The sequence below is a fragment of the Gopherus flavomarginatus genome, chromosome 25 (assembly GCF_025201925.1).
Source record: "Gopherus flavomarginatus isolate rGopFla2 chromosome 25, rGopFla2.mat.asm, whole genome shotgun sequence".
In the NCBI taxonomy this organism is placed as follows: domain Eukaryota; kingdom Metazoa; phylum Chordata; order Testudines; family Testudinidae; genus Gopherus; species Gopherus flavomarginatus.
In genome coordinates this window covers 3,586,632-3,655,642 of record NC_066641.1, presented here as the reverse complement: position 1 = coordinate 3,655,642, position 69,011 = coordinate 3,586,632, and the positions used below count along the sequence as shown (strand labels likewise).

General features: G+C 52.9%; 4 protein-coding genes across 7 annotated transcripts; 2 read left to right on the top strand and 2 right to left on the bottom strand.

Annotated features, from left to right (window-relative positions):
* Positions 1-13,653: 13,653 nt before the first annotated feature.
* Positions 13,654-35,993, bottom strand: PRR29 (proline rich 29). 3 transcript variants are annotated; one of them, XM_050935003.1, is made up of 6 exons: positions 35,380-35,993; positions 33,013-33,103; positions 30,104-30,219; positions 17,958-18,157; positions 16,405-16,475; positions 13,654-15,774 (listed from the first exon to the last, which is right to left on the bottom strand). In XM_050935003.1, the coding sequence occupies exons 1-6, from the start codon at positions 35,419-35,421 to the stop codon at positions 15,743-15,745; spliced, it is 552 nt and encodes a 183-aa protein (XP_050790960.1). In that variant the 5' UTR covers positions 35,422-35,993; the 3' UTR covers positions 13,654-15,742. The 3 variants fall into 3 exon arrangements, with proteins under 3 accessions (XP_050790960.1, XP_050790959.1, XP_050790961.1); XM_050935002.1 differs by lacking the exon at positions 35,380-35,993 and adding an exon at positions 34,945-35,085; XM_050935004.1 differs by lacking the exons at positions 13,654-15,774; positions 16,405-16,475; positions 35,380-35,993 and adding exons at positions 19,537-19,783; positions 34,945-35,085 and having other exon boundaries at positions 18,041-18,157.
* A 718-nt stretch (positions 35,994-36,711) lies between these two features.
* On the top strand, positions 36,712-41,363 carry LOC127040623 (tripartite motif-containing protein 10-like). The gene is made up of 3 exons (XM_050935010.1): positions 36,712-36,780; positions 40,435-40,503; positions 41,034-41,363. The coding sequence occupies exons 1-3, from the start codon at positions 36,718-36,720 to the stop codon at positions 41,355-41,357; spliced, it is 456 nt and encodes a 151-aa protein (XP_050790967.1). The 5' UTR covers positions 36,712-36,717; the 3' UTR covers positions 41,358-41,363.
* Positions 41,364-43,383: 2,020 nt separating this feature from the next.
* LOC127040615 (gastrula zinc finger protein XlCGF49.1-like) lies at positions 43,384-48,818 on the top strand. The gene is made up of 3 exons (XM_050934986.1): positions 43,384-44,082; positions 44,370-44,402; positions 47,361-48,818. The coding sequence occupies exon 3, from the start codon at positions 47,423-47,425 to the stop codon at positions 48,197-48,199; it is 777 nt and encodes a 258-aa protein (XP_050790943.1). The 5' UTR covers positions 43,384-44,082; positions 44,370-44,402; positions 47,361-47,422; the 3' UTR covers positions 48,200-48,818.
* On the bottom strand, positions 48,810-57,917 carry LOC127040613 (non-structural maintenance of chromosomes element 3 homolog). Of its 2 annotated transcripts, XM_050934982.1 has the most exons (11): positions 57,825-57,917; positions 57,638-57,739; positions 57,375-57,438; positions 56,348-56,427; positions 55,619-55,713; positions 55,080-55,159; positions 54,941-54,983; positions 54,703-54,765; positions 52,428-52,542; positions 51,940-52,073; positions 49,310-49,408 (listed from the first exon to the last, which is right to left on the bottom strand). In XM_050934982.1, coding segments are annotated over exons 1-11 (819 nt in total). In that variant the 5' UTR covers positions 57,867-57,917; the 3' UTR covers positions 49,310-49,407. The 2 variants fall into 2 exon arrangements, with proteins under 2 accessions (XP_050790940.1, XP_050790939.1); XM_050934983.1 differs by lacking the exon at positions 51,940-52,073 and having other exon boundaries at positions 48,810-49,408.
* Positions 57,918-69,011: the final 11,094 nt, after the last annotated feature.

Genomic DNA, 69,011 nt, shown 5'->3' with positions numbered 1-69,011 from the left:
TTTCATCCTCCTGCATTAACACCGCCCCCAGTCCCGTGTCTGAGGCGTCAGTGAACACCATAAAGGGTTTGTCAAAATCTGGGTTTGCCAGAACTGGGCCACTAACCAGAGCCTCCTTCAGCGCCCGGAAAGCCTCCTAGCACTGCTCAGTCCAGACCACCTTGTCTGACTTCTCTTTTTTGCACAGTTCAGTGATGGGGCCGGCTATGGCACTAAAGTGGGGCACGAACCTTCGATAGCACCCCGCCATCCCAATAAAGGCCTGGACCTGCTTTTTGGTTTGGGGAGCAGGCCAGTCTCTGATCACCTCCACCTTGGCTGGTTCCGGCTTCAGGCAGCCGCTCCCCACCCGATGGCCCAGGTAAGATACTTCAGCCATCCCCACCTTGCACTTCTCAGCCTTTACGGTTAACCCAGCCTTTCGGAGTCGGTCCAGGACTTGTTTAACCTGGGACATGTGGTCCTCTCAGGTCTGGCTGAAGACGCAGATGTCGTCAATATACGCCACAGCAAAACTCTCCATCCCCCTCAGTAGCTGATCCACCAGGCGCTGGAAGGTGGCCGGCACTCCCTTGAGGCCGAAGGGCAGGGTCCGAAACTCGTAGAGCCCCAGAGGGGTGATAAAGGCCGATTTCAGCCTGGCATCTGTGTCCAGCGGCACTTGCCAGTAGCCCTTGGTAAGATCCATGGTGGTGAGGTACCGAGCACCTCCCAGCTTGTCTAGGAGCTCGTCAGGCCTGGGCATGGGGTAGGCATCAGATACGGTGATGGCACTGAGCTTTCGATAGTCCACACAGAACCGGATTGACCCATCCTTCTTGGGGACCAGCACCACTGGCGAGGCCCAAGGGCTGGAAGACGGCTGGATCACCCCCAAAGCCAGCATGTCCCTGACCTCTCTTTCAAGATCCTGGGCAGTTTTACCAGTGACCCGAAAAGGGGAGCATCTTATAGGGGGATGTGACCCGGTCTCCACCCTGTGGACAGTCAAATTAGTGCGTCCAGGCTGGTTGGAAAACAGCTGTCGGTATAGATGCAGCACCCCCCTGATCTCAGCGTGCTGGGCCAGGGTCAGCTGATCAGAGAGGGGAATCGCCTCCAGGGGGGAACCAGCTTTTGTCCCAGGGAATAGATCCACTAAGGGGTCATCTCCCTGCCCCTCCCAATGTCCACACATGGCCAATACCACATTCCCCCTGTCATAGTATGGCTTCATTCATGTTCACATGGCACACCCGACGGTGATGTGCCCGGTTTGACCGCTCCACCACATAGTTTACCTCATTCAGTTGCTTGATAACCTTGAAGGGCCCTTCCCAGGTGGCCTGGTGTTTGTTTCTCCTCACGGGGATGAGAACCATCACCTGATCCCCAGTGGTGAAGGCACGGGCCCGTGCCGTGCGGTCATACCAGACCTTCTGCTTCCTCTGGGCTCGGGCCAGATTCTCCCTGGCCAGGCCCATGAGCTCGGCCAGTCTTTCCCGGAAGGTCAGGACATACTCCACCACTGACTCTCCCTCGGAAGTGGCCTTTCCCTCCCATGTGTCCCTCATCAGGTCTAGGGGCCCCTTACCAGCCTTCCATACAACAGTTCGAAAGGTGAAAACCTGGTAGATTCCTGGGGTACCTCCCTGTACGCGAACAGCAAGTGAGGTAACTACTTGTCCCAATCCTGCAGGTGCTGATTCATAAATGTTTTCAGCATCATCTTCAGCATCCCGTTGAACCTTTCCACCAGCCCGTTGGACTGGGGGTGATACGCTGAGGCCCAGTTGTGCTGGACCCCACATTTCTGCCATAAGGACCAGAGCAGGGCCGACATGAAGTTGGACCCCTGATCCATTAAGACCTCCTTGGGGAACCCCACCAGGCTGAAAATTGTCAGCAGCGCATCTGCCACTGTGTCTTCTTCGATAGAGGACAAGGCCACCGCCTCGGGGAGCGAGTGGCAAAATCCACCACCACCAGGATGTATTTCTTCCCTGACTGGGTCATCTTGCTGAGGGGTCCCACTATGTCCATGGCCACCTTCTGGAAAGGTTCTTCTATGATGGGTAAAGCCCTCAAAGCCGCTTTCCCCTTGTCCCGGGCCTTCCCCACCCTCTGGCAGGGGTCACAGGATTGGCAGTACTGTCGGACCTGGGTAAAGACCCCAGGCCAGTAAAAGTTCTGTAGCAGCCTCTGCCTGGTGCGCCGGATTCCCTTGTGCCCTGCGAGAGGGATGTCATGGGCCAGGTACAGCAGCTTGTGGCAAAACTTCTGGGGAACCACCAGCTGCCTCCTGATCCCCCATGACTCTACTTCCTCTGGGGGAGCCCATTCTCGGTACAGGAACCCCTTCTCCCACAGGAACCTCTCCTTGCAACCTCTCCTCATGGTCTGTACTGCACTAAGGTCAGCCCGGTCCCTGGGCTTCCGCAAGGAGGGATCTTTCTGCAACTCGGCCTGGAACTCAGCAGCTGGGACAGGGATGGGGACCGGCTCTCTCTTGCTGGCTGGGTCTCAGGCCGCCGCCTCTCTGAGCCATGCCCCTGGGCGTTCCCCGCCCCCTAGGTTAGGGTCCTGCACCTCGGGTCGAGTACCTTCCCCGTTGTCGGGGTGCAGTGCCATTTGCCGACTCTGACTACGAGTCACAACCAGGGCACTCTGGGTGTTACTAGGCCAGTCCTCGAGGTCCCCTCCCATTAACACGTCCGTGAGCAAATGTGGGTGTACTCCCACGTCCTTAGGGCCCTCCTTGGCCTCCCACTTCAGATGTACTCTCGCCACGGGCACCTTGAATGGGGTCCCGCCCACGCCCATCAGGGTCAGGTAGGTGTCGGGCACCATCCGATCTGAGGCCACCACCTCGGGCCGGGCCAGGCCAGCGTCACCTCTGCGCCCATGTCCCAGTACCCAATGACCTCCCTCCCATCTACCTCCAGGGAAACAATGCACTCTTTCCGGAGGGGCAGCCCCATGCCCACCCAGTAAACCAAAAACCTGGAGCCTGGAGCATCCAGCCCCCCAGAGGAGCTGACCTGGGGACCTCCTCCCTCCTTCACAGGTGGTATGTTGCCAGCCCCCCTTTCCTGGGAATGTAGCCCCTCCTCCAATTGGATTTTTACCCAGTCCACCCTCTGCAGGTTGAGTCTGCTTGGTCTGTCCCTGAGCTTGGGGCACTGGGCCCGTATGTGGCCTCACTGGCCACAGCGAAAGCAGCCCATGTCTCGTGGGTACCCTTGAGTGGGTCGGAGGGACCTGACGCTGGACGTTCCCCTTTTGGGGGGGTTCTCCATAGGCCCCCTTTGGGAGGTCCCATGATGACTCTCTCTCTGCGTTGAGGCAGGCCTGCTCCTTCGAGACTCCTCCCTGCCATCCCCTGCCCGACTGTCCACAAATTGGTCGGCCAGCTGGCCCGCGTGCTGCGGGTTCTCCGGCTTCTGGTCCATCAACCACAGCCTCAGGTCGGACGGGCACTGCTCGTACAGGTGCTCCAGTATGAATAGGTCAAGCAGGTCCTCTTTAGTTTGGGCCCCAGCTGTCCACTTGACCAGTTGTAGGTATGTGACCTCACGGGTTTTATGCTGGCTCTGGAACTTTTTCCGGTACATCTCAGGAGTTAGCCCAAACTCGCGGAGCAGGGCCTGTTTGAACAGTTTGTAGTCCCCTGCCTCCGCCCCTTTCAGTCGGCTGTACACCTCCACGGCTGTGGAGTCCAGTAAGGGGGTGAGAACTGCGATCCTGTCTGCAGGGTCAACCCTGTGCAGCTCGCAGGCATTCTCAAAGGCCGTCAGGAAGGTATCTATGTCCTCCCCCTCCTTGCGCCGGGGCAGCAAGTGCTTATCAAAGCTCTTTGTAGGCTTGGGTCCCCCCTCACTCACCGCAGCCGGGGCCTCACTGCTCCTCAGCAGGGCCAGGTCCAGCTCATGTTTACGCTGTTTCTCCTTCTCCTCCCGCTCATGTTTACGCTGTTTCTCCTTCTCCTCCCGCTCATGTTTATGCTGGTTCTCCTCATGTTTACGATTTTTCACCTTCTCCTCCAGCTCTTGCCTCTTTAACTTGAGCTCCTCCCGTTTCAGCTCCCTTTCATATTCCAGCCGCATCCGCTCCACGGATGCCGAGCGTTGCCGGGAGGATCCCCTGCTGGGGGGTGAGCTTCGCTGGCAGGATCCCCGGCTGGCTGGGGGGGTCACGGTGCCCTCGGTATTCACTGGGTCCCTCCTCGCCCTTCCCCTAGGCCTAGGAAGTGGGGGTCTCGGGAAGCCCTTGTCCGCCGGCTGACCACTCCCAGCGGGGACAGACACTGGTGCCTGCGCTGCATCTGCCAGGCTGCTTCCCTCAGAGACAGGGCTCCGTTCATTCATGTGGTCTCCCTGCTCCAGCTGGGCAATCAGCTGGTCCTTGGTGCGTCTCCCCGGGCGCAGCCCCCTCTGCTTGCACAGCTCCAGCAGGTCACACTTGCGCCGCTTGGCATACATCTTCCTGCTGGGCACTCACAGGCCGGGGTGCTCGCCGTTCCCCACGGTTTCCAGGGGGACCCCTAGTGCACCAGCCCTTCTTGAGGTCACCACCTCTCTGCCAGGGTCGAGCTGCAGACTCCTCTGCCCCTGGGACTGCTCACTGAAATCCCCCGGGGGACCCTGTTACTGCAAAGTCCTTCTTACTGGGCACACACTCCCAGGGATTAATCACCCCTTCATTTTACTGCTCCCCAGTCACTTACTACAGGAAGCATCGTCCACGGGGTGCAGTATATCCCACAGCTGCCACCAGTTGTCACGGAGTGTGGGGGAGTCCGGCCCTGCACCCCTCTTCATGGGACCCACAGTGACTCTCAGCCAGCCAGTAAAACAGAAGGTTTATTGGACAACAGGAACACAGGTTACAGCAGAGCTTGCAGGCACAGTCAGGACCCCTCCATCGAGTCCTTCTGGGCTTTCAGGGTGCTTGGATCCTAGCTAGGATACCCTGAATTCCACCCACACAGCCCCAAGCCCAAACTTAAACTGCTTCCCTCCTGCCACTCCCTTCCTTTGTTCCCCTTCCCGGGCAAAGGTGTTTGACCTTTCCCCTCCCTTACCTAGCTCAGGTTACAGGCTCTGGCATCGTCCAACCCCTAAAGTCCTCCCCTGCTCTCCCACTCCCCACACAGACAGTCCCTACTCCATCACAGTGGTCCCCAACCTTTTTCGTCTGGTGGTCATCAGACGAAGGACCGTGGCAGTGGATGAGCATCTGCCGAAATGCCACTGAAATGGCGATACCTCTGGATGATAATGCTTATCGGCAGCAAGGGTGCCATCCAGAGGCGTCGCCGCTGAAATGCCACCGAATTTTGGCGGCATTTCAGCGGATGCTCGTCCGCCAGTCAGTACGCAGGTGCACTGAGAGGCCCCTGTGGGCGCCAGGGCACCCTCGGGCACCGCATTGGGGACCCCTGACCTAGAGAGCCTCCTGAAGCACGGCTATCATTTTGATTTAAATGGACTTGAACTGTACGAAGAATTGAGTACACTGTCATCAATGTTGCCACATGCAAAATCGATGATGGACATTATACAGTTTACTCATACCAGCAAACTTGTTGACATATATCCTAATGTGTACATTGCCACTCATATTCTACTGACAATTCCTGTAACCGTAGCATCCGGAGAACGGAGTTTCTCAAAACTAAAGCTCATTAAAAACTATCTCCGCTCTACACAGAGTCAGGAACACTTGACTGGTCTTGCTATTCTTGCAATCAAACAGGATTTCACTTTCTCTTTGTCATACAATGACATTATTATTGATTTTGCAGCCAAAAAAGCCAGAAAGATTGCTTTTAATTAAAAACAAATCCTTGTTTCAATACCTCTTCATAGAAATTTCCAATAAAACATTGACAAATTTAAAAAATTATATTATTTGCATCATTCTGTCAAATCAGATTTTTTTCTATAGTGCTACTTCTTTAGTGCTAGTCCATCAGCATTACAGTGTGCTAAATTAAGTTAAACTGGTTTTAATAACATGCATGTGGCAAGTTTTCCATTAGTGTAAGCTTATGTTTATGTTGCTAAGAGCAAGACAGGCACAGGGGCACCAGTTTAATAATCCCGCCAAGTGCACCATAAATCCTAAGGACGGCCCTGTAGGTCGGGGTAACTTACGTCGCTCAGGGGGGTGTTTTATTCACCCCCCTGAGTGACATCAGTTATACCAACATACGGTGTAGTGTAGACAAGGCCTAAGAGATGGCAAAGCTTTGCAGGGTCGTGTCCAGGCCATGCCACAGGCGAGTGCGGGATCATTCCCTGTGCAGGCTTTCTAGTGCTTTGCATCTCCTTGTTCTAAATCCCTAGCTATGGGGCTCTCATGTCTCCTCTTCCCCTGGCAGTCTGTGCACTGGCCCCTGCACTTCAGTCTCAGCACGGTTCTCCTGATGTTCCGCCTAGACACTTCCTTTGCTAATCTCCTCCCACAGTCCCTGTTGTTAATGTTTATTTGTGTTGTCATGAATCAGGACCCCCCGGGTGCTAGGTGCGGTACAAACTCAGAGCAAAGAGACAGTCCCTGCTCCAGCCTCTGTTTACTTTAAAGTGGATATCACAACCTCTCCCAAGTGTCCAAGGATAACATCAGCTCCTTGGCTGTTACCAGAGCTCAAAGGGGGCCTCCCCACCTGGGTCAGTGGTTCTTCGGGGGGGGGGGCCGCGTGGGGCATGGCGATTACCAGCCTTCTCCACACTCCGTCTAGGCAGCAGCCCGCCAACTGCTCCTCTCCAATGGGCAGTCTAGAGAGGACAGGTGTGTTACCACTTGCTGCTCCCTTCCTAGAGGCGAGAAGATGCCAAGAGCCTGAGAAATGTTTAGAGGGGGGCCAGGATTGTTGCAGGGCTTCCCAGACCAAGTGGTGAAAACATAGGCCCAGCTCCTCAAAGGTATGGAGGTGCCTAACCCCTACTGAAATCCCAAAGTGTTTCCTTCTGCGGTTCTAAGCAGCAAGGGTAATACTAGTTTCCGACAATCCTTTGCCTCTTGCTGCCTGGCTTCTCATTTTCCTTCAAACCCTCTTGTGAGGGACGTTATCCACCCCCACCCCCAAATCTGTTTCAGAGTCTCTGCTTCCCAGGATGGAGTCCCCCATCCTGTAAGCATGGCCAACAGTATTTGTTCCTAGATGTGTATATTTACATTTAGCCGTATTAAAACGCATATTGTTCGTTTGCACCCTGTTTACCAAGCGATTCAGTGACCTGTCCTCTGCATTATTTACCACTCTCCCAATTTTTGTGTCATCTATAAGTGATGTTTTTATGTTACATAGCGAAGGGCCCAGAACCAATTCCTGTGGGACCCCACTGGAAACACACTTGCTGCATTTACAGTTACATTTCGAGATCTATCAGTTAGCCAGTTTTTAATCCACTGAATGTGGGCCAGGTTAATTTTATATCGTTCTAGTTATTAATCAAAATGTGCAGTACAGAGTCAAATGCCTTACAGAAGTCTAAGTATATTACGTCAGCACTACTACCTTTATCTACCCAACTTTTAATCTCATTAGAAAAGATAAATTAGTTTGGCAAGATCTAGTTTCCATAAACCTACATTGATTTGCATTAATTACATTGCTCTTCTTTAATTCCTTATTAATCAAGTCCCACCCCATTTTCTTGACCAGGAATGATGTCAAGCTTACAAGCCTATAATTACCCAGGTCATCCTGTTCACCCTTTATAAATATTGACACAATATTAGGTTTCTTCCAGTTTTCTGGAACTTCCCCAGTGCTCTAAGACTTACTGAAAATCAACATTAATGGTCCAGCCAACTCCTCAACTTGCATTCAATAGTTTTAAAGAGCTAGTTATCTGGACATGCTGATTTTAAAATGTCTGACTTCAGCAACTTCTGCTTTACATCCTCCAGCAACATTAGTGGAATGGAAAAAGTGTTAGTATCACCCTACGATGAGACTATATCATGTTTTCCCCCAAATACAGAACAGAAGTGTTTATTGAACTCTTCTGCCTTTTCTGCATTATTATTGATCATTCTACCATTTCCAGCTAGTAAAAGACCAATACCATTGTCAGGATTCTTTTTGTTCCTAATATACTTACAAAACTCCTTCTTATTGTCATGAATTCTGCTGTCCATAGAGTTCTCCTTATGTCAGTTTGCTTCCCTTATCAATTTTCTACAGTTCCTAGCTTCCAATTTATATTCATTACTATAAACTTCCCCTTTCTTCTATTTATTTTATTTTTATAGCTGCCTTCACTTCCCCTCTAAATCAGATTTTTTTTCACCATTAAGGCCGTCTTCCTTGAGTGTGGGATTGTGGCTTTATGGGCAAACAGTAAAATGCACTTAAATTATTCCCAATTAGCATCCACATTTGTCCAATTAAATTCTTCCTGACAGCTGATTTATTTCCATCATCCCCTTCTGAGATGTCCTCATGCCTGCCCCTTGCGCTTATGCAGGGCTCTGGTGCAGACAGATCTCCTGCCTAGAGCTGGAGGGGCCAAGTCTTCAGCAGACAACAATGGCACCCCAGTGGTGGTGATCATCTCTGTGCCAGTGGCTCACTCCCCCAGATCCATGCACCCTCGGGTGCCATCCAGGACCACACTAAACAGGATAGCAGGTGTGGGCTTCCCTGCCTCTCTATGAAGCTGAGATGAAATATGCACGAAGATAACCACTCTGACCATCAGACTACAGAGTCATTTTGACCTGAGACAGAAAACCCTGGGGAGGGGCCTCAGGCAGGTCCCTGTGGAAGTAACTCCTCACACCACTCAGCCCCCAGAGGAGGCTTTGGGAACAAATTGGTAAACTAAACAGTAATAAATCACTAGGCCCAGATGGAATTCACCCAAGAGTTCTGAAGGAACACAGATATGAAATTGGTGAACTATAACTGTAGTTTGTAACCTATCATTTAAACCAGCTTCTGCACCAGATGACTGGAGGGGAACTAATACAATGCCTTTTTGTTTGTTTGTTTCAAAGGCTCCAGAGATGATCTCGGCAATTACAGGCTGGTAAGCCCAACTTCGGTACCAGGCAAATTGGTAAAAAAAAAAAATCTATAGCAAAGAATAGAATTATCAGACATATAGATGAACACGATTTGTTAGGGAAGAGTCAACTTGGTTTTTGTAAAGGGAAATTATGCCTCATTAATCTATTAGAATTTGTTGACAGGGGTCAAACAACATGTGGACAAGGGTGATCCTGTGGATATACTGTACTTAGACTTTCAGAAAGCCTTTGACAAGGTCCCTCAACAAAGGCTCTTAAGCAAAATAAGCAATCGTGGGACAAGAGGGAAGATGCGCTCATGGATCAGTAACTGGTTACAAGATAGGAAACAAAAGGTAGGAATAAATGGTCAGTTTTCAGAATTGAGAGAGGTAAATAGTGGTGTCCCCCAGAAGTCTGAACTGGGACCAGTGCATAAATGATCTGGAAAAAGGGCTAAACAGTGAAGTGGTAAAATTTGCAGATGATACAAAAGTACTCAAGATAGTTAAGTCCAAAACAGACTCTGAAGAGTTACAAAGGGATCTCACCAAACTGGGTGACTGGGCAACAAAATGGCAGATGAAATTCAGTACTGATAAATGCAGAGTGATGCACTTTGGAAAACATAATCCCAACTATACATACAAAATGGTGGGGACTAAATTATCTGCTCCCACTCAATAAACAGATCTTGGAGTCATCATGGATAGTTCTCATAAAACATCCACTCTCAGAAAATATCAGTGTACAGCAGCAGTCAAAAAAGCTAATGTTAGGAACCATTAGGAAAGGCATAGAAAATAAGACAAATATCATCATTCCTCTATATAAATTCATGGTATGCCCACATCTTGTTTACCGCATGCAGATGTGGTCACCCCATTTCAAAAAGATATATTACTGTAACCCTTCTGTCAGACAGAGTTAACAGCAGCAAGGGCTGGGTTCAGTAAATAGGGGTTCCCTATCAACAGTACAATGCAAAACCAGCTCAAGCCCCGACCCCGTGACCTGGGAAAATTACACACACCCCCTGGGTGCCTCAAAACACAATACTTCCCCTCTCGCAAGCACAGAGTCTCAGTGTAGCAAAAATCTTTAATAACATGAAGTAAGCAACATCAGCATTAACTTTGGAAAACACAACTAGGATTCATAAACACAAACCATGAATCAGAAGACCCACCCCCAAGCAGAGTTTACCTCCCAGCCTGGGTGGAAGGGTGGAGGTATGGGGGCACCTTATTGTCACAGAGTGTGGGGGGAGACTAGGCCTGGTACCCCCGGCTTCCTGCCATTCACCATGACTCTCAGCCAGCCAGTAAAACAGAAGGTTTATTTAGACGACAGGAACATAGTCCAAGACAGGCCTTGCTGGCACGGACAACAGGACACTCCTTTAGTTAGGTCCATCTGGGGGCCCCAGGGAGGCCACAGCCCCATTGGGAAGCCCAAGCCCCATCGGGGTGTCCCTCTCCATTTCCCAGCCAGCTCCAAACTGAAACTCCCTCCAGCCTCTCACTCAGCCTCCCCCTGGCTCCTTCCCCAGCCTTTGTGTCCTTTGTCCAGTTTCCTGGGCAGAGGTGTTACCTGGCCTCCAACCCCCCTCCTGGGTTCTCAGGTTACATGCTCAGGTATCCTCCTTTCCCTAATGCAGGCCATCCCAGCCCAACTCCCCTGCAACTTCCTAGGTCAATACTCCCCACTCAGCATTCACATACATCAAGAACATTCCCACTTCATCACACTTGCATGCTCCACTGCTGGGGTCAAGAGCTGCTTGCCACACCTCTCCATGGGGTTCTGCTGCAGACTTCACCACCAGCCTCTCCTCTCCACCAGCTGTCCTGCTTGCCTCCCCCCCCCCCCCCAATGATTTCAGCTCTTAGTAACTTCAGCTGTTGGTAGGGAGCCTCAGTGCTAATGCACTCAGAACCACTAGGCCACAGTAGGTCTAAGTCTCTAATGCCTAGATGTAGGTATCCTGATTTAGCTCAACAGCATAGAACAAGACTCCTAATGGAGTCAAAATTAGCTCTGTTATTACACTGTGGAGAGAGGAGGGATCAAGGGGGTGCTCACAAACCCCAGAAGGGGCCCATACTACCCCAAACACATACCTATCCCCTCTCTCTTTTAGTTTACTGGCCTTATTCATAGGCAGGTCACCCATGTCCCTTGCCTAGGCAGTGCTTCTCAGTTGAGGGCAAGTTCTACTGTCCTTGATTCACATAACCAGATAACAACCCTTTATTACTCCTGCCCCAATAACAAAGAGACTGGGGATCCCACCACAGCCAAAGTGACCATTTGGGCAGGCAGTCCCATCATGCTAGGCAGGGTGGGTGTGCCCATGCAAACAACTCACCACCAGATGTCAGGGTAGAGCTCATTCTGACTCTACTTACATTAGAATTGGGAAAGGTATAGAGAAGGACAACAAAAATGATTAGCTTCTATATCAGGAGAGATTAAAAAGACTGGGACTTTTCAGCTTGGAAAATCGATGACTGAGGGGATATGCTAGAGGGCTATCAAATCTTGACTGGTGTGGAGAAAGTGAATAAGGAAGCATTATTTACTCCTTCACATCATACAAGAAATAGGGATCATCCAATGAAGTTAATAAGCATCAGGTTTAAAACAAACAAAAGGAAGTATTTCTTCACACAACACACAGTCAACCTGTGGAACTCTTTGCCAGAGGATGTTGTGAAGACCAAGACTATAAAAGAGTTCAAAAAATAACTAGATAAGTTCATGGAAGATAGGTCATCAATGGCTATTAGCCAGGATGGGCAGGGCTGCAACCCCATGCTCTGAGTGTCCCTAGCCTCTGTTTGCCAGAAGCTGGGAATGGGCGATGGATCGCTTGGTGATTGCCTGTTCTGTTCATTCTCTCTGGGGCACCTGGCATTGGCCACTGTCGGCAGACAGGATACTGGGCTGGATGGACCATTGATCTGACCCAGTGTGGTCATTCTTATATTCCCCCCTGTTGTCCTGGAGGGCAACCAAGCACAGAGGGACCATGTGCATTGGTGACCAGCTGCCTGCATGTGCCCCGTTGCTGTGACTGCATGTACAAATCAGGTATGCAAATGCACATGCAAGTCTATGGAGAGCTGGCCCAGGTGCTGGAGAATCCCAGAGCACGAGGGAATGGCACAGGGCCCCCGCCGATCAGGTGACCTTTCCGTAGCGGGCAACCTAAGGCTGAGGTGACCTGTGGAGCTGTAGGGAAGGGATGTGGCGGGCTCAGGAGAAGGAGCAGGCTCAGGGCATGCAATGGAGATCCCCTGGCAGCTAGAGACAGGGAGGAACTTTCAGGCTAGACAAGGTGTGGGAGGTGAAAGCCTCATTTGTTTGCCACCTTGTGACCTCCAGACTGTCCCAGTTAAGATGATAACTTGCCAGTCCTGGGAGCCCTTCCTCCAGATGGGCTGTCACAAGGGTCAGTGGGCTGGGGATTATTTGGGGGTCCGTTTGGGTTCCTCACATGCTAAGTTCCGTGATCTTCACTTTAAAGAAACCCAGCTCTCCTGCTCCGAGTCTGCCGGGTGGGAGCTAGGGGCTTAGCACAGAGTTTAGTCGCTGTTGTGGCCCATCCTTTGATCCATCACGGAGGGCCTAGATGGATTAACTCTCCAGCTGAGGCCATCACTTTGCTCCTCACCCCCTGCCCCCTGGCTGAGGGTAGTGGGGATGTGATCATCCCAAACCCTCTCTCTGATGGCCATTCCCACCCCCATGCCCCAGCCTCTGGGAGCAGAGCTGGCTGTCAGGTGCAGGAAGAAAGGCTCCTTCCGCTTTCCAGGGCCCCCCTCTCAGGATGATCTCGGTCAGCAGCCCAGTTCCTACAGGTGGCTGGGCTGTTTGGAGAGGCCCCAGTGAGCCGCGGGACAGGACAGGGTCTGCAGTGACCCTGCTTCTCTCCTTTGGCTGAGACTTTTACCACATAAGGGTTTCCTGCTGTGGTGGCCAGCAGGGTCCCTGCCAGAGACGTGCCCAGGACAGAATGATATGGGCAGCCCGGCCCTCAGCCGCACTGCATGGACCATGCAGCCTGGCAGGCCCCTAGCCTGGGCTGCCCCACGTGCCTCACCTACCGTCCCCCAGCCCTCACCCTGCTGCCGTGTCCCATTTTGTGCCTGGCACTACCACACAGCACCCCAGGGCAGGGAGCGGCCTGGCACTGCACAGACCCACAGGCCAGCCCTCTGCATGGTTCAGACCACGGGCCAGCTGCCATAAAGCCATGGCTCACCACGAAGGCGGAGCCACCCCTCGGGCTGGCAGAACGGGGGTGTAACTAGCCCAGGAGAGGGGAATTCCTCCCCAAGGCCCTAGGGATGGTTCGATAGGAAGGTTCCTGGTTATCCTTGTCCCTCATGCCCATCCTCTCTTAGGTGTGTCTTAGACCTGGGCTCAGCTCTGCTGCTGGTGTCTAGGTTGGCATGGTCCCAGGGCAGATCTCCTGCCCCATAGCACCCAGGCAGGGATCCCATGTCCCCTCCCTGCAGACAGCTCTCCACACATGGCCCCTTGGGCCTAGAGGGCTGGGCCAGCCCTCTCTCCACTGGGGACCCTCCACCAGCTGGCCTCAGAGCCCCTGCTCCTCAAGGGCCAGTGAGCCCTGGCCTCTGCTCAGACCACTCCCCCCAGGCCCCTGTCTCTTAGGCCCCTCTGTCTCCCCCAGTGCTGTGGGTCGTTGTGCCTGCTCCCCTAGGACTCTCCCAGCAGCACCGCCCCATCCTCAGCAGGCTGCTCAGCCTCCTCTGCTTCTGCCCCCAACCCCATAGGGCTGCTCCTCCTGGCCACCGCTCTGCTGGGCTCAGCCAGACACTGCCTCTACCCTGCCCAGTCCTTCCTGCCTCCTGCTGCTCGATCTGGGTCACAGCCTGCTGTGACGAAGCAGGGAATTTCTTGTTGTTTTCAATGGTTTGCATGCAGAGGAGGGGAGACTCAGTTTCCCTGTGCGTTACTGGTTTAACGAGGTGATGCGAGAGGGAGTTTGTTGTTACAGAGGGCCAGCGAATGGCCTAGAGAATGGATACCCCAGCAACTGGTGACCTGGTGACTGGGAGGCCCAGCTCAGAAGTCACAGCTGGTCCTGGCCAGTGGGAGGACAATGGGCTGCGGGGAGAGGACCCCAGTGACCTGACCAGCCGGTTCCAGCCAGAGGGGAAACAAAGGACTGATGAGAGGAGAGGCTGGGAAGAGAGGAGGCCCAGGCAGCCTGCTTACCTGGGACAGAACACAAAGGATGCAGGCGGGACTTGGGAGACGGTGATAGGATGCCCAGCTGGAAGGAGGGGGTCTCTAGGCTCGGAGGGGAGAGCAGCAAGAGCCCACCTGGAAGCTGGACAGACCTAGATGTCCTGTGCTAAGAGAGGCCAGGCCTGAGGCCCTGAGAGTTTCCTGTCCTGTGTTCAGACACTCAATAAACCCTCCTGTTTTACGCTGGCTGAGAGTTGCTCCAGTCAAGAGAACAGGGTTGTATCATTCCCTCTGGGTGTGGAGGTCCCAGGGGTCCAGAGCGAGTGGACTTCCTGAGGGGGCCCACGGCAAGAGACAGGCGTGCTAAGGTTCAGAGAGGTGCATTTCCAGGAGGCGGAGGGGGCTGTGGCTTGACCCCTGACAGAGCAGACCCTCTAGAAGGGTTGTCACACCGAAGTGGGTTTCTCTCAGGGACCATACAGAGCTGGGAGAGAGCACGAATCCTGAGAGTCCATGACACCTGCCCCTCTGCTCGCCAGATGCTGCCCTGCGCCCTCCTGCTCATCTCAATGCGATGAAGAGGGCAGGCAGCTGGCTTGTTCCCTCATACCCTGGAGACACCAGTGGCGCACGTGTAACCCACTGGTGGATGGGTCTGTCAGCTCCCCCTCAGGCCCATCCACAGCTGTCACAGCCCCCAGCTCCAGGCACTCACGGCTAGCTCAGGAGAGCGCCGATTCAATCCCCGGTGTGTGGGCCAAGAGTGTAGCTGTCACATAAGGACGGTGCAGGCCGAGGTGGCGCCCAGACATGGCTGACAACCAGGCACCAGCCCTGCCTGTCCTGGGAGACCTGGGCCCAGGACATCAGCACTGTCCTCCGTGCTGGAGACGCCTAGGGTCTTCCACTTCCCCGGGAACCTCGAGGTCCCTTCCATGGCAGCAGCAGAAGGGACCTCCGGCTGACGTGTCACCAGAGTAGAGGTGCAAACACATGAAATAAGGGGTGGTGAAGACATGCATTAGTCCTGAGGCTACGGCGAGGGGATGCCAGCAGACAGAAAAAGGGGGGCGGGAATGTGGTGGAGGAAAGACACACCCTTCCCCCTGCCAGTAGCTGCACCTAATAGCACCTCTTCCTGCCTGGGGCAGGAGAAGCTGCCACGTCAGGGGACAGCCACGTCATGGAAACAGCTAGACCATGAAGCACCTTCTTAGTAGCTGACAGAGGAGTCCAGGCAAGCTGAGAGGCGAGTCCAGGCAAGCTTCCCTTCCGGCTCCATGGGGTGAGGCAGGGCGAGGCGAGGGATGGGAGAGGACGCAGCAGTAGGTTGCCCGTCGCTTCCAGAGCTAGTCCAGTTACCGAGCACGGACGAAGGACAGAGCGGTCTGTCAGGGCCCGATGCACCAGCTTCGCTGGGCCAGGGGGGACGCCTGCTGCAGCAGGGATCCCCGAGCCAGGCAGGGACAGGGGGTGCAGGAGAAGAGGAGAGCTCCCAGGAGGCACAGAGCCAGGCTCACAGCTTGCCCTGGGTGTAGTCATAATACTCTGCGGAGAGAAAGGGGAGGTAGTGGCAGTGCAGCGAGGGGGCAGCCCGTGGCTCTGCCCTGCCCGATGTCAGAGGGATGCGAGGCCAGAGGGACCCCAACGCCAGGCCCGGAGCCGCCCAGCGAGGGCTGGGAGGGATTTGGCCTGGCCGTGTGAGCCGTGGGAACAGGGCCCAAGGGGAGCAGGCAGGGACAGCAGCAGGAAGGCTCTTGCTCTACAACGCTGTGCTGCAGGCTGGAGCTAATATGCATTTACTGACCCCGTGCCTGGGCCTTGGGGCTGTCACTGTCCGGATCCCTGACCCGAGGCCTGGGCTTTGGGGCTGTTGCTGTCTGGATCCCTCACTTGGGGCTTGGGCCTTCGACAGGGGAAGGCGAGCGCTGTGTACATGGGCTGGGCCCATATAATGGGAGGTGGGAGGTTTAAGGCCTGTGCTAGCAGCCGGGGAGGTGGCACTGACACTGCTGCAGAGGCTGAAGGAGTAGCAGGGCTGGGCCCCTCACAGTCCCCGTCAGGCAGGGGGGAACCACAAGGAGAAGGGGTCTGTCTGCAGCTGGAGGGGAGAAACGACCAGCTCTGCAGGCAGGAGCTGTGCCAAGGGTAGGCTTGGGTGGAGAAGGGCGTCCTTACCTGCAGCCGGCGGGACGTCGGCTCCCACTGTCCCCGTGGCGCTGGGCGGCGGGGGCGGAGGGACCACTTTGCTGGGGAAAGAAAGCGAGGGCAGGGGGTCAGCAGTGATGGGGGGAGGGAGGGTGCTCCCCATCCCCCAAACAAGCCAAACCAACACAGCCTGCAAGGGCTAGTGGAGGGAACAGATTCAGGAGTCCTGGAGGCAGAGAGCCCAGGCAGAGAAGACCCTCGGGCTCAGACAGTAGGAAGGCTGAATCTGGCACTCCCACCCGCTCCTAAATCTCCTCCCTCCACACACGGCATAGCCCATCTCTCAGTGATGCTTCACCTGTCACCCAGAGTGCTAGTTACTGCAGTAGTACCCAGGGGCCTCAGCCAGGCGAGGAGCCTTGTTGTACCCGGTGCTGCACACACACAGACACACTGTTGCGCCAGGTGCTGCGCGCACACACACACACACACACACACACACACACACACACACACACACACACAGAGTTGTGCCAAGTGCTGCACACACACATACACACACACTGTTGTGTGCGCGCACACGTGCACACACAGAGTGAGAGCCACTCCCCGCCCCAAGGAGCTCAGAGTGTGAACAGAGAAGGCAAAGGGCAGGAGAGAGGAATGTTCCATCTCTACATTACAGCTGGGGAACTGAGGCACAAAGATGAAGTGACTATCCCCGCGTCTCCCAGGGAGTCTGTGTCAGGGCCAGAACCTGGATCTCCTGAGTCCCAGCCCAGTGCCTAGCCACAAGGACATGAATGTAGAAGGTGCGGGTCTGATTAGTTACGTCTTATTAAATTAGCTGCCCCCTAAGGCCCCAGGTCCCACTGTCCGGTTTCCCCGGCTGCTCTTCATCACTGTTCATATAAACAGGATGCCCAAAACCTGGGTTTCTGCCCCAATGACAGTGTTCACGGCGCTCCCTGGGAAACTTCACGTTTTTGTTTAAAAACCTGAATGTCCCCAAACCAAACGTTTCTCCTTGTCAGTCCCGCTGCAATGCCTCATGGGAGATGCAGTTCAGTTTCCACATGCCCCTAATTCGCTTCTATGGGCCGGGCTACATCTCCCACAATGGATGGGGGGCCTCACACACCCCTCTCTCCAGACAGGCCCCCGCTAGTGCCCAGACTGAGATTTTACTATGTGCCTTGGAATGCCCCCCACACCCCACTGGCAGCAGCCTGCCCCCTACCTGCATCCCTCCCTGTCTCCACGGAAGGGACTGGCCTGTGGTCTGAGTGGGTGGAGGCAGGGCCCAGGAGCTGGAGGAGCTGGTGAGTGCGGTGATGGGATTCTAACCCGATAGCAGGGGATGAAGTTAATTAAATGGGAGAATTTACTGGAATTCTTGGATTCCTGCAGCCGGCTCTGCCCATCTCCCACTCTGATGCAGTGGACGTTTTGCACCTTCCCTGCCCATGGCACCAGCCTCTCCTCCCTCTGCTGGCCTGGGCCCACCTCCCCAGTGCTCAGCTTCTGGCTCCGTACGCCTTCTGTGGCTGGCTCCCCACTGACAGTGCATGCTCATTACTCACTCATCCTGAGTCCTCCTTGCTGGGGCTGGGTGTGGGTCCAGGCTGGCGTGGCGTATGCTAGGGAGCTCCTGTGCCCAAGCTGGAGGCTGCGCCAGGGGCTGCCATGGGGGGGCGGGAGTGGCAGTGGGGTATGGTGCGTAGTGATGGTGGAATACCAGATCTGCTTCTTCATCTTCAGTGTGCAGAGGGACCAGGTTCACCTGCAGGGAAGGAATAAAAGGCATCTTGGGGTGTCTCCTTGCCCTTGGCCATGATCGCTACCCCTGGAGCTTTACCTGACTCTCAGTAACTGTGTTTAGCGAATTGATTCCTAAGCCCAGCAAGACGCCCCCACGCTCACAGGCTCTGCAGCTCCCAGCTGGGCTTGCCGGCCACTCTTACAGCTTACGCCTGGTGACCTGATCATAGAATCATAGAAGATTAGCGTTGGAAAAGACCTTAGGAGGTTCTAGCCCAACCCCCTGCTCAGAGCAGGACCAACACCAACTAAATCATCCCAGCCAGGGCTTTGTCAAGCCGGGCCTTAAAAACCTCTAAGGAAGGAGATTCCACCAGCTCCCTAGGGAACCCAAACCAGTGCTTCACCACCTGCCTAGTGAAATAGTGTTTCCTAATATCCAATCTAGACCTCCCCCACTGCCACTTGAGACCATTGCTCCTTGTTCTGTCATCTGCCACCACCTAGAACAGCCGAGCTCCATCCTCTTTGGAACTTCCCTTTAAGTAGTTGAAGGCTGCTATCAAATCCTCCCTCACTCTTCTCTTCTGCAGACTAAATAAGCCCAGTTCCCTCAGCCTCTTCTCAGAAGTCTTGTGATCTCGTGCTGTAGCATGAGACTGTCATGGGGCCAGCAGTACCTTCCAGGACCCCATGCCAGGCCTTAAGGACACCCTGTGCAGTGACACTGGGCAGCATGGGCTGGGAGCTGGAGAGCCAGAGGGAACTGCAAGGTCTATCTGAGTCTAGCAGCCTCGGTAGAAAATCCCCTTTGTATTTCAGAGAATGTCAGGCCGGCAGGTATCCCAGTGATCACCCAGTCTGACCTGTACACTGCGGGCCCTAGGGATGAATTCATCCCTACTTGAACTAGAGCAGAGCTTTCAGAAAAACATCCCATCTTGATTTTAAAATGGCCAGGGATAGAGAATCCACCCCAGCCCCGGTAAGTCGTTCCGATGGCGTTCAGCACAGCTGAGTCCGTCCCTGCTCTGCCATGAGGCTCATGTTTCAGCCCGCTAGGCCCTGGGCATCCCCTTGGCTCCCCTGGTGAGGGGCTGAGCTCCGCAGGCCTTTGGAGATGGAGGGTCTGAGCTGGCCGGGGAGCTCAGCCGTACAGCAGGCTCCTGTATTGGGGCTGGGGTCCACGGCTGGCTGGCAGGGGCGTCTGTATTCCATGCAAAGCGCTATGGTGCATGAACGCTCACGCTGCAGAGGGAAGCCCTTAAACGTCATGAAATGCCACGTGCCAATGGCCCATCTTGTGCATTGCGCAGTGCCGGAGGCGGGGTACGTGGTAGGGATGGGGCCAGGCTCCACTCACCACACGGCTCGGGCAGCAGAAGAGGCAGCTGCCTTTACCTGGGCGTTTCCTGACTTTTGATAACTCTGCTCTGCAGCCAGCGGTGCTTTCAGGTGTTCGGGGTGGGCCAGGGGAGCAGGTACCTTCAGCCAAGCAGTGGGCCTGGGGGGTAGCTCCATGCGGAGAGCAGCTTTCCTTACAGCCCCCAGGGCTAGGACGTGGGGCTGGCGTTTGCCCCTTCCCAGCCATGCAGGTGGGGGAGGGAGCGGAGAATATCTCGCGTGTTCCCAGTTGAGTTCTGTGTTGCTGGGGGGAGGGAAGAAGATTGCAATTTGATTGATTGATTGGTTTTAAATTGAGCAATTCAGTGTTTATAGGCTGGGCATCCTGCCAGCTGGCACATCCTGAGTGTCACAAGGCAGGCCTGCCTTCTAGCACCCTCTGCTGGCCAAGCACGGCACTGTAGGTGCTCTCTGCCTCAATTTCCCTCACCAGGGCTTTGTCTCTCCTGGGCATTCCCATAGGTTAGCTGGCTGGCTGAGTCACCCCACTGGTCAATCCCCTTCTGGGGTAACAAAAGTCCAAACAAGAGGTTCTCCCTGCCTCACTTGGGCTCCTCCTCAGCCCATCCTTTGGGCTCTCTTTCCATCTTCCCTGCTCTGGGATACAGCCCTGGCCACCCGGCTGCTTCCCTGGAGTCCTTCCCAACCCTCCTTCAGGGCCTCTCCCAAGAGCCCGGCCTGCTCCTCATGAGCCCCCCTGCAAACTGGGCTCTGAATCATAGTCCTGAGGGCCAGATGTTTCCAGCTGTCACCTGACCCCAAGTAATCCTGCCCCTTAAGCTGGGAGGCAACTGATTATGGCACAGGTCGGGGCTGACCAAACAGGGTTGACCACGGGGAGTCACTAGGTCTCCCTGGCCTAGGGCTACCCAGGGTGGGGGTATCCAGGGCATGGTTGGGCCTGTATGGATCCTCGGGCTAGAGTTAGGGTGACTAAGGATAGGGGTCCCCAGGCTCGGGTTAAGTTTCCTAAGGGGAGGCTTCTCTGGGTTAGGTTTAGGCCTAGGGCCAGTAGGACTCCCCGGCGTAGTGATGGTTCCTAAAGAGAGGCCACTCCGCGCTAGGGCTAGGCCTGTGGTAGGCAGGGTTCCTGGGGCTGGGCTCAGGGTTACCAACACCACCTTGTTACCAACCTCCCCTTGCGGCTCTGTCCGTGCTCCAGTCACACCACACAGTATTTCAGCCTGTGGTTCCCCTTACCAGGCCCATCTCAGAGTTAGCATTGTGGTGGGGGCTTGTGGAACTACTTCTCCACCCGCAACCCTCAGCGTAACTGAATCTCGCCCCAGTGGGTCACCCCACCATGCAAAACACAATGCTGGTGAAATCTGCAGATGACACCAGCCTAGGTGGGGAGGTAAACAGCCATCAGGCCAGGGCAATTCTCCAGAGCAGGCTGCATCGCCTGGTGAGCTGGGCTCAGTTGAATGACGTGTGCTTTAATGCAGCCAAGTGTCAGGTCAAACATCTAGGGACAAGGAATGTAGGTCCCACTTACTGGGTAGGGGGCTACACTGGAAAGCAGTGGCTCTGAATGGGACTTTGGGGCCAGGGCACAATACAGCTTAAAGCTAATGCGATCCTGGGCTGTGTGAACAGGATCATACAGAGTGGGAGCAGGGCGGTGGTGTTACCTCCGTAGACAATGCTTGGGAGACCATTACTGGCTCCTGGGCCCGGTTCTGGCGTCCACATTTTAAAAAGGATGTTGACAAACTGGGAAAGAGGCACAATAAGGATTTGGGCTCTGGCAAACCTGCCTCATGCTGAGAGCTACAGAAGTTCAGTCTAGGGTACCTAAGCGAAGGTTAACAGATGACTTGAACAGTCTATAAATACCTTCCCGGAGAGCAGACAGCTGCATTATGTTCTTTTGGTTCTAGACATGTCCGCAGAACCTTATTGGTTTTTTCTACCAACTCCATTGGATGTACCCAGTCAGAGCCCTGGCTTTCCTATACTGTAATTTCTAAATTCAGCTGAGTCTGGTCTCTCAGGTCCCCTGGAAGTTTTCTAGGTGGAGCGATTAGTGGGGTTACCTCAAGTTTTAATCAAGAGCAATGTATGTTTTCTATGCAGGCGAGTTCACCAAAGACATCTGTCAAGGTTCCTTCCCCACACTGAACTTTAGGGTACAAATGTGGGGAGCTACATTGACACTTCTAAGCTTAATTACTAGCTTAGATCTGGTACACTGCCACCATCCAAAATTTCAGTGTCTGGAGCACTTTGTCCCCCCAAAACTCTCCCCTCCCTGGGTAGCCTTGAGGGACTTCACCAATTCCCTGGTGAACACAGATCCAAATCCCTTGGATCTTAAAACAAGGAGAAATTAACCACCCTCCCTCCTTTCCCCCCACCAATCCCTGGCGAGTCCAGATCCAATCCCCTTAGATCTTAAAACAAGGAAAAATCAATCAGGTTCTTAAAAAGAAAGCTTTTAATTAAGGAAAGAAAAAGTAAAAATCATCTTTGTAAAAATCAGGATGGAAAATACTTTACAGGGTAATCAGATTCATATAGCCCAGAGGAACCCCCTCTAGCCTTAGGTTCAAAGTTACAGCAAACAGAAGTAAAATCCTCTCAGCAAAAAAAGGAACATTTATACGTTGAGAAAACAAAAATAAAACTAATCCGCCTTGCCTAGCTGTTACTTACAATTTTGAAACATGAGAGACTGGTTTAGAAAGATTTGGAGAGCCTGGATTGACGTCTGGTCCCTCTTAGTCCCAAGAGCGAACAACCCCCAAAACAAAGAGCACAAACAAAGACTTCCCTCCGCCAAGATTTGAAAGTATCTTGTCACCCCATTGGTCCTCTGGTCAGGTGTCAGCCAGGTTTACTGAGCTTCTTAACCCTTTACAGGTAAAAGAGACATTAACCCTTAACTATCTGTTTATGACAACCTCCCAGCATCCTTTGCAAGTATGGGCCCTTCAAACTCAGCTGCTCCTGTAGCACAAAGTCAGATCTACAGGGACAAAACCCAGGTCTTCCCTCCCATCCGCCCACAGAGGCTAAGGGAGAGGGAGCTGGAGTCTGCTCCTTCTGGTGCATCACCCACAGAAATGGTAGCTAAGTTCCAGCCTCTTCCATCACGGCAAGATCCACTGAAAACAATGGGGCTGCACAGGTGCCCTAGAGGGCCTGATTTGGCATTAAAACTGCTGATGGAAAGGACCCAGCTTGACTCTTGGAGACCAAAGGAGTTTGCAGGCGGGAATCCTGCATCTTGCAGCCCCTTCTAGCCCTATGGGTCTATCAGTCTATAAGCTAGTGAAACATCTGTTTGTTTGATCATATTTGATCTACTCGCTCACATCGGATCTGGAATCATAGAAACTACCCTCCTGGAGCCATTTGGTCACTTTTCAGAACACAGCAGCCCTCTAATCCGTCCCCCTGGCGCGTACGCCTCCCGAGTCAGCCTTCAACTCGGTGATCACATACTCACGCCGGACCCTGCCTCGTCCAGGCCACAGAGGGGTGGGAAGGAATCAGGGATATGACAGTTATTTAGCAACAAACACTGGCCACAGCTGCTGCATCCACCAAAAGGGAAACAACCTTTGTTTGTTGTCCCTGTGGGAATGAAATATTTAATCAATGTGTTTTGAATCAACTATTAAATTAAATCCTTTTCAGGGCTGTGATGTTCAACAAATTGCTTCTATCCCCGCTGTTCAGTGAACACACAGCCCTGTGCACAGCCAGCCTATGCACCAAGGGCCGCGCTTACGCCTACGTCGACTGGCATTATGGAGCTGGTTCAGCCCAAAGCTCCAGTCTGCAGTCAAACTGCCTGCGTGTCCCAGCCGCCACCTTGGCTGGCACAGCAGAGGTTGAATCCAAGACTTCAGAGCTAAAATATGAGCCTGTATGGCTGGGGCTAAGGAGCAAGGCTGGGTCGGTGGGATGCAGCAGACTCACAAGCACTGTGGATTGGGGCAGAGGGGTGTGATGTGGCGCCTGCCCGCCACTGAGTTCTATGGGGCTAATAGAGCCCTAGGGAGGCTATGCAGGAGGCAGCCAATCAGAGAAGGGCTGAGAGGAGCAGCCAATCAGGGCCTGGTAGGCCCATATAAGAAGAGCTGCAGAGCAGAGCAGGGTCAGTTACACCCTGGAACTCAAGGAGGGAGAACTGGGAGCCTGGAGGCAGCTGGCATCCTGGATGGAGTGGTGCTGCCAGCAGGGACCAGGGGAGCTAGAGGGGGCTCCTGGGATTTTCAGGCTGAGGCAAGGGCAAAGAGGGTGCTGGGGCTGCAGGGAAGTGACCCAGGGAAAGGTACTGAGGAGCTGGAGGGGATGCAACCGCATGGCTGCCATCTACAGGGTCCCTGGGCTGGGAGCTGGAGTAGTGGGTGGGACCAGGTCCCCACCACCACAGAGGAAATGGCCAGACATTTGGCTGCTGTTGCCACTGAGGGAAGTGGCTGGACAGCAGACTACAGTTCCCCCGGAAGAATGTAAGAGCAGCCAGACTGGGTCAGACCAAAGGTCCATCTAGCCCAGTGTCCTGTCTTCCAACAGCGGCCAATGGCAGGTGCCCCAGAGGGAATGAACAGAACAGGGAATCATCAAGTGAGCCATCCCCTGTCGCCTACTCCAAGCTTCTAACAAACAGAGGCTAAGGACACCATCCCTGCCCATCCTGACTAATAGCCATTGATGGACTGGTCCTCCATGAATTTATCTAGTTCTTTTTTGAACCCTGTTAGAGTCAAGGGAAGGGAAGGGGAGGGAATGGGGGAGAAAAGAGCAGGACATGGACAGAGGACTGTATGGTCCTGGGAGTGAAGTGGGTCCTGAAGCAGGGGTTACGGTGGCGGCCTCAAAACAGCTGTTTCACAGTGGCAAGCGCTGGGAGCTAGGGGGAGAAGCGGAGCCACGGTGCACTCAGGGGAAAGGCGGAGGTAAGCTGGGGCGGGCAGCTGCCGATGAGTGCAGCGCAGCCATCAATTTTTCCCCGTGGGCGCTCCAGCTTCAAAGCACTCTCGGAGTCGGCGCCTATGAGTGAGACACCCCCAGAAGAGAGTGCACTGGCTAGTAAAGCTAATCCCCGGGACAGCTGCAGTGGCGAGTGAACCTCGTCCTAGGGGCAGGGCTGGCTCTAGCCATTTCGCTGCCCCAAGCACGGCGGCACGCCGCGGGGGGCGCTCTGCCGCTCGCCGGTCCCGCGGCTCTGGTGGACCTCCCGCAGGCGTCCCTGCGGATGCTCCACAGGAGCTGCAGGACCAGCGGACCCTCCGCAGGGACGTCCACCGGAGCCGCCTGCTGCCCTCCCAGCAACCGACACAGCGCCCCCTGCATCATGCCGCCCCAAGCATGTGCTTGGCGCGCTGGGGCCTGGAGCCGGCCCTGCCTAGGGGGACACGCAGCACCCGCTGATCAATGGGTGCACAGAGCTCCACGCACCCGACTGCAGCTCTGCGTGGGCCATTCACAGGAATGGGGATAACACTGTTATAACTGGGACCAGAACGTGGCCCAGAGCAACACAGATGGAAACTCAGGAGCCCAGCCTCATCCCCTGCATGCCCAGCCAGCCAGGGGGCCACTGGAGGGACGGGGCCTGGGATCACAGACTGCTCCACAGTGCAGTGAGACAGACACACCGAGGGAGGAGTTCAGGTGATTCCCCCAACACACACTCTGGGCCCCCTCAGTCGGAGGGCAGACAGCCTTTTTCTGAAGGGCCAAGGGGCCCCAATCCAAACATTCGGACAGAGTCCCTGTGTTGTCCTGCTCCCAGCGCAAAGGAAACCACCCGCCAGCAGCATGGCTCCAGCAGAGCCAGGTCTGACACTCGGTGCCCCATGACCCTGGCACAGGGGAGCAGCTGGAGCACACAGTGCCCCCAGTTGGGCACCACACTCACCACCCATTGGGGCTGGGGCAGAGAACCAGGAGCCGTGACTAGTTGTTGGGGCTCAGCTTCTTAGAATCATAGAATATCAGGGGTGGAAGGGACCTCAGGAGGTCATCTAGTTCAACCTCCTGCTCAAAGCAGGACCAATCCCCAGATTTTTACCCCAGTTCCCCAAATGGCCCTCTTAAGGATTGAACTCACAACCCTGGGTTTAGCAGGCCAATGCTCTAACCACTGAGATATCCCTCCCCTCTTCTTCCCCTTTCCCAGTCGGCCCCGCAGGGCTGTGTGAGGAGGGAGCGACCCTGTGCTAGGCACCCCCCCAACAGGCAACGTCTCAGCCAGACAGAGCTGCTTCCTTCCATCCCCTGCCATGCACAGGTGGGCAGCGGGGAAGCTGCTGAGGAGCAGCTCGCAGCACTCCTGGCTCAGCCAGCGCTGACCCGGTGGCTGCAGGGGAGGCCGTGGGGAAGGCACCCACAGGGCCCGGCTCAGGGGGACACATTTTCACACACACCACTGCCCTCAAGGGCCACAATCTAGAGCCACGAGGATCCAGAGCCAAGGTGGGCTCCCCTGGTCGATGGCATCTCACTGCCTGCGGATCAGAGGGGATAAGCCCTGGAATGCGCCCTCCAGCCTCGCTCATGACAACTAGTGCTGGGCCCATAGCCACAGCTCCTTGGCTCAATGAGGAGGAGGTCCGGCAGGCCCCTGGAAAGGAAGCTGCCGCTGCCTGCCCTGGACTACCTGCAACATCTCTGTAACGACCACGGCCTGGAGAGAGCAGGGATTGCCCAACCCGCTCGGGTTTGTGGGCTGTAAAGGGAACAATCATCTCCCCAGCACGGAGGGCGTCAGACATCTTTCCCTACCCAGTGCCACAAAATAGTTGATTCAAGGCAGGCGGCAGGAGGGAGGGGGAGGTGCTGATAGGCGGGACCCGCCAGTGGGCAGGAGTCGCTGGGGGAAGGGAGAGGTATTGATTGGGGGGCTTACCAGTGGGTGCTAAGCACCCACCATTTTTTTCCATGGGTGCTCCAGCCCCAGAGCACCCACAGAGTCGGCACCTATGGTAGTGAGAGTAGAATAAACTTGTTAATTTTATATAAATAAAATGTAAATATGTATGTAGATCCTAGCTCATTACATGGGCAGCTGCCAAGGTGTTGCTGCTCCAGTTGCCCAGCGAGTGAGTTAAAGCAAGCTCAGGAATGTCTACACAAGCTGCCATCAGCCCTCGTGATGGCCGTGTAGACACAACCCTTCAGGCTTGTCGGCTTGTGTGCTCGCCCACACCAGAGGGGTGTCAATTGTAGTCTGCACTAGTGTGTGGTGCACCGTCTGACCTGTACAGAGTCTGCTAGCGTGCACTAAAAGGTCCTTAGTGCATGCTGATGGCCTGTTTCAAATGATATTGCACTAGTGACCTTTCAATGTGCACCAGCAGCACTCAGAAGGGCCCATTAGTGTGCAATACACTAGTGTGCACTAGATTCAGCCCCTCTAGTGCGGACTAACCCACCATGGCCAAGCCCTTCATGACAGCTCCACTGACCTCACGGCTGTTGCAGGGGGTGTAACATGAGATTAGAATTTGACTCCACAGGGCCTGATTCTCCATATCCCTGTGCCATGCGTCACCATTAATACCAAGGCAAAGAGGGTGTCAAATGCTCCTGTCTCAGAATGGCAGCATCTCATCCCCACTTTGCACTCAATAAATGAACACACAGAGTGCAGAAAAACAGAGAACCAGGCCTTGTCCACACTAGAAAGTTGTTCTCCTTTAACTAATCTGGCAGAGCTGAAGTGACACAATCCCGCCAGTGCAGATGCAGTTCTCCCTGTATACAGGTGATTATCTGGGGCCAGGACTGCACTACAAACGTGCATTGGTGTAACTGCATTGCTCAGGGTGTGAAACATCCACACCTGTGAGCGACGTAGTGACACTGACCAAACCCCGGGGGTAGACAGCGCTGTGTCGGCGGGAGAGCATCTCCTGTCGACTGAGCTACCGCCTCTCAGGGAGGTCAATTCACTATGCTGATAGGAGAAGCTCGTAGCAGCGTCTTCACTAACGCGCTACAGCTGCGCCACTGCAGCTTTTTAAGCATAGCCCTGCCCGCAATATAGCTATAGCTGGAGCCATGCTATGGGGGGAGAGGATTGCACAGCTTTAACTCCACTGGTATAATTAGAGCAGTACAACCTGTGTGTGTAGACAAGGCTTAGATCAGGGGTCCCCAACGCGGTGCCCATGGGTGCCTTGGTGCCTACCAGGGCATCTAAGTGCGCCCGTTTACTGGCCGGTGGACGAGCATCTGCCGAAATGCCGCCGACAAGCTGTGTCATCCAGAGGCGTTGTCGCTGAAATACCGCCGATTTTTGGTGGTATTTGACACCTCTGGATGACGCTACTTGGCAGCATTTCAGCGGCGACGCCTATTGACATTGCCACCTGTCAGTGGAATTTCGGTGGATGCTCGTCCGTTGCCACGGTCCTCCGTGGCTCATCATCTGGCGCCCACCAGACAAAAAGGGTTGGGGACCACTGGCTTAAATTATTCCAGGGAAAGAATTTTAAAACCTTACTTACGTTCCCCTGCTAGGACAGGGGCTTACTCACCGTCTGCACCCAGCTCAGTGGCTCAGGCAGTGAACTCAGGTCAAGTTCTAGTCATTGTTTCTGTGACGCTGACAGACTAGGGGCCAGCTCTTGCCAGAGCCCCAGGCCTCACTGAATGCTCACAAATGTGTGGCTGGAAGCCAGACCAATTCCCTTGTGTATTAGTACAGATCAAAGAGATTGTTAAATGTATAAGAGTGTTTAAACTTCATGACAAGTAATGGGAAGTTACATGCATGGTTTTTACTACTCTGTAGCCTGTTATAATGTAGCAAACATTCACATTGTGTTAGCTCTGCAACTAAATAACCCACCAAACGAGAAAGAAGCCTCGTGGCAAATGATGACCTTTAACAGGAAAGTTCTAATTTCAAAGCAAGTGGTCATTGCGTGTGTGATGACTGGAGGTGAAAGACTCTAAATGCATTCCTCATGCTCCGTCCTCAACGGAAGAACCCACCTGGGTAGTGACCCTGGCAGCCTGCTTTCTGTGAGAAGAAGCTATAAGTGTAGATTCAGAGGAATCCTTCATCTCTGGACTTTTTGGATCCTAACAGGGCGGAATAACTGAACGAGAAGATGGCTATCCCCAGAGTTATTCTGGGTAGCCCTGAAAGAGTTTTGGGAAACTAGCCAACTACTACATCTCTGCTACCATTTGGAATTACAGACTGTGACACACCGGTACATATATTGTACCTGCTTTACATAAGAACGGCCAGACTAGGTAAGACCAAAGGTCCATCCAGCCCAGTATCCTGTCTACCGACAGTGGCCAACACCAGGTGCCCCAGAGGGAGCGAAGCTAACAGGTAATGATCAAGTGATCTCTCTCCTGCCATCCATCTCCATCCTCTGACAAAGAGAGGCTAGGGACACCATTCCTTATCCATCCTGGCTAATAGCCATTAATGGACTTAACCTCCATGAATTTATCCAGTTCTCTTTTAAACCTTGTTATAGTCCCAGCCCTCACAACCTCCTCAGGCAAGGAGTTCCACAGGTTGACTGTGCGCTGCGTGAAAAAGAACTTCCTTTTATTTGTTTTAAACCTGCTGCCTATTAATTTCATTTGGTGGCCCCTAGTTCTTGTAATATGGGAACAAGAAAATAACTTTTCCTTATTCGCTTTCTCCACACCACTTATGATTTTATATACCCCTATCATACCCCCCTTAGTCCCCTTTTCCAAGCTGAAAAGTCCTAGCCTTTTTAATCTCTCCTCATATGGGACCCGTTCGAAACCCCTAATCATTTTAGTTGCCCCTCTCTGAACCTTTTCTAATTCCAGTATATTTTTTCTGAGATGAGGATACCGCAGTATTCGAGATGTGGGCATACCATGGATTTATATAAGGGCAATAAGATATTCTGTCTTATTCTCTATCCCTTTTTCAGTGATTCCTAACATCCTGTTTGCTTTTTTGACTGCTGCTGCACACTGCATGGATGTCTTCAGAGAACTATCCACGATGACTCCAAGATCTCTTTCCTGATTAGCTGTAGGTAAATTAGCCCTCATCATATTACTTTACATTTATCCATATTAAATTTCATTTGCCATTTTGTTGCCCAATCACTTAGTTTTGTGAGATTTTTGAAGTTCTTCACAGTCTGCTTTGAACCTTTCAATAACTCTCATTCCTTTTTCTTAGCTAATAAACCTTTACTTAGTTTTACTATAGAACTGGCTACAGGGGTTGTCTTTGGTGTAAGATCTAGAGTACCAACTGATCTGGGGTAAGTGACTGCGCTCTAGACACTGGAAGGAACCTGAACATGGTGTGATTTTTGGTGTAAGTGACCATTTATCCCAAAGTCCAGTTTGCCTGGTGGCAAGATAGATTAGAGAGCCCAAGGAGACTATCTGTGACTCCATGGTGAGACTGGGATAGTGATCCAGGAGTTCACATTTGTTGCTAGCTTGATTAATCTAATTAGAGACCACACCACCAGCTGGAGGCATCTGCCCTGGTTCGTCACAGTCTGCCCCGAGGCAGGCGCTCACGGTGGTGGACTACTCCAGACAGCGTGACAATCTCATCCCCTTCGGACACACCTACCTGGGCAGCAGCGGGAGCTGGGCTGAATCCAAACGATGCCAGTGCGGCCATGGTCATGTTGTTCATGATCATCTGATGCATCTGGGCATTTTGTATCATCATTAACTCTATCAGATCTGCCAAGGAGAAGAGAACAACCCCTCACTATAGAGCTGGGTGAGAATGAGAGAGCAAAGCCATTCAGTTTGAAGCAACAGTCAGTTAGATTGACTAACGCCAAGTTATTTGCTGACCGTTGTGCACGGAGCACCTGGAACATCGATAAGAGGCTGTTAATCATATCTTAGGGGACACGGCCATTGCTTTGCTGCGTCAGGAATTCCTGTCACTGAATTGCAGCAGTCTGAGCTGGTGTCAGCTGTGATCTCGTAAGAGCATGAAGCAAGATGCTTGGAAACAGTTAACCCACCTGTGTGATGCTTCCCAGGGATGCCCAAGGTTGGGAGGCACCTTGCTACCACCTGCTCCTAGTGTGAGGCTTGTCTGTGCCTGCCAGGGGTCGGCTCCCCACCTCCACTGGCAACTGGCAACACAAGCCGTTGTCTGTCAGCAGGGCCACCTGGGGGGGGGGAGGAGGGAGGTAAGTGGGGCAATTTGTCCCAGGCCCCGCAGGGGCCCCCATGAGAATATAGTATTCTAGAGCATTGCAACTTCTTTTTATGGAAAGGGCCCCCAAAATGGCTTTGCCCCAGGCCCACTGAATCCTCTGGGCAGCCCTATCTCTCGGCCTGCCCACTCTGCTGGTTCGTGACAGGCAGAAACAGTTCTGCTTTCTCTCCTTTTCTCTCCTCACTGACCACTTGCACAATTCCCAGATCCACTGTTCCCAAAGGACCAGCACCCCAGATTACCAGAGACACCACGGGACCACTACTCCACTCAGCTCACAGCACTGGTTCAGGGGGAAACCAAATGTAAGCTTATTTAACAGAGATTCAAGTAATAGCACATGGGTAAAAGTGTTGGAAACAACTGGTTCCATCTTTAAAAAGAAGTCATACCACGCCTTCTAGATCTTAGACTTACCTAACAAGCCATTCCAATGTCTCGTACAGGTTAGCTCAACCAAATTCCTCCTCCCAGAGTAACAGACAGGCTGGCCCGGGCCTTCCATTCTGAAGACAAGCATGCTGGATGCTTGTCTGCTAGGTAGGTACCGGGTGTCTCTCTTCATTCTCCTGAGATACCAGACTAAGGGCTTGTCTACACTTTAAATGCTACAGTGGCACAGCTGCGCCTCTAGTGCTCCGGTGTAGACACGACCTGCAGCAATGGGAGGGGTCCTCCTGTTGGCGTAGGGGAACCACCTCCCCCAGAGATGGTCGCTAGGGCCTTGTCTACACTACACAGTTTCGTCGACGCAAGTTACGCCGACAATCAAAAACTGGTATAATGACATGGCTTGTGCATGTTCCCATGATGCTCCTTCTGTCAGCAGAGCATGTCCACAGTTGGTGCTCTGGCATCAACAGCGAGAGCAGTGCATTGTGGGTAGCTATCCCACTGTGCTACTTGCCACCTACTCGCTGGGAAGATGCGAGGTGAGCTGTCCACGCCAAGCAAACAGGAAGTGGAATTTCAAAAATTCTTGGGTCTTTAAATGGGGAGGGGTGAATGCCTGCTATCTGAGTGCAGGGCAGTCGAGTTTGAACTGCTGACCAGAGCGGTCAGGATGGGCATTGTGGGACACCTCCTGGAGGCCATGTACAGTGACATAACCAAGAGTGGTGTCTACACTAACACTTTCTGCTGCAAAAAGCTCCATGCTTCTCGTCTAGGTGGTTTTATTTTGCCGGCAAAGCAGGAAAGTTTTGTCAGAAGGAGCATTGCAGTGTGTACACCTCCACTGTTTTGTCAATGAAACGGCTTTTGTCGACAAAACAGTGTAGTGTAGACAAGGCCTACATATAAGAATCATAGAAGATTAGGGTTGGAAGGGACCTCAGGAGTTCATCTAGTCCAACCCCCTGCTCAAAGCAGGACTAATCCCCAACTAAATCATCCCAGCCAGGGCTTTGTCAAGCCGAGCCTTAAAAACCTCTAAGGAAGGAGATTCCACCACCTCCCCAGGTAACCCATTCCAGTGCTTCACCACCTGCCTAGTAAAATAGTGTTTCCTAATATCCAACCTAGACCTACCCAACTGTAACTTGAGACCATTGTTCCTTGTTCTGAGTAGAACTGCCTACACTGGGGAGTTAGGTTGGCTTACCTACACCGCTCAGGGGTGTGGAGTTTTCACACCCCTGAGTGACAGAGCTAAATCAACTTAATTGTCTAGTGTAGATCAGGCTGAATTCTTTGATCTCAGTCATAAACAGGACAATCCCCTCCTGTGTGTTCCTTCCTGCAGATTTCATGATCTCTCCTTGACAAGACAATCTTGATCAGCTCATGGCGCCATATGCAGATTGACTTATGCAGAAGACACCCAACGGTCAGCCAGGGAGTGAGAAGCCTCTCCTACCCGCTGCCTGAATTGAATCTGTTTGTCACCTTCAAAAGACCTATCTGAACTTACACACCTTCAAGCATAGTTTTCAGTATGGCTACATAACTCCTTAAATATCACCCGTACATACATCTCCCAGTGACTAGGACGACCAGTGCTTTACTGGCTGTTGGTAGAGACGTCAGTGCCATGCTTTGTAGCACTGTTGTGTAAGCATTAGACCCAAGGATAAACCCCTGGGCACCCTCTATGCCAGCTACAAGTTGGCACCAAGCGGGCTTTGGGTCACGAGTACCTGCTTAGAAGGGGATGATGTGCACTGTTTGGTTTCTTTCGGATGGATAAAGATGTCTGTTTAAACCATTGTTCTGGTGGGTTTTTAGCATGAGAATTTCTGCCTGAGTATTTGTTAGTGTTGCTGAACTTGCAGGGAAGGTTTTATGTTTTAGTCTCCTACCTTCTCGGACGTGTCCTGGCCTTACAGGCTGAGCGAACGGAGACAGGATCCCAGGGATCTGCTGAAATATTGTCATCGGCTGTTGGGGAATCTAGAAAACAATGCAGAGAGCAACTAATATGAGAGGGCTGCAGGGTGGAGGAAACGATTGGAGAGAGGAAGGGCTGGAAGCAGGGGGAACATTGGGGGGAGGCAGAGCTGGGATGCGGGGGGGGAATTGAGGTGAGCCAGGACTGGGTCTGGGCGGGCTGCACCCCACCCCACTGAGCGCGGAGCTGGCCTGCTGCAGCCCGCCAGCACATGCATGTCTGCAAGGTCTCAGTACAGGGCAACCTCGATGACCCTCTGCCTCTGGCAGGGCCTTGCATCCTGCAGAGCCAGGAGCAGTCATGGGGGAAATCTCACAAGGAGGCCTAGTCCCAGCTCAAACCTCTCCCCAACTGCTCCTCATCCCACCTCACCCCAACCCCCCTTTACCCCAATCCCACTCAACTCCCAACCTCACCCCAATCCCAACTGCCCCTCATCCTCCCTCACCCAACCCCCCCTCACCCCAACCCCCTGCCCCTCGTCTTCCCTCACCCCAATCCCACCAGCCCCTCATCCTCCCTCACCCCAACCCCCCTTTACCCCAATCCCACCCAACTCCCAACCTCACCTCACCCCAACCCACTTCCACCTCACCCCAATCCCAACTGCCCCTCATCCTCCCTCACCCCAATCCCAACCACCCCTTATCCCACCTCACCCAACCCCCCTCACCTCAATCCCACCCACCCCTCATCTTCCCTCACCCCAACCCACCCTCACCCCAATCCCACCAGCCCCTCATCCTCCCTCACCCCAACCCCCCTCACCCCAATCCCACCAGCCCCTCATCCTCCCTCACCCCAACCGCCCCTCACCCCAATCCCACCAGCCCCTCATCCTCCCTCACCCCAACCGCCCCTCACCCCAATCCCACCAGCCCCTCATCCTCCCTCACCCCAACTCCCCCCTCACCCTAATCCCACCTGACTCCCAGCCTCACCTCACCCCAATCCAACCCACTCCTCATCCAACTTCACCCCAAACCCGTCACCCCAATCCCAGCCTGACCTCACCCCAACCCCCCACTTCCACCTATGGTTACCACCTGGCTGATATTTGACTGGCCTGGCCATTTTTTTATGGATCTGCTGTTGCCAGAAAAGTAATTTAATCTCCTGAGGTTTTTTCACGTGTGTCTAAAGATTTGCGTTTGTCACACTGCACTGGGCTAGCTAATGTTCAAATTGTCTATGTCCTGTCAGAGACACTGCAGCGTTCCCACTGCCGCAGTTTACGTGGTAACAGATCAAAACTACCGAAAACACAGCCCGTCTGCCCACCAACCGAGGGGACCTGGGATGTCGTCTGTCTTCTCTCTGTGTGTTCTCTCTCTAGACACTATGAAGTGGCCGCTGCAGGGAGGTTGCGGAGTTGCCTTGAGGCTGGGTTGGGGTTGTGGCGGGTTTGCCTTGTGTGGGTGGGTGCTGGTGTTTTTGCATTTCAAAGCTGGTACCCTACTCCCACCCTCACCTCATTCCACTGCCCCCCACTCCTGGCCTGGTCTCCCCCAGCCCGCTCACTCCCACCCCAAGTCACCAACCCCCCCCACCTCATCCCAGTCCCTTCCCTGATTACCCCACACCCGGCCCCCCTTGGCTCACCCTAGTCTCCTCCCCAGCCCTGGCCCCATCAGAGAGCCCAGGACACAAGGTCTCCTGAGGACGGACGCTGTCATGAGCAGTCCTGGCAGAGGAACAGCTAGAAACGCAGTGTCCTGAATGTCTCACCGGGGCAAAGGGAAGCCCAGCCTGAGCAATCAGGACCTGGCTGCCCCATAGCTGCCCATGCATGAGCAACTCAGCAAGACCTTAATCTGCAGATTGGTCTCCAGGATTTACCTACCGGCTGTTGGATGATCTGCATCTGTGGGGGAGTCTCCCCCCAGGCCTCAGCTGCCCCTAAATTCATGGTGAAGGCACAGCCCTCATCTGGAAGGAGCTTGCCAGGGAGGCCTGGATGGGAGCAACCCTCCAGGGAGCAGGAAAGCAGTAGGCAGCCAAGCACAGCTCGTTGCTATAGATGCCGTGTGTAAACAAACCCGCTCCGGAGGCAGAGAAGGCATCTCAGCAGGGCTCTCTCAATGAATTGTGTCTCCAGAGACATAGGCTCTGGCTCTGTAGAACCCCTGCACTGAAATGAAGCAGGCACACATGGGGGGCAGAGTTAAGGGTGTGCATGCAGCCTCACTCTGGCATTCTTAGCCTTAGAGGGCACAAGCATGTAACCCCAGCATCCTGCTAGGGCCAGAGGATGATCCTAATGCAAGGAAACACTCACCAGTATGAGGCAGTGGTTCACATTGTGGCTCCGGGTGCACATCCCTGCGCCCACGGGGTTAGCCACGTACCAGCAATGGTGCTGTCACCCTGAGCTTTGGGGAGAACAACTCAATAAAGCCAGGCCACATATCAGCAAACTCGAAAAGTGACCGAAAAGAAAGATTTCAGCGGCTGAGCTCCGATTAAAGCAAGAACAATCGCCTAGCTCCCGCTGTGTTCCAGGGACCACAACCTCCTAGCAGCAAAGGAGGGTCAGATTTGTAAGAGTACCAGGCACTGAAGATGCACTTGGTGGAATTTTCCAAAGCTCCTGGCCTACTAAGACAGAAAGGCAGCTTTGTCCAGTGGTTAGTGCACTAGGCCTTGTGAGACCGGGGTTCAGTGCCCAGATGTGGTACACACTTCCCGTGGGACCTTGGGCATCTCTAGGTCTCTGTTCCCAGGGGCTCCTAGCCCTGCCCTGACTAACTGAAGTAACCTGCTGCCAATGTCCTCCCTGGGACAGAGCCATATCCTCCTCCCGCAGCGGTGTGAGAGCAGTCCTCTAGCTGGATAGCTTCCTCAGCCTTGGCTGTCTCTGTACGAATACTCCAGTCTCGGGGAATTCCTCGTGGGCTCAGTCTCGGGGAATTCCTCGTGGGCTCGGCTGCTCCTCACCCGAGCCACCTCCTGTAGCTCTCCCAGCTGCTCTCTGTCTACCCCGGGCTGCAGACAGCTGATAAACCCCCGTGCTGTTACCCCACGGGCTGAGTCACTCCCCCGCTCAAGGCGGGGTGTGCCCAAGGCAGGGAGCTCACGGTGCCAGGCAGGGGCGCTGAAGGAGGCGGTGAAGCCAAGGGGGCCGGGGCTCGCCCTGCGGACCGAGCGAGCCCCTAAGGGAGCCGGGCTCACGGAAGGGGCCTCCCAGGGACTGGGCCAGAGCACGAGCGTGTGGCTGCCCCGTGGTCCCGGTGAGGCCGCTCTGAGCAGCTCCCCCCATTGCTACCCGACTCCCGGGTTCTGCCCCCGGAGCAGGTCCTGGCCGCAGCGGGAGCGCGGGGCTGATCGCGGGGTTAATCGCTGCCCGGGGCGGGGAGCAGGTGCCCGGGGCAGCGGCACTTTGCTGCCCGCCCGGCCCCAACGCTTTCCTGGAGCCCCCGCAACCCGCTGCCGGGCTCTGCTCCGCGTTCCTCCGCCCCAGCCCCAGGCACCCCCCGCGGAGCCTGGGATCCGGGCTCCTCTCTCGGGAGCTGGAGGCACCGAGCGTCACGAACCCCCCTGCGCGGGCCCCACCCGCCGCCCGGCCAATCCGGGACGGCCCCGCCCCGCCCGCAGCCCTTTGTCCGGCCGAGGAGCCATGGCCGGGGCAGGGGGCTCAGCGCGGCGGCTGCTCCGGCCCCGCCGGCAGCGGGGCGGCGAGGTGGGCGGGGCCGCGCGGCCGGGGGGGCCCGTGGGGGGTGCGGGGCGGGCGCCGCGGGGGGGCCGGGGACAGGCCGGGGGTGACTGGGCGCGGGGTGAGCGGGCAGCGCGTGTGACATCGGGACGGGGGTGGGGGTCGTAGGCGCCTGGACAAGACAAAGCCCCAAATATCGGGACTGTCCCTATAAAACCGGGAGCTCTGGTCACCCCACCTGGGGGGCTCCGGGGACCCCCGCAGCCGGGAACGCGCAGGGGTGTCGGGGGCCCTGGGGAAGGGCCCGGGAGTGAGCCACAAATCCCCCCCTGCCGGGATGGAAACCCGCCTGCACCCGCACCGGGAGGACCAGGGGCCGGCACCGCCCTGTTGCCTGACGGGCACTTGACAAAATCAGCTGCTGGGTGCCGGACCTGGGGGGCTCATGTCATTCGGGTCATTCAGCGTTTCTTGAAAAATGACCACGGACCTCAACATGTGTACCCCGGATCCTTGTGTCCGTGTCCGGCCGCGTGGCCGGTCCCTGGCGAACGCTGCGCGCAGATCAGGTCACCCCGTCTCCAAAACGGTGCTGGGGAATTGGAGAAGGTACCGAGAAGGGGCATGGAACAGCTTCCCCCCGAGGAGAGATTGAAATGACCCTGGGACGTTCAGCTTGGAAAAGAGACCACTGGCAGGGGGCGGGTACGATCGAGGTCTGTCAAATCATGGATGGTTTGGAGAAAGTGACGAGGGAAGTGCTATTTACCTCTGCAGGTAACACAAGAACCAGGAGTCGCCCGATGAAATTAACAGGCAGCAGGTTTAAAAGGAACACGAGGAAGTACTTCTTCACACAAGGCACAATCAGCCTGGGGAGCTCGTTGCCATGGGATGTTGCGAAGGCCAGAAGTACAACTGGGTTCCAAAAGAACTTAGATAAATTCAGGGAGGACAGACTGGTGAATGGCTGTTAGCCAAGATAGTCAGGGACATGACCCCCCCCCCTCCCTGCCCCCCCAAAGTGCCAGATGTCCCTAAACTCTGCCAGAAGCTGGGACTGAATAACAGGGAGCAGATCTCATGCCAATTGGTGTGATCTAGTATGGCCCTTCTAATGCTCTTATGTGGGTGGAATGGCTGGAGCAGGAGAGCGTGGGGCTGCTTGAGTTTGGGGGGTTGTTTGGAGTTGGGCTCGGGGGTGTGGACGTGGGGGAGTCAGAGCCAGACTTTGGCATGTGTCGGTGTGAGGGGTCTGTAGATGTGGAGGAGGTTTAAATCTGGGCCTTGGGGTGTGCCAGTGTGTATGCAAAGGTATTGGATGTGTGTGGTTTGGGGGGATATTTGGTTTGAGAGGTCCATGTTCAGATCTGGCATTTTGCATACATTGTGGTTGGAACTGAGGAAGTTGGTGAGGAAAATAGAAAGGAGCATAAACTCTGTCCAATGAAGTGTGAAAATATAACTAGGAAAGCCAAAAAAGAATTTGAAGAACAACTAGCCAAAGACTCAAAAAGTAATAGCAATTCTAAAAATCTATACATATGCGAAGCAGGAAGCCTGCTAAACAACCAGTGAGACCACCGGACTATCGAGATGCTAAAGGAGCACTCAAGGACAACGAGGCCATTGCAGAGAAACTAAATGAATTCTTTGCATCAGTCTTCACAGCTGTGGATGTGAGGGAGATTCCCAAACCCGTCATTAGAGGAGGTTTTGGAACAAATTGATAAACTAAACAGTAATAAATCACCAGGACCAGATGGTATTTACCCAGGAGTTCTGAAGGAACTAGGTATTTACCCAGGAGTTCTGAAGGAATTACTAACTGTAGTCTGTACCCTATTATTTAACTCAGTTTCCGAACAAATGACTGGAGGATAGTTAATGTGATGCCAAATTTTAAAAAGGGCTTCAAGGTGATCCCAGCAATTACAGGCTGATAAGCCTGACTTCAGTACTGGGCGTACTGGTTGAAATTATAGTAAAGAACAGAATTGTCAGACACATAGATGAACAGAATTTGTTGAGGAAAAGTCAGCCTGGTTTTTGTAAAGGGAAATCATGCCTCCCCAATCTACTAGAATTCTTTGAGGGGCTCAACAAGCATGTGGACAAGGATGACCCAGTGATATAGTGTACTTATATTTTCAGAAAGCCTTTTACAAGGTCCCTCACCAAAGGCTCTTAAGCAAAGTAAGCTGTCCTGGGATAAGAGGGAAAGTCCTCTCATGGATTAGTAACTGGTTAAAAGATGGGAAACAAAGGGTAGGAATAAATGGTCAGTTTTCAGAATGGAGAGAGGTAAATAGTGGTGTCCCCCAGGGGTCTGTAATTGGACCAGATCTATTCAACATATTCATAAATGATCTGGAAAAAGGGGTAAACAGTGAGGTGGCAAAATTTGCAGATGATACAAAACTATTCAAGTCCCAGGCCGACTGCGAAGAGCTGCAAAAGGATCTCACAAAACTGGGTGACTGGACAACAAAATGGCAGATGAAATTTAATGTTGATAAATGTGAAGTAATGCACACTGGAAAACATAATCCCAACTATATGTATAAAATAATGGAGGATAATGATGTAGATCGTTTTCTGAAAACATCCACTCAATGTACAGCAACAGTTAAAAAAAGTGAACAGAATGTTGGGAATCATTAAGACAGGAATAGATAATAAGACAGAAAATATCATATTATCTCTCTAGAAATCCATGGTATGGCCACATCTTGAATACTGCGTGCAGATGTGGTCGGCCTGTCTCAAAAAAAGATATATTGGAAAAGGTTCAGAAAAGGGCAACAACAATGATTAGGGATATGGAAAGGCTTTCGTATGAGGAGAGATTCATAAGACTGGGACTTTTCATCTTGGAAAAGTGTATGACAGAGGTCTATAAACTCATGACTGGTGTGGAGAAAGTAAATAAGGAAGTGTTATTTACTCCTTCTCATAACACAAGAACTAGGGGTCACCAAACAAAATTAATAGACGGCAGGTTTTTTTTTTCACATAACACACAGTCAACCTATGGAACTCTTTGCCAGAGGATGTTGTGAAGGCCAAGATTATAACAGGGTTCAAAAAAGAACTAGATACATTCATGGAGGATAGGTCCATCAATGGCTATTAGCCAGGATGGGCAGGGATTGTGTCCCTAGCCTCTGTTTGCCAGAAGCTGAGAATGGGCGACAGAGGATGATTTAGTTGGGAATTGGGCCTGCTTTGAGCAGGGGGTTGGACTAGATACCTCCTGGGGTCCCTTCCAACCCTGATATTCTATGATAAATTGATGATTCCCTGTTCTGTTGATTCCCTCTGGGGCACCTGGCATTGGCCACTGTTGGAAGACAGGATACTGGGCTAGATGGGCCCTTGGTCTGACCTAGTATGGCCGTTCTTATGGTTGTTTGGGATGTGGATGGAGCTGGGGAATGTTTGGGGCTCAGGTTTGGGCTGCAGCCCTGTCATTTCACCAGGGTGTCCTGTGTCTTCCTTGGAAAACCTAGTCCTGCTTTCACTGCCCCCGTGAGATGTTCCTCACTGAGGCTGAACTGTATCTGGAAAGAAAGTCAGTCCCGGGGGCTCTGCACAGGCATGTGCAGGGCAGGATTGGGCCCTGATATCTGGAAGCTGTGAGGCTCTTTCAAGTAACATCCCTCCCCCCACTTCTTCCAGGAGGCACTGGGAGAGCATCTGGCCTGTCAGCGAAAAGCCGAGGAGGAGCGGCAAAGTGCAGAGCTGCTGGTAGGTGCCCAAAGCCCCCTGCCCCTCGGGTTTGCCTGGGATCAGAGTGCCCTGAGTGACGCCAAACACAGGGCCCGTGCTGCCAGCCTCAGCCAGGAAAGCATCCCCACTGGAGCCCAGGGACAGGGCAAGGTCAGACGTCGGAGCAACATGATGTGTTTAGGGTCCAAGAGGCTGCTGCGCAGGAGAGTGTCAGTCTGTGGCCTGGAGAGGCCCTGCCCAAGGGCTGCTCAGATATTATAGTGACCAGGTCCCTTTCTCGCCCCTGGGGGAGATGGGGGGAAGGAGAGGAAATGTGGGTGGGCAGATGAAGAGTTTGGTTCAGTGCAATTTGATGAGGTTTGGGGAGAAAAGCCCCCCCTGTTAGCCATGAGCAGCTCACCCCACCCTTCTTCCTCCACCCTTCCTGGCCTAACTGAGCTCCCATCCCCTGCCGCATCAACCCTGTATTCTGGTAAATAACTCCCCCATCTGCTGGGGGCACAGGTCTGATTCTCCCGTTACCGAGCTGCCCTCTCCCTGGGTTGCAGAAACAGACTGAAGCCGAGAGGCAGAAGATTGTTGCGGAGTGGAAGGAGCTGCGAGGGTTCCTGGAGGAGCAGGAGCAGCTCCTGCTGTCCCAGCTGGAGGAGCTAGCCAGAGCCATTGTCAGGAGAAGGGACGAGGGTGTCTCCAGACCGTCCGGGGAGATTTCCCTGATCAGAGAGGAGGGGCAGCAGCAGTCGAGGAGCCAAACCCCGCAGGTCAGACTGGCTTATGGCAGCGCTAATACGCTGCTTCTCAGCTCTAGCCCCCAACGCGCCTCACAAGGTGAGGTCAGGGACATTATCCCTGTTGTGCAAAGGGGAAAGTGAGGCACAGGACAGGGCAGAGTCCAGCCCACAGTCACACAGTGAGTCTGTGGCAGAGCCAGGGCTGGGACCTGGGGGTCCTGGGTGCTGTAACCCCAAGGCCGTCTCTCCTGCCCTGTAAACGTCTCTCTGCACTTTGAGGGTGAAATTCCCAGCCCACCCTCGCCCCCCGCCAGGCCCAAGGTCCCATGTTGTCCCAGGCTAGTGGGTTCAGTGGTGTGAGGGAGCTTAGGGGGGCTCTCAGCACTAGGGGGAATGTTCTTTCTGTAAAGTGCCTGAGAAGAGATTTTCCCTGATGGCGACCTCCTAGCAGGGACCCCTGGGATTGCTGAGGGCAGATGTCCCAGCTGAGCGTAGCAGTGAGGGAGGGAGATGGCAGCTGTTCTCTGAATGTGAACCCAAGTGTCTGAAATTCCCCAAATACCTGTGACTCCAGTGGTGACTCCCCTGCAGAGCAGGAGGCCACCCCAGCCTGGGACAGGCCCACTGACTGCCTCTTCTTTCTCCCCCTGTGCAGGGTGCTGGACGCACTGAGAGCAGGTACGTCCTGGGCTCCATTTCAGCGTTCACGTGGAAAGCAATGGTTTAGAATTGTAATTCCACTGACTGCGGCGTTTCCCGCACTATGACACGCTGGCTGAATGCCTGAGATCACGTCTTTCCTTAGTGGCTGCCTTAGGAAGGAGAGAGCCTCTTACTACCTGACAGCTAATGAGGGCTGTCAAACACAGGGCCTGTGGGTCAGACCCAGCCTGGCTGATGGGTTTACTTGGCCACATAACGTGTTCACAGTGTGCAGAATCTCAGCTTTTGTCTTTTAAAAATAGGTTTCTAGCCTTCACGCTGGCAAAGAAACCTTCTGAAATGCAAAGGGAGGCGATGGTGCCTTCCTGAGGGCCTGTCTACAGCGTTTCAATGTAGACGCTCCCTATGGCGACGGGAAGGGTTGTCTCACTGGTGTAGGTGATCCGCCTCCCCAGAGACAGGAGCTAGGTCGATGGAAGACCCTTGTTTGGCCCAGCACTGTCTGCTGGGGCACTCAAGTTGGCTTATCTACGCTGCTCAGAGGTGTGGATTTTTCGCACCCCTGAGCAATGTAGTTAAGACAACCTAATATTCTAGTGCAGACCAGGCCTGAGTCTGTGAAACAGCCGGAAACCCGGCTCAGAGATGTGTGAACTCCCCTGGGAATCTCATTGGTGTGTCAGCTGAAATGATGTCGCTTGAATGTCCATTGCTGGTCTCTGTAGCAGGTGGGATTGCGAGGGGATGGGAGTGAAGCCTGTCATGGAGTATGGGGGAGTCCAGCCCTGCACCCCTCTTCCTGGGAATCACAGTGACTCTCAGCTAGCCAGTAAAACAGAAGGTTTATTGGACAACAGGAACACAGGCTACAGCAGAGCTTATAGGCACAACCAGGACCTCTCAATCAAGTCCTTCTGGGGATTCAGGAAGCTTAGTCCCCAGCTTGGGGTTCCCTGAATTCCAACCACCCAGCCCAAAACCGAAACTGGACTAACCCCCTCCAGCCGGCCCCTTCCTTTGTCCGGCTTCCCGGGCAAAGGTGTTGACCTCCTCTCCCCCATGCCTCGCTCAGGTTACAGGCCCAGGTACTGTCCATCACCTAAAGTCATCCCCTGCCCTCCCATTCACTGTGCAGACAGTTGCTACTCCATCACAAAGCCCTTGAGAGGTAGGACTAGGGAGTTGCTGTAGGGAGGGAAGAACAGAGGAGAGATACAGGCTATGTCTACACTGGCAACTGGTGTTTTGCCTTTCAGGGTTTTTTTTTTTTTTTTTTTTTTTTTTTTAAGTTTTGCTGCAGCAAGTGCCAGTGTGAACAGCATGTTCTTGGCAGGAGCACTCTCCTGCCGACAACGCAAACACCGCTCGTTGTGGGGGGGGAACGATTTTTGTCGGGAGGAGAGCTGACAACTGCTACACTGCGTGACATTCAGTGGCACGGCTGTGTCTCCAAAAGCTATGTAGTGTAGACAAGCCCACAAAGACAAGGACGGGGGGAGGAAGGCAGGGAAACGGGGTAGAAATAGCAGAAGTGGCTGTTTTCCCTTTGAGTGAAAAAAGTTGTGACAATGAAGTACTTTATAAATAACAGTAATTAAAAGCTTTCTATGTAAAGGGCAGATTCCCCCCCGGATCCTTGTGCCTAGGTGTCCCCAGTTTATTCCCTAGCCTAAGGACAATGATAAGTGGGATACAGACATCTCCACCAATGGGGCAGACACCCTGGGGGTCACTGCTTTAGCTGAAGTTCTCCGGGCTTTGGGCATTAAATGGTCCAGGTTCAATCCCTGGGGAAGACCTGAGCTCTGTCTGTGGCCCCTGTGAGCACATGGGACACGCCCACTTTCTGGTCTCAGTCTCCTCCCTTTCCACATATCCCAATGCTGGTCCCAGCAAGGGCACCAGAACCTGTCTCCATTCCGGGCCCCAGTGGCTCCCCACATCCCATCTCTCTAGGTCCATGGAGCGCACTGGGCTGTAGGCAGGTGACATCTCAGATGATAAAGCTCAGATGCAGGTTTTCTGGAGTTTGGGGGTTTCTGGGATTGGGAATTGGACCCATGTCTCACCCTTCCTGCTTTCCCCAGCAGGGAGGATGGGCCATTTCAGAAGCCAGAGCCGGGGTTTGCGGAGCTGGAGAAGAGACTCAGCGATTTCTCTCTGAAAAGTGCCATCCTGCAGGAGGTGGTGCTGGGATTCAAAGGTGAATTGGAGTTTGACAGCAGCTCCCTTCTGGTTAGAGGGACCCTCGCCCTGGGGAGGAGTCAGGAGCTATAGTGTGTCGCTGACCCTGGGCTCCGTCTCAGCCCCAGCTCAGGGAGTTCTCCTTCCTCATGGGAGTAGCCCTGTGGGGCTGGCTCTGCCTGAGTTACCAGCCTCACTCTGGGTCCCCATCTCATCATGAAAAGCAGGTACGTTAGTAACCAATAGGAATACGCCCATGAGTGCAAGGGCCTGAATTCTCACCTCTGCCTTCCTCTCCTTCCCCAGAGACTCTGCGGCTGGAGCTGGAGCACCACACAGGTATGTTTCTGTCTCTCCTGGGGGGGTTCAGACCGAGAACCATGTTAGCGGCCGGGGCTTGCTGCCCCCAGCCCGAGATAAACCTGAAAGCGATGGAGCAGTGACTGCCCAGGTCACTCCTGCGGTGAGGTCTGGGGGGGTCAGAGTGAATCCTGAGCTGATGGGTTCATTTCCCTTTGAGAAAGGAACAAGAACCTGAGTGGTGTGAAATGGTGAGACAAGGCTGAAACACCCACACAGGATGCAGTCTGCAGCTGTAATGAGCGGCTGAAAAAGGCCACAGGGCGGCAGCAGAGTTTCAGGAGTGAGGGGTTGGAACCCTTGTCTAGACTGATCCTGAATGCGAAATGGGGTGCTATAGTGTTACAGACTGGCTGTGAAGGGAAGAGGGCACTGAGCTGTGTGGGGCTCGTTCTGATGGAGGAGGGGGCTTCGCTAGTGGAGATCAGTGTTTCTCTCACTTCACACTGGGGAGCCTTTAGGTGACGTAAAGAATTTTTGCAACTTTCTTACATTAACTCTAAAAGTAAGACCAGACCAATGGAAGGGTGTTAAGCCTTCACAGTGTGTGTTTCAAGAGGCTGACAGAGAATTCCTGGCCTTGAGGGATAAAGGTGTGCAGGGCCTGGGGCAATGAGGTTTTCCTTATTTAGGTCCTAATAAAGCTTCCAGTATTTCCTGCCCCCCACGACTGCCTCTCCTGAGCCCCCTGGACACCATGACTAAGGCTACGATTTAATCACAGGGTATTTTTAGTCAAAGTCATGGACGGGTCATGGGCAATAAACAAAAATTCATGGCCTGTGACCTGTCTGTGACCTTTACTATAAACGCCCCTGATTAAATCTTAGCTGGGAGCCCTCAGGGAGCCAGCAGCTGGGCACCGCTGAGCAGTGGCTGCTCTGTCTGCCCGCAGGCCACTGCTCCAGTGGCCCCCATACAAGTGCTCGGGCAAGTTCCAGGGCCAGCCACACTGGCAGCAGCAGCAACTGGCTCCAGGGCCGACGAGCAGCAGCCATAAGCAGACTCTGTGTACACACCCTACTGACCATAACATTCAGAGCATTACGGGCTTTCATAAGATACCTCACTTGACGTATATTTATAGACAATAACATTGTATACAGCCTGCCTCAGAATGGTAATGAGGCAGATGAACTGGAAGGGTGGAATCAGCGTCAACGGAGAGCAGTTAAACAATCTTAGATTCATGGATGATCTTGTGCTGATTGCCAAAAACATTATCAAACTACAGAAAATGCTGTGAGAACTCAATACAAAAAACAGCCAAGTGGGACTGAAAATGAACCGCTCTAAAATGAATTTTATGCGGTTTGAGGCCTTGCCAAAAGCCCAAATAATAGTCAAGGGGGAACAAATAGAAGTTGTTGAGCAATACATCTGTTTGGGCCAAGAAATCAACACACACCACGGTCAAGAAGGCGAACTATCGCAAAGAAAGGAAGCTGGCTGGCGTGCATTCAGTTCTACCAGGGGTGTCCTCCAAGGAAAAATCAGCAAGGCAACACACGCCAACCGCTACTGCCAGCAATGTTATACAGCAGTGAAACATGGGCGCTTACGAAGATAGAGGAGCAACACCTTGTCTGTCATGGAGAGGGCGGCGGAAAGAATTCTGGGGATTTCAGTCAGCGATCGAGTCCCCAGTGACATGATCAGACAGCAGAGTTGAGTGCAGGACGTCATTGTTGAAAGCAGGTACAGTAAAATGCGATGGGCCGGGCATATAGCTAGGTTCACTGACAATCGATGGCTGCAGCGGTCGCTGAGTGATATCCACAGGAACTGAAACTACTCGGCTGACCTCCAAAGAGATGGGAAGATTTTATCATGCAAAGGCATGGCTGCACCTGGAGAAGGAAGGCCAGGATAAGAGAAGAATGGAAGACTTACTGTGATCAGCGCAATCTATATGAGGGCTGAAGTCACCGATTGATCAGCCATAGTCAGTTCCAGCTACCCCAGGTTTTCAGGCCAAAAAGATCCACTTTGCACAAGCTCAAAGGGCGCTTCTCCCCCTTAGTCCCCTAGGTAATGGATGCCAGAATGGCTGTCTGCCTTTGGGTATATGACCCAGAGTCTGTGTCTGTGCCAAGAGCCAGGAAGGCTTCCTTGGTGTGCAGGCTGCATTCCGTCATGAGTGCTAAATGGTCTCTCCTCCCACCCCCACCCCACACTTGGTTTAGCTTGAGGGTTTGGTGTATGTTATATGTAGATGGCTTTTCTTTGTCCTCCCACGAACTGCCTGGTTCAATTTCCATTGGAGACACAGGAAAACAGCATTTCTTTGTCTGGGGCAGGCTGGGTGTATGCACTGCTTATAAAACACATTTAGAAACCTTTTCAGCACATGCCTATAATTCCTTGCACATGAGCAGTACATGTAGCACACGGTACTATTAATGCCAGGCATGGTACCTGTTTGCATAGGATACTTTACATAACAACATTTAGTACTGATAATGACAGCAGTGTGTTGGGACAAAGGGTGTCAGCCTGAGGAGAGTCGCGGTATGGTGTGTCCTCTGCCAGATGACACTGAGGGCTCCATGGGCTACACAGGGAAGGAGAGATTTGGGGGATCTGGAGCTGCAGGGGATCCCAGCCAGTTAACACAGAATCTCTGCCCAGGCTCCATTGCTTTGGAGACTGCCTTCATTTACTTTCATAGGCGCCAACTGTCTCCAGCATGTGATGCATCCTTATGAAGGACATCAGTTTCCCACCCACCCTCACTGACATCTGGCATAGCTTCCTCCCTTGCGCCCCATCCCCCGGAGTGGAGCCAGACTGATCCTGTCCTCGCTTTCCTCTGGGAAAAGTTTTGGGAGGAGTCAGCTCCTGGTTTTTTCCATCTCTCCAGCAATTATTTTGGTATGCTTCCCCCTTTCCCCAGAGCAGGGAATGACTTATGACTGGATTCTCTCTCTCTTGCAGCAGGTGATGGGGCAGTGAGTGAGAACGAGGAGGAGATTCCACAACAGGGAGATACTCAGCACATGGAACCACCCCGGATGTTATCAGAAAGATCTGAAAAGACTATTCACTGGAGTCGTGAGCAGAGAAAAGGTCATGAGAGTCAGCACTGGCCAGAGAAGCAGCAGGGGAAACAGCCAGGGGATTGCCGGGGAAGTGGCAAGGGTCTCCAGGAAACCACAACCCAGCAGAGAATCCCCCCAGGAGAGAGAAAAAACACCTGCAGTGAGTGTGGGAAAACCTTCAGTAGCTGCTCAGCTCTTATTACACATCAGAGAATCCACTTTGGCAAGACACCCTATAGATGCTGCGAGTGCGGGAAAAGCTTCAATCGGAACTCGCACCTTAGTAGACATCTGAGGCTCCACACAGGACTGAGACCCTTTAAATGCTCCGAGTGCGGGAAGAGTTTCAGTGTGAGCTCAAACCTCATTGCACATCAGACAATCCACACAGGAAACAGGCCCTTTACGTGCTCTGAGTGCGGGAAAAGCTTCAATCGGAACTCAAACCTCATTACACATTTTAGAATCCACACGGGAAGCAGACCGTTCACATGTGCTGACTGTGGGAAAAGCTTCACTGACAGCTCAAACCTTACTCAGCATCAGAGAACCCACGTAGGGGAGAGACCCTATAGATGCTCAGAGTGCGGGAAAAGCTTCACTCGGAGCTCAGACCTTATCAGACACGAGACAATCCACACAGGAGACAGACCTTTTAAATGCTCCAAGTGCGGGAAAAGTTTCAATCAGAACTCACACCTTATTACCCATCAAAGAATCCACAAGGGAGAGTAACCCCGTAAATAGCTTGGCTAGGGCTGGCCGGAGTTTGGGGTTTTTTTATAATACATTTGCTATTTCCCACATAGTGACCTTCAAAGCTGTTTGCACCATTTGCTTCACTCTGGTCCCTCAGCTCCCCCAGCTGAGTTGCCTGCTTTTGCCGCTCACCCTTCTTTGGGGTGAAGCCCATCGTCCATTCTCTCAATTCTTTGATATCCTGTAAGTCATGGGAGCGTGTGCCCCTCCTGACAGGAATGTCTGGCAGTCCCAGATAGGGAGATGGGGTGACCTCAGCTAGCTACACTGAGGTAAAATCTACCTGGACCGTGTCTCCACTCGGGTTTTCCATGGAGTTAGCAAGCTTGAGTTACGATCTTGATTTAAATGCTAAGCTATTTTTGCAGTAAAGACGTAGCCCTGGGAAAGTGGTTGGGGTTAGCTAGCACTTTTCTCCTTAAGCTGACCAAACCCGCATCACTCTTCCTAGTTCAAACAACCCTAAGGATCGCATTTATATTTACTCCTGCGGGAATTCTGTGCTGAAAAAATAAAAATTCTGCACACAATATTTTAACATTCTGCCAATGTTATCTGTCAAAATAACACTACATAATCATGCCCGTTTCAGTTATTTTGATAATTTATTTCACAATACTTGTCAGCAAGTATGACTGTAACAATACCAACACACACAAAATTTCCCCCGGGAGCAGAGAGTTAAAGAAACCCCTTTGGCAACCCAGTTCGTTTCTCTGCCCCGCCCCCCCCCCCGCCGATCCCAGCCCTGTGCCCAGACACCAGCTCCCCTCCCCCAATCAAGCCCAGCTGTGACCCAACCCCAGGCCCCTCCCAAGACCAGCTGTGCCCCCCTAGGCCGGACAGCAACTCCTCTCTTCTGCAGAGCCCAGCCGTGGCCCCCAGCCCAGGCACCCATCCCCCTACCACCCAGAGCCCAGCAGTGGCCCTCCCAGAGCAGACACCAGCCCCCTACTGGCCAGGGATCCAGAGGGCGAAACAGCCTGTTGCTGGGTCCCAGGCTTGTGTGGTGTTTCCTGCATGCTGCCTTCTCCTTCCCTCGGGGCATGCGAGGAACTGCAATTGCCAGGAACTCTTGACTCTCTCCCCTGGTTCTCCTCACCGCTGCAGCGTCTTCTGTGTGCAAGCAGGGCTCAGCTGGGTCCAGCGGCCCCTGCTGGCGGCCAGCAGGATTGCAGTCCATTTCTGTGAGGGAAAGGAAATGATGCGAAAAAACTATTAATTTCTGCAAAATTCTGCATTGCGTAGTGGCACAGAATTCCCCCAGGAGTATTATTGTTCCCCCACTAGCAGAGTGATTGTCAGAGTACCTGAGTTCACCTTTTGTGGACAGATTGTCTCACTCCTTGTTATTCTCACTTTCTCCAGGTAGTGCTCAAGTTATTTTTGTACCTTGGGGTGAATCGGAGGGAATTTTTCCCTGCCTCATCACCACTACGGCTTTAGAATTTATCCCTCCGCCTCTCAAAGTGTCATGTGAGACACTGTTCTCAGCTCTCTCTGTTTCAAAATCAGAGACTTGTTAGCACTGGAAAGTGTCACAGACCTGGAGGGGAAATTTGAATGGATCCCAAAGCCAGTGTGATCGTTCTGATCTTAAATCCCAGTTTCTATTGGCTGAAAAAGTGACTTTGGGGCTTTTTCCTGCTGAGCAAATGGAAAGGCTGCTGTTTTCCCCCATTTCAATGATGCTAAAACTTTTGAAAAATAATAATGAGGTGGTGTTGAGTGAAGCACGTTTGAATGAATCATAGGAGAACGCAGTGGGAGAATTTGTCCTCCTGACTTTTGAATAATTAAATATAACCTCCTCTGGAATTTCATAGTGTATTACATGGTAATTGTCAAATTTCTCTGCATTAGGGATTTTTCTCTCTTTCCTGAATGCCGTTTGGTCACGTAACTGGGTATTTTGTTGGACAGAATGTGGATCAGATTCATTAGGGACTTTGAAACAGATTACCATTTGCTAAAATAGTCTTGTGATTTTTTCACATCTCTCCATGGTCACAGAGGAAGTTATTTCAGTCACCGGGAGAGAATACTTAAGTATTTTAAATCTCCATACTGAAATGGTGGACAATAGTACCCCACAAATGGTGCAGCTAGCTGAAGTAATTGGATATGATCACACTGTTGTTCAGTTGGTTGGGTCAATATCGTGTCAGATTGGGAGAGAATTTCACAGGAAGTGACTTGGAACTAGGCAAAATATTTGGTTCCCAAAACAGCTGTGGCCCAGATTAAAGAATTTTGGGGGCTCCTCCCCACCTTTCTTAAACTAGACAGAGCATGTGATACACCATATGTAAATATGAGAACTTCTTCATTTATGATGATGATCGTTAGAGCTTTCTCAGCAGAAAATACAGACGCACCACTGCAAATGAAATGATTGTGTCTTATGCTAACTTATACAGTAGCATTGTGTATTTTGAGTATTAGAAAGAACAAAACAGAATTTGAATACAAGAATAAAAATTAGCTCCACTGAGTGTAAAAAAGCATTATACCGTGTGCTGTGCTGCCTGTTTCATGTACTGGAAGAAAACATGTATGTTTAATATATTTTATCGTGTTTTGTTTGTTTAGGTTTTTTTGTTAACCACAATTCTCCATTTTTACCTAGCCGTTTGTTCACTGTGTTACTTTTTTTTTTTTTTAAACAAACCTAATGTTCTTTTTTTATAGAATGCTTCAGAACACAACATGCACCTGGTATATTAAACTAAATTGGTTTGTTCAATTCTCAAATAAATTGTTACATCCAAACAATTTTTCAATCATATTTTTATGGCCTGGGTGGAGAAGGCATTACTGCTGGGCCTGATCCTTCTGACTTTACTCTTTGAAATCAGTGTGTGCAAGGACTATGTGAACCAGACCAACTCTTATTTTGCAAAAGATTTAACAGGGGTTTTTTTTGTTTGGTTTTTGCTTTTTAAGTGTAATCAGTTAGCTGGGCATTGTGCCAAGATTCCAGTGATTATAAATGCAAATTTGTGTGTGTGTGAGAGACTCTCTCTCTCCACACACAGACATCTGAGAATCCAGGATAGAGCACCAGTCAGTAGTTTAGGGACACCCAAACATAGGGTTGCATCCCTGACCATCTTGGCTAATAGCCATTGATGGACTGATCCTCCATGAACTTAGCTAGTTCTTTTTTTAATGCACTTAGGGCTAGTCTACGCTACCACACTACATCGGTGCAGCTGCACTGCTGCAGCGTGTCTGGTGAAGACATGCTATACAGATAGGAGAGCGCTCTCCCATCAGCATAAGTACCCCACCACAACGAGAGGCGGAAACTGTATTGTCAGGAGAGTGCCTCCCACCAACACAAGGATCAGAGGTCATGCCAGTGCCCAGCTCTGACCCAGCCCCTGCGTGCAGAGGAAACCCACTCCATTGCAACTCGGGAGGGAGGGGTTCACACAAGCTGCCTATGCCCCCCTCCAGAAAGGTGAAGAGGGATCTCTGCAGCTCAACTAATCAATATAAAACAATCAAACTGCATTTTACAACCCATTTGTCCATGGGCCATGTCTCAGGTGGGCTGAGATCAGGAGGGCAGAGGCAGCTGCCACAGCGAACCCTTGGGTGCTGGATCAGGCTCAGCCTGGGCAGAGTCACAGCTCCCCTACTCTGCAGGTCTGCTGGTTCACAAGGCATCATGGGGCAGACCACCTGGGAGTGAAGTGGATAAGGCTCACCAGGTCCTCCTCCGTGCCCCCTGGCTGGCCCCACCAGGGGTGCTAACATCTTCGAACAGGCCCCCCACAGCTGCCTCCTCAGCTGCTGCCTCCGTGTACTGGGTGCTCCAGGCCCTGGGGTCCTTGTTTTGGATCTGATGAAAAGAGGCAGGAAGGGGGGATTGAGACAGCTGGGCTGTGATCTCCCCCAGGGCCTGCCTGGGCAGCAGCAGCCCTTAAGGGACACGGGTCTACTCCCCCTGTGGAGGATCCCCTTGCCCAGGCACCCTGGGATATCCCCAAACCTCAGTCCCCTTGGTTGCCCAGGGACTGTCCCCCCATTTCCCCAAAACCTTCCCTGTAGGGTTTTAGTCTTCATTTCCCCACAGCCCCCGCTTAGTGACTCCCATCTCCAGGCACCCAAGCTTAGGCCCCCTTGGGGGCTCAGGCTCTGCTCCCCCTAAATCAGAGCGCTCCCCTCCCTTGAGTCCCCCCCAGCAGGCAGGTACCTTGGCGACGAAGCGCAGGATCTGCATCTTCGAGGTCTCCTTGACAGCCCGTGCCCCCCACTGGAGCTCAAACTCGGGTGGATCTGTGTGGGGTACACGGTTGTATTCCAAGTACCTGAGGGGGCAAGAGCACAGCAATCAGCAATCACACCCACTTCTCCAACCCATCAAATCCCTGCCCCCCCCCCCCCACTGTCACTGAGGCCACATCAATCCCTGCCCCCCCCCGAGCCCCACTTCCTCCCAAAGAGCAGCCAGATGACCCCAGTAACCTGCTCCCAGCAGGGCTGAGTAGGTAGAGCAGTGGGCTCAGGACACCTGGGTTCTAGCTCGCCTGTTACTCCTGTCCTCACAGCCCGTTGGGGTGTGGACTCCATGCCCCTCCCCTTGGTGCTCTCCATTCTCCAGAGCCCCTGGGGCCAGCCCTCCTTCCTGTTGCCAGAGAGAAAATGGGTTGCTGGATCTCCCCAGCCCACAGAGAAGGGCAAAGGGCCAGCCCAGGCTGTGTGCGTGTCCGATGCCCTCCGGCACAGGGAACTGGCCTCCAGGCTGACTGCGTGAAGGGGCAACGAGATAATCTGCGGCATGGTATAAACAGCAAGGCTGTAGGCTCCGCCATGGCTGCTCTGAACACGCCGGCCACATGGGATTTGAACCGCCTGCCCCCAGGCTTGCAGAGAGAGCAGCCACCCAACCTGCTGGGCCATTGCAGCACCTCAGACAGGGCCCAAATCTACTAATGTGTAAGGAGGGTGAGTGACAGAATGACTCCTGGGTTCTGTGCCTGGCTCTGGGAGGGGAGTGGTGCCTACTGGTTAGAGCAGGGGGCTGAGAGCTAACTCTTCACCTCCGCATCCTACTAGACGCTGTGACATTCTATACATACGTATTCCTCATTTCAAGATACAACTGTGATATTGCATATCAAACAGGTCATGTGAGGTATCAGGGAAAGGTTATGATCAACTGAATGTCACTGTTCTAGCTAAATATTGTGACAGGGCAAGGCCAGATGGCTATAGAAAAGTAGCGAGAGATTGATATATTAGCCCCAGGTTAAACAAATCCCTGGTACTAAGATAAGTAAATGGCAGCTGCTCCAGGTCAATTAAGACACCTGGGGCCAATTAAGAACTTTCCAGAAGTCAGGAGGATGCTAGATTGGCTTCAGGTGTCTCAATCAATCAGGAGCTGGCTGAAACTAGTTGTATGGTTGTCACTAAAATACACTTTGGGAAGCACTCAGATACTAGCTCTCCAGAGACAATGCCAAGGAAAGTAACCAACGTCCAGGCAGGTGTCAAGCACCTATTAACTGCTATTGTCCAGCAACCCAGTTACAATTCAATGACTTACTCACAGGAGACACTGGGGTATTACTTCACCTGTGACTCAGCAATGCCCACCAGACATGTCTGGACTTGTGTTCTCCAAGCACATGGACTAAGGGTATAAGACAGAACACAGGGCCACATGCTGGGCCTTTCTCCTGCTGCAAGCAACAAAGACATTCAGAAGACTTCAACATAGGGTACTGGCCCAGGTTGAAGGGACAAACCTGTATATTAAGGACTGCAATATCCAGTGGGGTGAGAAAAACTGCTTTATCTAGATGTTGCGCAGTCTAATAGGGTTGAGTGTTTAGACTGGGTGCTTATATTATTTTTTGATAACTATCACTTATAATCACTTACAATCTATCTTTTGTAGTCAATAAACTTATTTTACTGCTTATCTTTACCAGTGAGTTTACTTGAAATGTGTGCTAAATCTGCTCAGGTTTGCAAAGGCTGGTGTAGATCCACTTTCCATTGATGAAGTGGTGAACCAATTAATAAATTTGCACTACTTGTCTTGAGCAGTGCACGATGGTATATTCCTGAGGTACAAGACTGGGAGTGCGAGGGTGGGGGAGGAGGAGAGAATTTGCTCTGGTGCTTTTTTCTGTGGTGCTTCATGAGTGGCTCTGGGAGCAGTCAGTCAATCTATCTGGGTGTGGGTATCCACATGTGGTTGTGCTGAGTGATCACAGCACCTGGAGGGGGTTGCTGCTTGTCACTAGCAAAACAGAGACAGCCCAGGATGGAAGGTTAAAGGGGCACAGTGGTCCCACAGTCCAAGGCTGCACCCCAGGGATCCAGTCAGACCTCACTCCCCTCCCAGAGCCAGGCACAGAACCCAGGAGTCCTGGCTCCCAGCCCACCCTGCTCTAACCATTAGACCCCACTCCCCTCCCAGATATAGAATCCAGGCATCCCAACAAGCCCAAACTTACTTTTGGCGGACAAACTCCTCAGTCACCAACTTCTTGACATCCCCAAAGACCTCGTGTCTCACTCTGGAGGGGTTGTGGATAGGAATGTGTTAAAGATCATGGCCTCAGGGCACAGGCCCCTGCTGCTCCACCCCAACTCTGCAAGCCCCTTCATTGATTAGCTAGTGCCCAGAGAGGGAGGAGCCTGCACCTGGCAGGGGACAGCATTAACCCCTGGCACCCCAGACCCCGCACATACCCAGGGTCAACTCGCAGTCTCCTCAACATCTCCCACACAGCAGCTGAAAGAGCAAAGTGAGATTGTCAGTCAGGAGGTGGAGCCTGCAGGGAAAGGGAAAGGGAAAGGGCAAGGCCCACAGGGAAGGGGCGGGGCTTACATTCTTTTGCAGCATTGCCCTTCATAAAGAGGAAGCTGAGGATGACAGTGAGGAGGCCCAGCTTTGCTGTGCAATCATCCCTGCAACACACAAGAGGGGGTGTCACTCACCCAGGGAACTCTGCAGAGGACTGGGGATCTGGACAAGGAAGTAGAAGGCTTAATGGCAGAGCAAAGACTCCTCTCAAACCTTCCAGACCTGGAAAAAGAACCCTGGCATCCTGGCTCCCTGCCTCCCCCACTCTAACTACTAGAGCCAAGGACAGCCTATAGACCTCCCAGCAGACCTCAGCCACATGGACACTGCAAGGCAGCCTTGTGGCCACTAAGGGGCAGAGGAACACAATGCCAGGATGGGGGCATGCAGGGATCAGCCATGGCAGTTTTATGTGGGGTGGGGTTTGGTGGGTGGGTGGAGCCTAATGACAAGGATTAACTCTTAAAGGCTTGGAAGCCTCTTGATGGGGGGAAGTGGGTGAGGGTGAAGGAATCTGTCATGCTGCCTCCCACCCCGGCCAGCCAGTCCCCTCCATCCCTTACTGTTTCAGGTTCTCCACTGCCAGGCGTGGCAGATTGCTGACCAGGATGTAGACGTGATTCCTGGGGTCTATCTCCACCAGCTGCAGCCCAAAAACCTGGGAGGGGAAGGGAGGAGGTGAGGTTAATTTCAGAGAGGCATAGGATGGGGAGTGGGGTCCTGTGGTTAGAGCAGGGCATGATGGGAGGAGCCCAGACTCCTGAGTTCTATCCCTGACACTGGGAGGCGAGTGGTAAGAGGCAAGAGCTGCAAGAAGCCAAGATAATACCGACCAAGAACATCAAGGCTATGTCTACACTACAGACATAATGCAGCCGCTCTATGCTGGCAGGTAATGTGTATCCTGTGTAGTCACTCTACGCCGGCTGGAGAACACTCTCCTGCTGACATAAGTGTCCACCATCATCACTTTTGCTGGTGAAACTTATGTCAGTCAGGGGTGTGTTTTTTCATACCCCTGGCCGACAAAAGTCATAGTGCAGACAAAGCCCAAGACAAACACAACAGCTTTAAAAGATTTTTAGAGATCACTCAGCTGAAAGATAGTCCCTTATGCAACATAGTGCCCCCTAGCACCCAGCACTGACTGGCAGGGGAGAGTGCCCTCTGCCAAGCTCCCTGCAGCACAGTACTCCATAGTGCCCCACACTGATTGGCAAATCTCTGCTGAGCCTGCCCATGGAGTGTGTCCCCAGCCGAGCCCCCCATTCTACCCCCCCCATCATGGTGACCTGCTGGAGGGTCCTGCCGGCTCGCTTAATGATCTCAGAATAGATGCCTCTGTAGTCTTTGATGACATTTTTCAGGATATCTATAAAGGGGAAGAGAGGGAGACATGTTACAGCTATTCTCATGGCTCCTAACACTCCTGCTGGCAAGACAGTGCCCCTGCAGTGGTAACCCTCTCACTCAGCAGGGCCAGTAGCAGAATCATAGAATATCGGAGTTGGAAGGGACCTCAGGCAGTCATCCAGTGCAATCCCCTGCTCAAAACAAGACCAATCCTCAACTAAATCATGCCAGCCAAGGCTTTGTCAAGCCTGACCTTAAAAACCTCTAAGGAAGGAGATTCCACCACCTCCCTAGGTAACCCATTCCAGGGCTTCACCACCCTCCTAGTGAATAAGTTTTTCCTACTATCCAACCTAAACCTCTCCCACTGCAACTTAAACCAAAAGTAGAATCAAAAGGTCTGCAGTTGTAACTTTTTAATGACTGTTTCAGCTACATTCCCCTCCTCATCAGATACTCCTCCTGGGGATCCCACAGTCTGCACCATACGGATCTAAGTTGAGTCTCTGAAAGTTTCAAACATTATTGGTGACCCATACGAAGTGGAGTGGGGAACGAGAACTCCTGGGTTCTGTCCCCACCTGTGAGGGGAGTGGGGTCCAGTGGTTAGAGCAGGGACCACTGGAAGCCAAGACTCCTGGTTTCCATCCCCAGCTCTGAGAAGGGAGTGGGGTCTAATGGGTTGGAGCAGAGGAGGCTGAGAGTCAGGACTCCTGGGTCCTATCACTAGCTCTGGGAAGTGGGGGGGGGGCCCCGCAGGAAAAGGCTAATCAAAAGATGCAGCACAGAAGGGGGAGACTAAAGTCACTGTGGCCAGATGGCTGAGTCCTGGCTCTGCTGCCACAGAGATCTGGATCCAGACTGAGCGGGGAACAGAAGTGGCTGCAGGGAGCCCCTCTGCTCATGCGGAGGGGATTGCAGACCCCCCTGCCCCCAAAGCCCATGACCATCCAGCAGGCCTCTTACCTGCCCGTTTGATGGGGATTTTCTTCTGATCCTTGACCAGCAGGTACTGCACCAGTTCGCTCACCTGCGGGTGGAGGGCAAGGGGCATTACCCAACGGGAGGGGGCTCCCGGGGGAGGAGCAACCCCCCCTCCCCCACAGCTCTGCCAGTGTCGGTTGGCTGCATTCCTGGGGCTTCAGCCCAGGCCGTGACCGTTAACTCGAGATTGCTGCCGCCCCCCCCCGCGCGCGCCCGCCCGCCATCGCTCCCCCCCACACACCCACCTTCTGATCCACCTGGGCCGGCGAGAGTCTCTCCAGGCTCCGCTGCGCCTGGCTGGCGCTCTGCGTCGGCGCCAAGTCCTCCTCGGCGGCCAGCAACTCCCCCTGCGCGGGCGGGAGGCACGTCAGAGCGGCATTGGGGGGGGGCCGCCGGGAGGGGGGGGGAAGGGCCCCCGGGCTCGCTCCGTACCTGGGAGGGGCCGGGCCCCTTGCTGCGCCTCTTCTGCGCCATCGCTGCCGGGCGGCTCCTCAGCGCTGGCTCGCGGCCTCTACCCGGCTCGCGCGGCCCGACACCACCCTCTGCGCATGCGCCGCGTCCCCCCTTGGCGCGCACTCTCGCCTCCCGCCAGCCCCGCCCCCTTGAGCGTCATGCCTCACCCAGCCCCTTCAAACGCCCCGCCCCCCCGGGTATGAAATAGGGCGCGAAAATGGCCCTTGGTTGCCAGGCACGGGAGGGGGGAAGGCGCCCCTCCCCCACGCCACAGCGGCGCGTGCCCCAGCCCGTGGCCTCCCGGGCCCTCCCCCATGAGACGCGCACACACGCCCCTCCCCCATCGCAGCAGCCCCCCCTGGCGTGGGGCAGCTTCAGTCTGGGGTCCCAGTTTGGTCCAAGGGCTCTCAGTCAGCACCCCCCCCCAATACACATTGTGCCAGCCCCTGAACATGGCCACTGAGCCCCCCCAGCCCACGCCACCCCCCCAGGCCCCACTTTGGCTGCAAGAGACCTGCTGCCACCAGGCCCTGTGTGAGCTCACCCTGGATCACTTGGGTCCATAGGCCAGGCCCCTATCCGCTCATCCAGGGTCTCACCATAACAGCTCTCCCCTCCCCCCAGCTTGCCCCCCAGTAGCTTCACACAGGGGGAAACTGAGGTATCACAGAAGGGGGTGGGACTTGCTCTGGGGCACAGAACCCAGCAGTCCTGGCTCCCAGCCTCCCTCCCCGCACTAACCACTGGACCCCTCTTCCCTCCTAGAGTCAGGGAGAGAACTCAGGAATCCTGGCTCCCAGTCCCCTGCTCTAACCACTGGACATCACTCCTCTCCCAGAGCCAGGGAGAGAACCCAGGAGTCCTGACTCCCAGCCACCCCTCCCACAGTTGGGCTGATAAATCTTCCTTCTGGTCTGGGCAGCATGTTGCTGCTTCTGCAGGGGACAATGCCTCTGCTGGCCCCAGCCGCCCCAGCCAGTGGACAGGTGAAATAAGAACATTGTGTGAGTGACGGCCACAAAATAGATCAGGACCCACCGAGCTTGGAGCCTTTTTCACCCTAAACCCACAATGGGAAGCATTCTCCAACCCAGGGCAGGTGGCACATGCTTTTGTGACGCCTTTCTGTTTGATTCCCCAGCACGGGTACCTCCTATGAGGATCACCTCCCTTGCCATCTTATTTCTGGCCTAAGAAGACCTCTTTCAAAACAACCCTTTCCCCTCCCTAGCCCCACCAGAAGGATTTATAAGAAGACTGACGGGTGTTCTGGAAGAGGACCCAAAAGATGGGGAGGAGTGATGCGTGAGTGTCTCCGGATGCCTCAGTTTACCCACCTGTCAAATGGGTTAAAATAGCCTCTGGCTATTTAGGTGGTCAGATTCAGGGTAGGAACCATCTCTTACTGTGCACATGTATGATGACTGGTCATGATCAGGTGCGGCTTTCAGCTGGGGTCAGTGCAGTGCCAGGCACAATGGGGCCCTGATCTTTGTTAGGGTCTGTGGAGTGCCTGGCACAATGGGGTCCTGATCTTGGTCAAGGGGGGTCCCGGGGGAGCAGTCAAGAAGGAGGAGGGATTGGATGGAGTGGTGGGAGGCAGTCAGGGGCAGGCGTTCCAGGGGTGGTCAGGGGACAGGGAGAAGGGGTGGTTGAATAGGGCAGGGGTCCTGGGGGGCCATCGGGAATGAGAGGAGGGGTTGGATGGGGCGGTGGGGGGCAGTCAGGTTATAGGGAAGGGGGGTGGGTGAGGCAGGGGTCCCAGGGGGGCATCAAGGAATGTGGGGGGGATTGATGGGGCAGAGTCCCGGGGGGCAGAGGTGGGCCACGACCCCCTTATGGGGTGAGGAGGGAACCGGTTGTTAAGATTTTGGCAGCTCATCACTGCTTACACTCCAGAGGGGGGGTGCATGCCTGGGAAGCTGGGAAGTTGGCTAGTGCCTGCTGTTTGCACTCAGGTAGCTCAGTCTGGGTGAGTGGCACCACCTGCTGTGAGGCTGGCTGGGTCTCCAAGCCAACTGTGTGTTGTAGAGGGGAGCAGCGGTTCCCACAGCTCTCAGCCTGCACCCTGGGGGTGACAACCCATCACAAGCACCTCCTTGGACACATCCCTAGACTGCCCCCTCTCTCCTCCAAACTGTCCATATCACAACTCTACAAAACGACCTTGATATCAACAAGATGAAATTCAATAAATGCAAGTGAAAAAGATTTTTAAATATATTAGGAACAAAAAAAGTCTTGACATTGATATTGGTCCATTACTCAATGGAAATGGTAGAATTGTCACTAATAAGGCAGAAAAGGCAGAAGTGATCAATAAATATTTCTATTCTGTATTTGGGGAAAAAACAGATGATGTAGTTTCATCCTCTAGGGGTGATAACACTTTCCATTCCACTAGTACAGTGGTCACCAATCTTTTTGTCTGGTGGGTGCCAGATAAAGGACCATGGCGGCGGTCGAGCATCCGCCAAAATACCGCCAAATTTTGGCGGCATTTCAGCGGCGACGCTTCTCTATGCCGTCACTTGTCGGTGGCAAGCGGCATCATCCAGAGGTGTCGCCGTCGAATTTTGGCAGCATTTCGGCGGATGCTCAACCACCAGCCAGGACGCATTAGGCACCATGTTGGGGACCCCTGCACTAGTATCTCTGAAGGGTGCTAAACAGATATTCTAAAGTTGGTAGCATTGGCTCTGTCCACTGTCCAAAGGCAAAATAATGGCTAGATAGACCATCGGTCTGATCTAGTGTGGACATTTTTATGTTCCTTCCTGTGTAGACATTTTTAAATCAGCAGGTCCAGATAACTTGCATGGAAGAGTTTTAAAATTGCTGGCTGAGGAGCTCACTGGACCGTTAACACTGACTTTCTATAAAACTTGGGGCAATGGAGAAGTTCCAGAAGACTGGAAGAAAGCTAACGTGCCAATTTCAAAAAGGATAAATGGGATGACCTGGATAATTATAGGTCTGTCAGCCTGACATTGATCCCAGGCAACATAATGGAATAGCTGATACAGAACACAATTAATAAAGAATTAAAGGAGAGTAAATTAATCCAAATCAACTTGGATTTATGGTAAATAGATCCTGTCAAATCACCTTGATATCTTTATTGATTAGATTACAAGTTTGGTTGATAAAGGTAATAGTGTCGATGTACTATCCTTGGAGTGCTCTAAGGTATTTGACTTGGTTCTGCATGACACTTTGATTAAAAAACTAGAATGATATAAAATTAACCTGGTAAGCAATAAATGGATTAAACACTGGCTAACTGCTAGGTATCAAAATGTAATTGTAAATGGACACTCGTCATCAAACGGATGTTGCCAGTGGGGTTCCACAGGGATCAGTTCTTGGCCCTACACTATTTAACATTTTTATCAATGACCTGGAAGAAAACATAATATCATCAGCAATAAAGTTTGCAGATGATACAAAAATTCGAGGAGTGGTAAATAATGAGGAGGACATGTCACAGATTCTGTGATTTGGATTGCTTGGTAAACTGTGTGCAAGAAAACAATTCTTTGTTTCAATACGGCTAAATGTGAATGTCTACATCTAGGAACAAGGAATGTCGGCCATACTTACTGGATGGGGGACTCTATCCTGGGAAGCAGCAACTCTGAAAAACAGTTGGGGGTCATGGTGGACAATCAGCTGAACACAAACTCCCAGTGTGATGCTGTGGCCAAAAGAGCCAATGTGAGTCTGGGATGTATAAATAGGGGAATCTGGCATAGGAGCAGAGAGATTATTTTATCTCTGTATTTGGCACTGGTGCAACTGCTGCTGGAATCCTGTGTCCAGCTCTGGTGCCCACAATTCAAGAAGGATGCTGATAAATTGGAGAGGGTTCAGAGAGGAGCACAAGAATGATTAAAGGATTAGAAAACCTGCCTCCTAGCGGTAGACTTAAAGAGTTCAATGGTCAGGGACTATGGATCTTGAGCCCTGGGCCTCAGGGATCTTTGGCACTAGCAGGGTTTAACCTGTCACCCCAGGACCTCCTAGCTACTGTCAGAATAGGATCTGAACTCAACAGGAGGGCCTCAGTCCTGGGAGCTGATTGGCAGAACATTGGGGGCCCTGATCGGTCCACAGCCCCTATTTAAACCGAGCATAGTGTCAGGAAGGAGTTAAAATTCAGCCAGCAGAAAAGACAGAAACTGCTGAGAAGCAAGGACACAGTTTCTGCCAGTACCTGACAACTTAGCTCAGCTTATATGGTCAATGCCCGCCCAGTAACTTAGTTCTTAGAACAATGACAGGTTTCAGAGTAGCAGCCGTGTTAGTCTGTATCCGCAAAAAGAACAGGAGTACTTGTGGCACCTTAGAGACTAACAAATTTATTTGAGCATAAGCTTTCGTGGGCTAATGTTCTCTCTGTGTATAAAAATGCTTTATTGGGAAAACAATGACTGCTGCTCCTTTTGATGAATCTGGTAAATGATGTTGATGGAAGACACCTTAGAGACTAACAAATTTATTTGAGCATAAGCTTTCGTGAGCTAATGTTCTCTCTGTGTATATATATGTACATACACACAATATCTTCCTACTGTCTTTTCCACTGCATGCATCTGATGAAGTGGGTTTTAGCCCACGAAAGCTTATGCTCAGATAAATTTGTTAGTCTCTAAGGTGCCACAAGTACTCCTGTTCTTCTTAGAACAATACTAACCCTCCCTTCACCACCCACCGGATGTCTGTAAGCACTCATCCCTATGCGCTACCCAGTGGTGAGCTGGAGCCAGTTCGCGCAAAGCGGTTGTTAAATTCTGAAGTGGTTTTAGAACCGGTTGTTAACCTGCTTCCCTGCGAGAAGGGGGTGCTGCGGCTTTGATGGGCGCCGGCCGGGAAGTGATGTCATTATTCCTCTGGCCACCGGGGGGCGCTGTGGGAGCCATGTGGGTCACCGCCTGGCCCTGTTGCTGCTGCTCCCCTGACCCCTGGCCCTGGGGCTCCGTCTGCTGCTCGGTGGGTCCCCGGCTGCTCTGCTGGGCCTGGACTGCGTCCTGCTGCTCGGGCTGCTCCAAGCCGCATTCCCTGTGAGTACCCGCCACCCTGCCGACAGCCAGCCCTGCTGCATCCCCAGCCCTGCCCGCAGCCAGCCCCCAGCTCCAACCAGCCCCACACTCCCTGCCCGCACCCCCTGATCTGCCCGCAGCTAGCCCATCTCCAGCCAGGCGCACATCCCCTGCCCTGCCTGCACCAGCCCCGCACCCCCTGCCCGCAGCCAGCCCCTCCCGCACCCCCTGCCCTGCCCGCAGCCAGCCCCCGGCTCCAACCAGCCCCACACCCACTGCCGCAGCCCCTGACCTGCCCGCAGCCAGCCCGTCTCCAGCCAGCCCTGCACCCCCTGCCCTGCCTGCAGCCAGCCCCACACCCCCTGCCCTGCCCACACCCCCTGCCCTTCCCACAGTCAGCCCCGCACGCCCTACCCACAGCCAGCCCCGCACCCCCGCCCTGCCCACAGCCAGCCCCTGCCACATACCCTGCCCTGCCCGCACCAGCCCCTGCCGCATCCCCTGTCCTGCCCACAGCCAGCCCCGCACCCCCTGCCTGCAGCCAGACCCGGTCTCCAGCCCCTGCCACACCCTCTGCTCACAACCAGACCCTGCCTCCAGACCCTGTTGCACCCCCTGCCCTGCCTTCAGCCAGCCCCTGCCACACCCCCTGCACTGCCCACACCAGCCCTGCACCCCCTGCCTCCAGCCCTGCCAAATCCCCCCTATGGCCCTACCCGAAGCTAGGCAGCCCCACACACCTCTGTCTCCAGCCAGCCCCTGCTGCAACCCCCTGCCCTGCCCTGCCTTGCCTGCATCAGCCCCGCACCCCCTTCCTGCAGCCAGCCCCTGCCACACCCCCCGCCCTGCCTCCAGCCAGCCCCACACCCCCCATCTCCAGCCAACCCTGCATCCCCTTGCCTCAAGCCAACCCCGCAGCCTCCTGTCTCCAGCCAGCCCCGCACTTCCTGCCTCCAGCTCCTGTCTGCAGCCGGCCCCACGTCCACTGGTGCCGTGCAGTTCCCAGCGCAGTAACCCTGCACACCTGCTTCAATAAGGGGGGCAGGGAGCAGCTTGGACCCACATATGTGCACACCCTAGGGTGACCAGACAGTAAGTGTGAAAAAGTAGGATGGGGCTGGGGGGTAACAGGAGCTTATATAAGAAAAAGACCCAGAAATTGGAACTGTAGGTAGGGTTAACATACAGCCGTATTTTCCTGGACATGTCAGGCTTTTTGGTTCTTAAATCGCCATCCGGGAAAATACGGGACGTCTGGTAACCTTATAGGTACAAAATATACATACTGTGGCACGTCCCTTAAATCAGAACTTTTTATAGGGAACTGGTTGTTAAGATTTTGGCAGCCCATCACTGCCCCCACCACCACCCTGCCTCCTTCCCCTGCAAGGTAGCCATAGATGTTTGATGCAATTAAGATGACCTCTATAGGTATCTACTGTTTTTATTTTTATCTTTGTTCAGGGTACAATGTCTTATGAATTGCCCCAGAATGCGTCAATGATACCCTGCATCGGGCGGGGGGGGACTCGGTGGTGTGCCCCAGGGTGCACAAATAATACCCTTTACATGACAGGGACTCATTGACTGGCTCCTGGGAACATCAGGGATGCCCTTCATGGGAGGGAGACTCATTGATTTTATGAAAGGGAAACATGAGAAGGTTCAAAAGATAATGACAAAAGATGGCTGGAATGAGGGTATGAGTACGATGGATAGTGTGTTGTGGTGGTCTGGTCAGACAAAAGAAATAATGTATTGCAGATATGAAAGAAAATTACAAGAGTTGGAAACACCCCAAAAAGCTCTTACATCAGAGCTAAATCAAAAGGTAGATTTCAACCTAAGCTAACTCAGCTTGAAGCAGAAAACAAGGCTCTAAAAGCAAAACTAAAAAACCCACCTTCTCTACCCTTCTGTTGTATGCTAGCAACAATACAATGTGCAATTTTACTGACCGTGACTCAAGCAGCGATACTGAGAAAGACCAAAAGGAAATGAATTCAAAGCACCTTGAGAAACAAATTCAAAATTGGAACCTGGCACGATCGAGATAATTGGCCCCCTCCTCCTCTTCCCTCCCCCCCTTTAACCCGGAATTTAGTGCCAGTGTCCCCTTGGCCCCTCTCCAAGTGACCACTTCGTGGTCAGGGACATGTGAAAACAGAATGGCTCATAATACTTAGAAATACACTCCTCTCAGCACAGAGGAAATGAGGGGCTGAAAGATCTCCCTGATTTAAAGGCCAAAGACCCAAATTTGATATTCTGGAAAAGAGTAAGCCAGATGGTTACCACCCATACGTTACATCCCAGGGATCTTTATATCTTAACAAAAGCTAAATCCCAAGCTATCATGGGCCAAGATCCCAACAGAAGGGCACCAAAAAGGTGTTTGGGCCTCGGTTAAATTTGAATCTGAAAATGATATGACCCGTGCCTGCACTGGGTTTAAGGAAGCAGTCCAAGAAGCCTTGGGGAATGAAGCTGGTCACTGGGGACTGATCGTGGGCTGCGTACAAGGCAAGGACGAGCCAGCCTCTCAGTACTGTGAGAGAAAGTGGGAGATGTATTCCTGCAACGCAGGCATTACAGACCCTCCCAAAAAACCCTAATCAGGCATTTTAAAAAATGTTAAAGGAAGGTTTTAACTCCTACCTGCAAACAGCCCTTAATTTGGGAGTGAACGCAGGCTCTGATTATGAATCCATCCGTATGTGGGCCTCGGAATGCGAACCAGACCAAAGAGATAAGGAGCAAGTCTACTCACGTTGCTGTGGTAACAGCAGAAGATAATGTAATATATCGTAATTGTGGGTGTCTCGGGCATACCCAAAAGAACTGCAGGTGCAAACCCTCAAAGCCTAGTCAGGGACAGAATCACGGCCAGTCGAATCCCTGCTTCACTGCCTTTCCGGCCTGGTCTGGGTCCTGCCCCCCACTGCCCCCACCCCTCCACCTCCCAGGGTTTTGTGTGCAGAGAGACCGGACATTGGGCAGACGGGTTGTAATAACCTTAGTCCCAGATTTGGACCTTAGCGTCCAAAATATGGGGGTTAGCATGAAAACCTCCAAGCTTAGTTACCAGCTTGGACCTGGTACCTGCTGCCACCACCCAAAAAATTAGAGTGTTTTGGGGCACTCTGGTCCCCCTGAAAAACCTTTCCTGGGGACCCCAAGACCCAAATCCCTTGAGTCTCACAACAAAGGGAAATAATCCTTTTTCCCTTCCCCCCTCCAGGTGCTCCTGGAGAGATACACAGACACAAGTTCTGTGAATCCAAACAGAGTGAATCTCCCTCTTTGTTCCCAATCCTGGAAACAAAAAGTACTTTCCTATTCCCCCAGAGGGAATGCAAAGTCAGGCTAGCAATTCAACACACAAATCTCCCCTTGATTTCTTCCTCCCACCAATTCCCTGGTGAGTACAGACTCAATTTCCCTGAAGTAAAGAAAAACTCCAACAGGTCTTAAAAGAAAGCTTTATATAAAAAGAAAGAAAAATAAGTACACATGTTCTCTCTGTATTAGATGATACAACACAGGGTCAATTGCTTAAAAGAATATTGAATAAACAGCCTTATTCAAAAAGAATACAAATCAAAGCACTCCAGCACTTATATTCATGCAAATACCAAAGAAAAGAAACCATATAACTTACTATCTGATCTCTTGGTCCTTACACTTAGAAACAGAAGACTAGAAAGTAGAACTACTTCTCCAAAGCTCAGAGAAAGCAGGCAGCCAGAAAACAAAGACTAAAACACTCAAATCCCTCCACCCAAAGTTGAAAAAATCCGGTTTCCTGATTGGTCCTCTGGTCAGGTGCCTCAGGTGAAAGAGACATTAACCCTTAGCTATCTGTTTATGACATGCCCCCCAAATTGCAGACAGTGGGGAAGCTCACTGGCGGCGATTTCCTTCTAGAACTTGAAAATAAACAGATTAATACAACACATACACCTTTACATATACTCCTAAGTATATAACTAACAGACTTCTACATTTTAAGAACACTTTTTAACTACTGAATTCTGGGAAACTCTCACGGGAGAGTGCATCAGCTACTTTGTTAGAAGCTCCTGTGATGTGTTGAATTTCAAAATTAAAATCTTGGAGAGCCAAACTCCAACGAAGAAGTTTCTTGTTGTTCCCCTTGGCAGTATGAAGCCACTTTAGTGCAGCATGGTCAGTTTGTAGTTGGAACCGCCGTCCCCAAACATATGGGCGTAGCTTTTCCAGGGCGTACACAATGGCATAGCATTCCTTTTCACTGACTGACCAGTGACTTTCCCTCTCAGACAGTTTCTTGCTGAGAAACACGACAGGATGGAAGTTGTGATCTGTTGCTTCCTGCATGAGCACCGCTCCTATACCACGCTCAGATGCATCTGTGGTTACTAGGAATGGCTTGTGAAAATCCTGGGCCCTGAGCACAGGGTCAGACATGAGCGTCGCCTTAAGCTGGGTAAAGGCCTTTTGACACTCATCAGTCCACTTAACGGCATTTGGCTGGGTCTTTTTGGTCAGGTCGGTCAATGGGGCAGCGATTTGGCTGTAGTGGGGTACAAATCGCCTGTAGTATCCGGCCAAGCCTAAGAAGGATTGGACCTGCTTCTTTGACTTTGGGACAGGCCACTTTTGGATAGCATCCACCTTGGCCTGTAGGGGGTTTATGGTTCCTCGACCCACCTGGTGCCCCAGGTAAGTCACTCTGTTTTGGCCTATTTGACACTTTTTGGCCTTAACAGTTAGTCCGGCCTGCCTGATGCGCTCAAAGACCTTTTTCAGGTGTAGTAGGTGTTTGGGCCAGGAGTCTGAAAAAATGGCCACATCATCGAGGTAGGCAACTGCAAATTGTCCCAGTCCAGCTAGTAGACCATCTACCAGCCTCTGGAAGGTGGCGGGTGCATTTCGAAGGCCGAAAGGAAGGACATTGAATTCATACACCCCCGCATGGGTGACGAATGCTGACCTCTCCTTGGCAGGTTCATCTAGCGGTACTTGCCAGTACCCCTTGGTTAAGTCTATTGTAGAGATGAACTGGGCACGTCCCAACTTTTCCAATAGCTCATCGGTACGTGGCATTGGATAGTTGTCCGGACGAGTTACAGCATTTAGCTTACGGTAGTCCACGCAAAAGCGTATTTCCCCATCTGGTTTGGGTACCAGAACCACTGGAGATGCCCATGCACTGGTAGATGAGCGGATTATACCCATCTGTAGCATGTTCTGGATCTCCCGTTCTATAGCAGCTTGGGCATGAGGAGACACTCGGTAGGGTGGGGTTCTGATTGGGTGAGCATTACCTGTATCAATGGAGTGGTATGCCCGTTCAGTCCGTCCTGGGGTGGCTGAGAACAATGGGGCGAAGCTAGTGCACAGCTCCTTGATTTGTTGCCGCTGCAGACGTTACAGGGTGGTTGAGAGGTTGACCTCTTCCACGCCACCGTCTTTTTTCCCGTCGTAGTAGACACCGTCAGGCCACTCAGCATCCTCTCCCTGGACTGTAAACTGACAAACCTGTAAGTCTCTGGAATAGAAAGGCTTGAGAGAATTAACATGGTACACTTTAGGCTTTAGTGAGGAATTGGGAAATGCTATGAGGTAGTTTACAGCTCCCAGGCGCTCTTGGACCGTGAAGGGCCCTTCCCATGATGCTTCCATCTTATGGGCCTGTTGCGCCTTCAAGACCATAACCTGGTCTCCTACCTTGAAGGACCGATCTCTGGCATGTCTGTCATACCAGGCCTTTTGCTCTTCCTGAGCATCCTTTAGATTCTCTGTAGCAAGGGCTAAAGAGTGTCGGAGGGTGCTTTGTAGGTTGCTTACAAAGTCCAGAATGTTAGTTCCTGGAGAAGGCGTAAACCCCTCCCATTGCTGCTTTACCAACTGTAATGGCCCCTTAACCTCGTGACCATACACAAGTTCAAATGGTGAAAACCCTAAACTGGGATGTGGTACAGCCCTGTAGGCAAACAGCAACTGCTGCAACACTAGGTCCCAATTATTGGAGAATTCGTTGATGAATTTTCGTATCATGGCCCCCAAAGTTCCATTGACCCTTTCCACCAGGCCATTGGTTTGATGGTGGTATGGGGTGGCAACCTAGTTTTCTTTTGTG

Coding starts and splice junctions, on each gene's coding strand:
- PRR29 (XM_050935002.1), bottom strand. CDS start 35,010: ATGAATTTAGGGGCAGCTGAGGCCTGGGGGGAGACTCCCCCACAGATG. Junction 33,104..34,944: donor TGCAGATCATCCAACAGCCG/GTAGGTAAATCC, acceptor ATTGTTTTCTAG/ATTCCCCAACAGCCGATGAC. Junction 16,476..17,957: donor GCAAGGAGGACTCAGGATGA/GTGAGTAATGAG, acceptor TTCTTTCCCCAG/CAAAGTGGTCCCTCCGCCCC.
- LOC127040623 (XM_050935010.1), top strand. CDS start 36,718: ATGGCCGGGGCAGGGGGCTCAGCGCGGCGGCTGCTCCGGCCCCGCCGG. Junction 36,781..40,434: donor GCCGGCAGCGGGGCGGCGAG/GTGGGCGGGGCC, acceptor CACTTCTTCCAG/GAGGCACTGGGAGAGCATCT. Junction 40,504..41,033: donor GGCAAAGTGCAGAGCTGCTG/GTAGGTGCCCAA, acceptor CCTGGGTTGCAG/AAACAGACTGAAGCCGAGAG.
- LOC127040615 (XM_050934986.1), top strand. CDS start 47,423: ATGGAACCACCCCGGATGTTATCAGAAAGATCTGAAAAGACTATTCAC.
- LOC127040613 (XM_050934982.1), bottom strand. CDS start 57,866: ATGGCGCAGAAGAGGCGCAGCAAGGGGCCCGGCCCCTCCCAG. Junction 57,740..57,824: donor AGGGGCCCGGCCCCTCCCAG/GTACGGAGCGAG, acceptor CCGCCCGCGCAG/GGGGAGTTGCTGGCCGCCGA. Junction 54,766..54,940: donor AGACTGCGAGTTGACCCTGG/GTATGTGCGGGG, acceptor CAACCCCTCCAG/AGTGAGACACGAGGTCTTTG.